Here is a 72089-nt window from a genome sequence, read left to right on the forward strand (position 1 = left end):
CCTTTCAGATAACACTTCTGGTTGAAATTATGATCATATTTATCTCTTTGATAATGTGATAGGTGATTTTGAGGGTTAATTTTTTTTTTCTTTCTTTATGCTTGCATATCTAGTGCAATTTAAAATAAAAATTTATTTGTGCTGCTCTTGAACTTTATTTTGGTCTCTCTAGATGTGGACTAGAATGTATTAAAGAGACAATAATGGCCTACTTATAATTGTAACTATGTACAGTGGTACCTCGGTTTACGAGTGCACCGGTTTGCAAGTGTTTTGCAAGACGAGCAAAACATTTCCAAAATCGGCTCCTTGGAAACCGAGCGCACCTCGATTTGCGAGCGCCCCACCGCGAACCGGCACCCTTCCACCCGTGATCTGGCATCCCCCTGCCGCCATCGGGCACCCCCCTCCACCGTGACCTGAGGTCCCCCAACCCACCCGAACCCTCTTCTTACTTTAGTGTAGCTTCCGTACCGGCACCGGCACCAGCATGTCCTGTGCGTTGGTGCCGGAGCCCGAAGATCTGCCTCCTGTGCTGGGCCTTGAGCATGTGCGCATGCTCAAGGCCTGAGAGTTCATGCTCAAGGCCCAGCACAGGAGGCAGATCTTCGGGCACCAACGCACAGGACATGCTGGTGCCGGTGCCGGTGCAGAGGCTACACTAAAGTAAGAGGGTTCGGGTGGGTTGGGGGACCTCAGGTCGCGGCGGGGGGGGGGTGCCCAATGGCGGCGGGGGGTGCCGGTTTGCGGGGGGAGGCCTTCGGGGGGAGCAATGTCGGTTCTCGTTGGGGGGGGGGAGCAGCGCTGCTGACCTTGGGGGGGGGAACCTATCAAAGCGAGTTTCCATTATTTCCTATGGGGAAACTCGCTATGATAAACGAGCATTTTGGATTACGAGCATGCTCCTGGAATGGATTATGCTCGTAATTCAAGGTACCACTGTATTTATAACTGCAAACTAATTGAATTATTAGTTGTACTGATCTACCTGTACTAGCAACCATATTGAATTTCCATGTCCACACTTTGATACTTTTTGCTTGATTTCATATCATTGAAACAAAAAGTGTCAGGAAAAATGTGGAATAACTTGTAAGTTTCATGACTCCACATCATTCTCTTCTTGGCTGGGTTGAGAACTTTTCAGCAACCCTATCTTGGTCGGTACGGATAGACTGACTGGATAGGCCTTATGGTCTTTGTGCCATCATGTTCCTATGTCTGTATGTTTCTGCATAAATCCTCCAAAGATTTTCCAACAGTAGAGGATGTTCTTTCTTGAGGACCTTGCAATATTCACTGCAGTGTTTATACTAAACTAAACTAAATTAAATCTTGGGTTTATATACCGCATCTTCTCCACAATGAGGAGCTCGGCACGGTTTACAGGAGTTGGGGAAGAACGGAACTCCAATGGAATTGTAGAAATAAGTATAAAGAGAGGTTAGGGCTTAGAGTAGTACCAGAGAGGAGAAGAAGGTTATATTTTGGAGAATAGCCAAGTTTTCAGATGCTTACGGAATAGTTGAAGGGAACTCAAGTTAACGAAGAGGGGAAGTGAGATTATTCCAGAGCTGAGTGATTCCTTGGCTATTGTACAAGGCATTGTATGAAGAAAGTTGACTCCTGCAAATTGCTACCATTCATGTTGTTATTTCATTTAAAGTCTGAACATTCATAGCTACAGCAATTTAAATTATTTCCCTAACAATAAAAAAAAAAATCTCTAATGAGCTTGGAAAATAATGAATGAGCTAGTCATTTCATATTTGCACATGGCTCTGACCTGTCAATATATATTACTCTAGAGAGCCCCCAACTTATGTGGTGAGCCATTGTCTTTGTTTTCATTAAAGCATTCAACTCCACACATTACTGATAATAAATGAATCCTACTTTATAATTTGTCATATTTGTTTATAGAAAATATCCACTCTTGTCATCGTGGTTTATAAAGTTACTAGCAAAAAAATAGAGAAATGGAGTAAACAGAACATCTATTCAGCAGGGTTTATTTCTTTTCTGTGCCCAGAAGACAAATTTTTGGAAAACATAGTTCACCACATAATTATAGTTTAGAATGGTTGGTTGTGTCAGAAGAACAATGTCAGTGTATACAGTTAGGGGGATATACTAAAACCGGCACCTAAACTTAGGTGCTTAAGTTAATCACAGAGTACCATTAGAAATGAAAAAATACGGCAAGGTTGAAGTGCCTACTGGTACTTAAATAAAAGGTGCCGGAGTTGCACCGCTTTAGGCTGCTGAATGCCAAAGTAGGCACGGCCAATGCCCGAAGTCACGTTAGGCAGCCTAGAGTGCCTACAATAGGCATGATTCATGCAAAGATATGTGCCTGAAATGTAGGCCCAGAAAACCTGGGTCTACATTTCCAACACTTATCTTTCCCATAGGCGCAATTATGAAACCAGCGCCGATGCTTTTAAGGCTGCCATCGATATCGGTGCCAATTACAGAATCCGTCCCTTAGTGATAACTGGTACTTGAAATGCAAGCAATCTGTTTCTTCATCTGTATTTAGTAATTCTTTAAAAATAAAATCCATTTTCTTCATACTTTATTTTCTGTGTGGCTTCTAGAATTTACTGACAACTGCCTAGAGCACGGTTTAGCAAAAGTTCTGAGTTAAATATTAGTATTGATGGGGCTGAGCAGAGCAGCGCTGACAGAACTAAAGGAAGTTAATAAATCTTGCAACATAAAGGGGCAATTCTATGCAGCAGTGTCCCCCCACTGAAGCATGGGGAGTGTCAGTTTCACAATGGAATGCAGGAACTTTAATACCATTAGTACAGTGCCCCAAAAAAGGCATGCTAGGTCAGTGACAGGGGTAAGCGGGCATGCCTAAATGTTTTCACTGAACATGCATATCTTATAGTATTCTTTAAGATGCGTACATTGATGGTGGACATGCTCATAGCCTGTCCATGTGTATGTCTCCAAGCAGCAGTTCCTGGCTTGTTTTCGGACTTTGCACTCATTTACTAAGTCTGCCGACTTTCAAGAACTTCAGTATTTTACCAGAGAGCGGGGTACGAGTCTTGGACTTTGGAATAGTGCCAATTGTGTTCAGTGCAAATGTATAGCTGGTACTTATATTTCTTCCTTCCTTGAGTGCCCCAAACTGTCCATATGGCAGGAGATGCTTCCTCTTCTGGAACGGGTTGTGAGTCGCACAGTTGACTAGAACTATGGGATTCTCCTGCTGGGCTTTCAGGCTCCTCTTCAGGAACTGGCTTTACATTTCCTTAATGCTGTTTCTTTTACAATGCCATTCTCCTAGTTAAGAAACTGATTCTGACATACTGGATTTCAGAGGATGCGCCACCAGCGCACCAGGGGTGGAGTAGACTTCAGGAGTTAGCCTAATTTGAGATTCGGTCTTATACCAAGTCTCAGCATCTGTCTAAGTAGCACTATGCCCCGTGGGAGCGGCTACGGGACCTGGTGCCTCCTTGTCTGGGTGGGGGGACAGTTCCATCTCCCGTTCACTGCTTGATGCTAGATCTCTGCTGGGACTTGTAGTTTCTTTGGTGCCTTGGGGTTACGGGGGTTGGGTCGGGGAGGTTGGGGGGGTGGTCAGGAATTGTTTCTTTATATATGATGATTCCCTGGGATGCTGCCCTAGGTGTAATACAAAATATTTTATTGGATAGATAAGATCCCCAGCATTTCTTCACTCATTTTTTATGGATTTAGCATCTTTAGTGATCTGCAAGAAGAATTTACTCCCCCCCCCCCCCAATCAGAGGCACAAAGCACAAGAAAATGTACAATGACCTACTTGCTACACAGGCAGCAAAACTAGACCACCACCTCTCCAACCTACTGATCACACCACCAGACTACAAAACCTTCAGAAGAGAAATAAAGACCTTGTTATTCAAGAACTTTATCAGGTCAAACTAATGCCATATCTGATCATTTCAGTCTATTCTGGATCCTACAACTTTTCGGTTAAATAACTAACATGTAATTGGCCCCTGTTATTTGTTCCTAATCCTGTAATTTGCCTGGATATGTCCAGAATACCTCTTTTGTAATTCACCTAGAACCACGAGGTAATCGCAGAATAAAAATCATTAATGTAATATATAAGAACATAACATAAGAATATAAGCAATGCCTCTGCTGGGTCAGACCTGAGGTTCATTGTGCCCGGCAGTCCGCTCAAGCGACGGCCCAACAAGTCCAGGACCTGTGCAGTAATCCTTTATCTATACCCATCTATCCCCTTTTCCAGCAGGAAATTGTCCAATCCTTTCTTGAACCCCAGTACCGTACTCTGCCCTATTACGTTCTCTGGAAGCGCATTCCAGGTGTCCACCACACGTTGGGTAAAGAAGAACTTCCTAGCATTCGTTTTGAATCTGTCCCCTTTCAACTTTTCTGAATGCCCTCTTGTTCTTTTATTATTCAAAAGTTTGAAGAATCTGTCCATTTCTACTCTCTCTATGCCCTTCATGATCTTATAAGTCTCTATCATATCCCCTCTAAGTCTCCTCTTCTCCAGGGAAAAGAGACCCAGTTTCTCCAATCTCTCAGCATATGAAAGGTTTTCCATCCCCTTTATCAGACGCGTCGCTCTCCTCTGAATTCTCAAGTAACGCCATGTTCTTCTTAAGGTACGGCGACCAATATTGGATGGAGATAACGCCATGTCCTTCTTAAGGTACGGTGATCAATACTGGACGCAGTACTCCAGATGTGGACACACCATCGCCCGATACAATGGCAGGATAACTTCTTTCATTCTGGTTGTAATACCCTTCTTGATTATGCCTAGCATTCTGTTTGCCTTCTTAGCGGCCGCTGCACACTGTGCCGTCGGCTTCATTGTCATGTCCACCATTACCCCCAAGTCCCTTTCTTGGGTACTCTCATTTAATAACATCCCTCCCATCGTATAGTTGTACCTCGGATTTCTGTTTCCCACATGTAATACTTTACATTTCTCAATTTTGAACTTCATCTGCCATCTCATCACCCATTCCCCTAGTTTGTTCAAGTCCCTTTGCAATTCTTCGCAGTCCTCTTTAGTCCGAGCTCCACAAATTTTATTATCTCACACTTCGTCCCTGTTTCTAGATCATTTATGAATATATTAAATAGCAGTGGCCCGAGCACCGAGCCCTGCGGGACCCCACTCGTGACCCTCCTCCAGTCCGAGTAGTGGCCCTTCACTCCTATCCTCTGTTTCCTGCCCGCCAACCAGTTTCTGATCCATCTATGTACATCTCCTTCCACCCCATGGTTCTTCAGTTTCCGGAGTAGGCGTTCATGGGGCACCTTGTCAAAGGCTTTTTGGAAATCTAGCTATATGATGTCTATGGGGTCTCCTTTGCCCATCCGTTTGTTAATTCCTTCGAAGAAGTGCAATAAGTTCTTTAGGCACGATCTCCCCTTGCAGAAACCATGTTGGCTGGTTATCAGAAGTTTGTTTCTTTCAAAATGTTCATCGATGTTTTCTTTTATCAGTGCAAGGGTTGGGTTCTTTAGCTCCTTCAGTAGCTATCCTATTTGTGGCAGGGGAGTTGAGGTCAGCAGTAAGCAGGCCTCGGTCCTCATCATTGTATCCAGCTGAGCAGTTCTCTAGAGTGGTCAAAATGATAAATTGTACAATTTGAAAATAAAATCCAAAACATTGAATTCAAAAATAAAGCTCTTTTATTCAGTCTCAATTCCAGGAATATGCAAGCAAAAAAAAAAAAAACACTGAGTATTATCACTTCACATCCAGTCAGTTCAAGTTCATGAAATCAAAATCACAAAATAGACTTCACTTTATTAGTTTCAGCTATTGCAATACACCTGGATTCTTTATTAGCAATTCCAATAATTCTGGATTCTTTATGGGGTCTTTAAGCATACTTTAGCTAGTGGTTTGGTACAAACAGTTCTTAGCATGCTTTTAATTCCTGGTTTAGAATGGCTGAACTTGTGCTTTAATTAAGAAGAAAGGAATTCCCTTCCTCCACATTAGTCTCTATGGCTCGAAATGCCTTAGCTTTGCTTATCAGCAGTTTTAAAGCAAATTTCTTCTTATTGATAGTAAACTTTAGATTAGATTCCTCTTCCCACTGCATTTGTTCAGTGTTTGAAGAGTATGTTAAATCAGATTCCTCATACAAACATCCCTATCTGGCTCATTAACACTTTCCCCAATTACAGAAACAAGGTCTACCTCTTCTCCTTCTGTAGGAATGGGCTCCTGGTCTGACCTCTCTGGCAACCTGGGAGTAAAGAGTTTTGCAGCCTGCTGTCCAGGTTTATCTCTCCTCAAGCTGATAGCTTGGAATGTTGAGGACACAGGGATTTTGCTCCCGGGCTTCAGTGCTGAGAAAGGAATCACTCTCTGCTTGAAGGTGGAACCTGTGCTGCTGTCAGCTGTCTCTCCCCTCTCTGGGTTCAGGGCTCTCATTTTACCTACAGCTGCAGGTCTAGCTAGGGCTCTGATTGGCTGAGCCATGATCAGCCTGCTTGCCTTTGCTAATGTTTTCACTGTGGTATTATCAGGTGAAGCTACTTCCATCCCACCCCCAGTCTGTGCTTTCTTCTTACCAGGGCTAGTGGGCTTTGGAATTACTTGATATTTCACAGGCTTCTCCCTTAAGGACAAATAAGCTTTGTGTCTAATCTATGTAGTATTGCTACTGGGTTTTCGGCCTTGCCTTAGCCTGCAGTTTAGGTATTTTGTTATCTGTGGGCTTTTCTTGTCACTATACACATGTATGCATACATACGTATTTATATATACACACACACGTCTGATTTTTTTTTTAATCCATTCTGTGTTGGAAGAGATTTCTTGATGATATATTTTTCATTTGGATAGATACAGAGGAATGTTTACAACAATTTATGGTATGGATTAATTAATTAAAGTTCCCTTTTATCAGACCACGTTAGTGTCTTTTATTGCTAGCAGCTGCAGTAAAAGCACCAACGCTCATAGAATTCACAATTACATTCCATAAAAATTGGATTGGTTTTTTTGATGTCTACCTGTTTCATCATCACAATAAGTTAGTTTTGACATTATATTAGAAACATATAACATATAATTCAGGTTTGTATTATGATAGTTTCCGTCCAACTCACTTGAAACAGCCTACTGATTAGTTAGTTCTTGCACATCACAGAAATTTGTTTATCTGGTAGATAATTTTAAATATCAAGCAGCATTAATATCTGAAAGATTTAAAGAGTATGGCCATCCTAATTCTGTTATTAAAAAAAAAAAAAAAAAGCCTACCTACAAGTAGATTTGCCAACAGGGATCTATTGTTACAATATCAGGCCAAAAAGGAAGAAGATAGCTTGGTTGCAGTATTTCCTTTTTCAGCAAACAGTGATACATTGTGAAATTTTATACTCAGACACTAGTCTATTTTGACAATATATAATGAACTGCTAACTCCCCTTGTGTTTGCTTATCATAGAGAAAAAATGATTGGAGAAATTTTGACCTATAAAAGATTGGATTACAAGTCTGTAAGGACCCCATTGACGGGGCACACAACATTTGGAACTTGTCAATGATGTGAACACACAATAGATTGTCCTTGGTGGTATATTCCTACAAATAACCATAAGAAGTGATCTTCGTAATAGAATGTCCATGTCAAAAACTATATATAGGAAGATCCATGTATACTATAAGAACATCCGCAGTAACCATTATCTCTCTCTCTCTCTCTCTCTCTCTCTGAGAAATCCCATGTGCCTATCCTAGGCCCTCTTGAATTCATCCAGCAAACACCACAAGAAACTAAACAAAACAAAAAAAAGGCTTGCCTGCACATCCCTGGGACAGGCTAAGGATATAAATAGTCAGGACCTTCATTTAAGGAATATTCCAAGGAAAAGGTTCCATAGGATTCATCACCTGGTTAGTGGCTTCTTTCACAGGGTAATAGATAAGACAACTGTCATATGTTAACCTCGCCTCTCCAAACGCTTGTCCATTTATATTTGGATGGCAAAGCTGTCTATAGGGTACTTCAAGTGTGCCTGTGATTTTGTAAGAGAGGCAGGTAATACTAATGGATTTCTGTGCTATCTTCACCCTATTATTATCTCCACACCCCTTTTACCTCACTTTTGATTTATTTTATCTCGCTGTGCTTTACTCCTCCTTACCCATGGACCCCTTTGTTATCACATGTCTTTGTCTGATCTGTCTTCGATATTTTCACTATGAATGACTCCCTTTTCTTTTCCACACTTCCCCCCCCCCCTTTTTAAAGTTTAGTATTATAAACCATCTAGGTAACATTTGATAAATGGTACATCAAATATAAAATAAACTTGGAAACTATTGAGCCCCATTTTACATAGATATCAGATTTGAGACATCCAGGTTACAATGTGCTCATTCCCAATGGTATTTTAGTAAAGGATATGCTGACAGAGTTGTTTCTAAAATGCATGGTGTGCTTTTCAACAGGTGTGAATTCTGAGGTTGGAATTTTCCCCATACATGTGTTTTCTCTAAGGGCTAGATTCACTAAACTTACTTTTCCCATCCGATCTGTGGGCAATCCGTGGCTGGGCGACCGATTCTCTACCAGTCTTCATGCAAATTAACTCGATTGTTGGCATGCCCCAAACCTACCCCACAGATCACTGCAGAGCAATCCTGACGCATGCGCAGACCATCCTCTTGCTTGTAGAAGCGGTCCACGCATGCGCTTGCTCTCCGCACAAGGGACGAGGGGGGGGGAGGCTTTAATGGAACAGAACACACTGCAAGGGGGGTCTTAGCCAGAGGTAAAGCGAGCGATCACTCCTATGCCTGGTCACAAGGATTTCAGGGCAGCCCTGCTTTTAACCCATGGGTTAAAAACATGGACTCACAGAGAGGCAGAGTGGAAGAGAGCAGAGAGCAGAGCAGCAAAGAGCAGGGCACTTTTTTGATGGTTTCAGGGCTGCAGGGCTTGGATTTCAGGGCGAGAATAGTCAGCAATGACATGAGTGACTGGCTTCTTTTTTGATTGGTCAGCCCAGTCGGTGTTCCTTAATTTGTTTTGTGAATCGCTGCCTTCCTACTTTTGGATGCCCTTCCCCTCATTTGCATGCGCAGATCGGATCGGGAGGAAGGTTAGTGAATCGGGTCGGGGTCGCAAAGTGGTCGGTGTACGATCGGTGGGCTTAGTGAATCTAGCCCTTGGTAACTTGAGGAATACATGTGTAAATTTTAGTGTCACCCAAGACATATCTAAACCATGCCCCCTTGAAATTTTTAGAGGTTTTGGATATCCACATGTAAATTTCAACTTAATATTTAAAATCATTATTTTAAATGTGTATGCAATATACATGTGCAAATGCTGCTATTCACATATGGGTATTTTTTAAAATCATGGTTATAGTTTGTTTAATTGAAGTTTTGATTAAACATTTGAGGTGGCCATTATATGTGGGTTATGTAAGATTGGTGTGAAGTTGTTATTGATTATGCATTGCAATGGGTTGTTGTGCGTCATTTTGTACAATTGCATTTGTGATTTTATTGTAAGCCAGTTAGGGCTCCTTTTACAAAGGTGCATAGTGTTTTTAGCGCACGCACCAGATTAGCGCGCTAATGCGTGCACTAAAAACCCAAAAAAACCTGAAAAACTACCGCCTGCTCAAGAGGAGGCGGTAGCGGCTAACGCACACGGCAATTTAGCGTGCGCTATTCCGCGTGTTAAGGCCCTAATGCATCTTTGTAAATGGAGCCCTTAGCTTCATAGGTGGGATATAAAATATGAAATGTTAAAGCAAAGAATGTAATAGATACGAGTTTAAAAAAAAGATCTATGCACAGTATATAAAGATGCATTCGATCTTTAATCAAATCTTTTTCCATTCCCAAAAATTCAGACAGTTCCTTCCTACTGTTCCTTCCTTCAACTTTTCTCTGTCCTATATTGATTTGTAGTTCTCCCCCTCCCCCGTTTGTACCAGTATGTCTATATGTCTGCTTTAATGTCTTCCAGATTTTAGATTTGAAATGTATACTTCTTAGAAGACTGATAAGCAGAATTTCAAATTTTAATAAAACTTGAACCTCAACCCTCATCAGGTCGGATTTTCAGGATTTCCCCCAATGAATATGCATAAGATCTATTTGCATAGAATGGAGGCAGTGCATGCAAATTGATCTCACTCAAATTCATTGGGGGAAATTCTGAAAACCCAACTGGATTACGGCCCTCAAAGACTGACTTTGAACAGCCCTGATATAGAACATTCTTTTTTTTACTGTCGATATTTTTTTATTTCCCTCTTTATTATTTTTGTCATGATGCAATACGGATTTGTTGCGTGCGTACATGCATGCATGTGCGGTATGTGAGTCTCTCAAAACCATATAACTAAGGTTCCTTGGTAATTTTAGTTAGGACATAATTTTTGACCCCCGTGCCTTTACTTCATGCTTGGATAATGGGCTGAGCATGCACAGTGTGCTTTCTCTATCTCATTCTCAATGTAGTTGAGGTTATGAAGGTGACTCCATACATCCCATTAGAGATAATGAGGCTCATAAACATTGAAATGAGATTGCTAATCTATTATGCTATTCAGAGCAGGACACAGTCTGAAAAAAATTGCATAAAGGATATTTATGCAACTTTTCAGATAGCACAGAGCTTTTGAGGCATACCTTATTCTACAGGAGGTACATATTGTTATTTATAGAAATCACTAAGATCTAAATTTGGGTGACTTTGTCAATTAGAAAACAAACCATAAATGGAACTTTTCAACATATTTAAGAAAAAACTGGTCAGAATCTAAATGAAAAGATTTATACGGTTAGCACATATTCATACAGTTTGAACTCTGGAATATTCATAAGAATAACCTATTACCCTTTTATGACAGGTTTCTACAGAGAGGTATTCATAGAACAGCAATGAATCTTATACACATTATCTCATATGGGAAAAATGCTTGAGTACCTGAATAAATTCATGTAAAACTGTTCTGAACGCCCCTGGGAGAACGGTATAGAAAAAATTGAATTAAAAAAAAATATATATATTTTTCAAGATATCTTACTTTCAATATCAGTGTGAGGAAATGAGGATATAGTAGCAGGTATTCCTAGAAATAATCCCTCACTGATGTTGCAGTTAAGCTACCTTCCAGCAGGTGGTGCTAACTTGGGGCATCAGAGATCCACTGGCCAGAGGGGCAGGGCTCAACAGGGAACAAGTGGTAAAAACTAGTGTTGTCCAATTTCCAATTTGAATCGATTCACCGATTCACTTTGGGTGAATTGATTAGAATCAATTTGAATTTTTTTTTTTTTTAATCGGCCTGGCCGATTCGGTGACCGACCCTCCTCCCTGTGCCTTCCTAAAGCAGGAGCAGCAGCGCTGCCTCTTGCTGGCCTGCCGCTGCCACTTCTGCTATAAGGGGCGAGAGGGAGGGTCAGTTGGGAAAAGCTGCAAAAATGCTGGTTCTACCTTGTTCCGTGCTTTGGCTGCTTTGGCGCTCTTTCCTGCATCCTCCGGCTTCCCCCCGGGCCACCCACTCTTACCACAGCCTGCAGAGAGGATCGCCAGTGTTCTATGTGATCCTTGTAGGCAGCCACAGTCCTCAGAATCACGTTCCCTCTGACGCGATCCTGCCCATGACATCAGAGGAGGAGCAGGACGGCATCAAAGGGAACGTGCTTCTGAGGAATCTTACGAAAGGATCACAGATGTTTATAGTATAGCCAGAAGCCAAAAAACAAAAAAATATTTATAGCCCTTCAGACAGCAGATCACCCTGCAGTCAATGTTTATATGGCAAAATGACCCCTTTTGGCAGTATTGCAAGACTAGTACTAGGGGTCATATATACCATTTCCAAACTCTTGCATCTAGCTGGTAGAAACAGAGGGAGACTTTTTTTTGTCCTGTTCCACCACACTACCATGGAAACATCAGAGGATGGGGGTGGCGTAGAGTCAGGATATGGTATTTATAGATTCATATGGGGTGGGGGGGGAGGTTTTCCTTTGAGAGGCCTCATCTTTGGTGGAGTTCAGTTGGTATATATGATCCTAGTTGAATTTGTTGGAAGGGGTCTGATCTTGGGGGTTGATTGTGGAAGAGTTACTGTCTGTGACGTTTGATTTTGTTTTTGGTCTTCAAGACACATTCTGCACGATCTCCGCCTTATCTTGATAATTATCTGATATCATATATACCTTCTCATATACTTCGTTCCCTTCAACAAAACCTTCTTACTATTCTATCTGTAAGATATGTCAAATATGCTTCTACCAGAGAGCGTATTTTTTCAGTTAATGGGCCACAACTCAGGAATGCCCTCCCTGATCACATTAGGTCTGAAACTATTTAGAATATTTCAAATCACTTTTAAAATCTTTTTTTTAATTTTCATATGCATTTAACAACAGCTTCCATTCAGTGGGCATATATTTATATTTCAGGCAGGACACAGTGAGCATAAGTATGGAATTAGAAGCACATATGTAAATTAAATTTATATTACATTTCAATTTAACTCTGCCTTTACAAAGCCGCACTAGCATTTTTAGCACTGGCCGTGGTGGTAACAGCTCTGACACTCATAGAATTCCTATGAGCGTCTGAGCTTTTACCGCCATGGCCAGTGCAAAAATGCTAGCGTGGCTTTGTAAAGGAGGGGGTAAAATTCATCATATTTTATTTATCTTTATATTGGATTCTCAAATTTTACTCTATTTTAACCTTTATATTAAATGTGAAACACATAGATGCATTTGCCAATGCGGTATATCAAATCCTAAATAAATTTGGAAACTTAGAGTGTTGTCAGGGAGAAGTGGAGAGGTGGATAGGATAGGGAAGTTGCTGATCACCTTCACTTGGGGTTTGTTTTGTTTTATTTTTGGATAGCAGCTTCACTAGCTAGACTGCCAGTTATGTGGCAGCACAATGCTACCTCTTAGGGCTCCTTTTACGAAGGCCCGTTCACGGTTTAACACGCGTAATAGCACCCGCTAAACTGCTGGCCATGCTAGCCGCTACCGCTTCCTCTTGAGCAGGTGGTGGTTTTTTCGGCTAGCACAGGGGTTAGCGCATGATTAAAAGTCGCGCACGCTAAAGACGCTAATGCGGCTTCGTAAAAGGAGCCCTTAGTTTCTCTGACTGTATGACTGGGAGTGAGGGTATGAAGGGTTAAAGTAGACACTTTATTAACTCAAAAACCTGATACCTGTTACTTCACTGGGTCAGGAACAAAAGGAAACAATCTATTAATTCAGAGGGAAAAGTCTTCAGGTGTGCTTGTGGCTGACAAAGCCCCAAATACCATCCATGGCCTATGACTGCCATGCCCCAAACACAGTCTACAAACAATGTCTTTCTTTCAGGGTTACAAGGCCTGGAACCTCCCAGACCTCAAAATAGGGCTCACACGTATTCCATAGAAAGACTGGCTTACCTCAGCCAAGTAGAGTAACTGGATGAACATAAAGGCATATTCTGGGGATCCCTTCTTCCTTCCATAGGTCTCCTTAACCCATCTCTGGCCCTGCCTTTTATATTTCCTGGAAGTTGCTTTCCTGGCTCTGTCCTCCTATGTCAATTCTCCCTTGGGAGGGGCTAAGGAAATGAAGGTGACTGACACTGCGAGAGTGTATGCAGCTCGGGGTGTGGTAGCAGCCTATAGACGCTTTCACACTGGCCACGATCCACCTGGATTCTGTGCCTACCCATTCTAAGCAGATGAGTGGTATTCCTTTGCTAGCTGGTTTTAGCATGCAATAGTGAATAATATGGACCACACACTAACACCCACACTAGCTGCTTAGTAATTACACACCTAAATATTCACTGGTAGTGACATTACCCCTGAAAATTAAAACACAACAAAGCATTAGAAAATCCCTAAAATGACGCAGGAAACTAAGCAAAATAAAAATGCGTGATCTTCACACCACTAAAACGTATGTGTTCTGGAATCAAATATCTTTTTCATATTAAATATCTTTTTCATATTAAGTATTATGCTAACATTCCATTCTCTCTCTCTTAATTGAATTTCAGTGCTGTCAATAAGTATATCCATGGTAGTCCTCTCCCGAAATGCTTTCATGTTTTCCTTATATATACTGATATGTCAACATTTGCTTATTTCTGATCTGAAGAAGAAGGGTTACCTTTGAAAACTCATCATAAAATCCATTGAGTTAGTCCAATAAAAAGGTATCGCCTTATTTCCTTTGTTTTTTGTTTTATTTCTTTATACCACCATGGTAGTCCTATTAATAAGTTTCAGTTTGCTGATTTTGAGTTTACCTCATTCATTGCATTTTTGTTTATATTTAGTCTTACTAATGTTATGCTGGTAACAAAATTGTAAGTTTTATGTTGAATTGTACTTGTTGTATGAGAACTGCCTTGGGTGAATCTTTTCATAAAGGCGATTAATAAATTCCAGTAAATAAAAGCATACCTGCTGGACAGGATACCTATGATATAACTCAGGAACGTCCAACCTCGGCCTTTGCTAGGTCAGGTTTTCAGGATTTGCCAAATGAATATGCATGAGATCTATTTGCATAAAATAGAAGCAGTGCTTGCAAAAAAATCTCATGCAAATTCATTGACAAAATACACAAATAAGAGCTATGCTTCACACTACTTCTTATGCTTATACATAATTCATCATTTATTATAATATAGCACCATCAAAACCTTTAAAACATATTATAACATTATTTCATACTATACATACACAAAAATTGTTCTTCCAAACAGTGAAGCCCTCAACTTGGAAACGGGCTTCACTGTCTGGGAGAACAATTGTGGGCTCCTTTTACTAAGCCACGTTAGGGCTTTAAGGCACGGAATAGTGCAAGCTAAATTGCCGTGCACGCTAGACCTTAACGCTAGCAGTGAGCTGGCGCTAGTTTTAGCCACATAGCATGGGTTTAGCGCATGCTAAAATGCTGCATGCGCTAAAAACGCTAATGCAGCTTAGTAAAAAGAGCCCCGTGTGTATGCATAGTATGAAATAATGTTATAATATGTTTTAAAGGTTTTGATAGTGCTATATTATAATAAATGAATTATTTATAAGCATAAGAAGTAGTGTGAAGTATAGCTCTTATTTGTGTATTTTGCTTATGTATTAAGTAGAGCTATTAAAAAGTCTTATAAGTCCATGTGGGCTAATTAATATTGGATGCAAATTCATTGGGGAAATCCTGAAAACCCAGCTGAATTGCAGTCCTTGAGGACCGACGTTGGACAACCTGATATAACAGAAAATATAACTACACAAAAATATGTACCTCTCTATATTATATTATATTTTTCTCTTATACATATTCACTCACACTAAAGAAATGAACTGGATTTTCCCAAGTTCTCAGGTTCTCATATTAATTTCCATAGTTGTATGATTCATATGCTTCTTGATTCATTTCTTGCACACTGGACTCTGTGTCCATATTTCAGTACTGTTATTCTCAGTTTCTTCTCTCGCCCAGACCTGGCATCATTTATTCGTTCCTCAGTCACAGTACTCATCTCTCAACTCACTTACACGATCTGATTCACTGCTCTGAGTTGCTTCTGGTTTCAGCTTTGTAATTTTTTTTTTCTAATACTCTCCCTGTAGCTGCTGGGTTGAATGGCATCACTCAGAGACGCACAATTAAAGTGGCCTTCTGTGTAAGCTCCCAGGAGGAAAATCCATGTTTTGGCATTTTTCAGAGCCTTTTGTAGCTGCAGCAGTAGAACACACAGTTACAGTTTCCCTTAGGTACCCAATAAATTATGAGGCTAACTTTCACTGCTAACCATCTTTGCTTTAGTTTGGAAAAAAAAAAAAAGAGCTGCTGAAACACAGCCAAGGGATTGAGGGCTGTCATTTTCAGAGACCTCTTAAAGCAGGGGTGTCAAAGTCCCTCCTCAAGGGCCACAATCCAGTCGGGTTTTCAGGATTTCACCAATGAATATGCATGAGATCTATTTGCATGCACTGCTTTCATTGTATGCTAATAGATCTCATGCATATTCACTGAAAACCCGACTAGTTTGCGGCCCTCGAGAAGGGACTTTGACACCTCTGTCTTAAAGGAACAGCCCCACAATCAGGAAAAAAGAAGCCTTTTTCAAGCTACTTTTAACTCCTATTCACTTATAAAGTACCCGTGTCTGTTTTAATCATTCCCATAATATGTAATTCCTTAATCCCTTATTTGTCCTGTTTGTCTCTTTTGATTAGATTGTAGCTTCTGTGGATCAGGGACTTTCTCTTATGTGTTTAGGGCCTGATTCTGTATAACAGTGGTTCCCAACCCTCTCCTGGAGGACCACCAGGCCAGTCGGGTTTTCAGGATAGCCCTAATGAATATGCAAGAGAGAGATCTGCATATAAAGAAGGTGCAAGGCATGCAAATCTGCTCCATGCATATTCATTAGGGCTATCCTGAAAATCCGCCTGGCCTGGTGGTCCTCCAGGACAGGGTTGGGAACCACTGCTGTATAGTGCAACCAATGTTGCATGTGCAAATTTGTGTGCATTTATTTATTTTAAAAAATTCTTACTTGCACATCCTGCAATTCTGAGCGCGTTACAGACAACATACATAGGGCTAGATTCACTAAGCAAACCGATCGGTTTGAGACCCCTTTGCAACCCGATTTTCCTCCGACCCGATTCACTAACCTCGCGGCCGATCATCCTCCGATCCGAACCACGCATGCAAACGAGGGGAAACTAGCATGCAAAGTAGGCAGGCAGCGATTCACTTAATCAAAACTGGTACACCGACTGGACTGGCCGATCAAGAAACAAGCGACTGCTGGGGACCAGTCGCTCACATCCTTTCTAACTGCATCTCCTGCTCTCTGCCCCGATTCTCCTGCTCTCTGCCGCAATTCTCCTGCTCTCTTGCCACCTGCTCTGCCTCGATTCTCCCCGACTCTCCTGCCCTTCCCCACAGTGCAAGCCTGCGGTTTTAACCCATGGGTTTAAAGCAGGTTAAAATCACGGGCTCGCGAAAAAGTAGGGCTCGCAAAAAATGTGTTTCCTAAAGTTAAAAAAAAAGTTTTATTTCCTGCTGCCAGGCACAGAGTAGTAATTGACATGAATTAGAGGTTACATGCACAACAAAGTGCATTCTATAAAGTGGTACATGCAAATTCTAGTGGGTGGATCTCCAATGGGAGTGCATCCAAGGGAGGAGCATGAATGGGTCATGGGCATTTCTAAAATTTAGGCTGACTGTTATAGAATATGCCCAATCTGTGAAACAACTTAGGCGTAGGTATTTAGGATTGGTTTTCATTGGGCAAAATGGGTGTTCCTAAATTTTAGTCATACATAAAGGCACTAAGCATGATTCTATAAACTGTGCATAATTTAGAAGGCATTTTATAGAATCATGATAAGTGCCATCCTTTTCAGGGCTAATTTTTTAGATGTCAAATATAAAATATGACCCTTCCTGTACAGTGCTATAAACATCTAGTAACGCTATAAAAATGTTTAATAGTAGTAAGATGATTTTGTTTACATATTAATGATGAGTTATACAAGAAACTTCTAGTTCTTTAAACATTTTCCCCCTTCCCTCCATGTCTCTCTGCTGCTGTATTTTTCACTCCCCTTTCTCCACTGAATCTTATTCTAATATCCATTAACTTGAAGCAAGTTTAGACAGGAATATACTTTTTGTAGCACACAAAAGTTTAAATAACTATTTTGTAAGATTAGAGTTCTGTTCAGTTCTGTCTCTGGTCAGATGTAGTTTCCCCACTGTGTTGACAAACTTGCATGTACGTCCATCACACTGTTTGATCCACTGCTGGCAAAGTTCAGTGCAGGATTTCAGTCTTATACACACCAAGACAAGTACAGTCATTCCCTAATTTAAAGGACCTGAGAGAACATCTAACCCATCTCCACAGGGAGAACATCTTTAAACCTACTAGAGACTTTTCCATTCTATGGACTTTCACAACAAAATTCAAATTTTCTGACCAACTGACTTTCCCGCCAAAATTCAAATTGGTGGACTGCCCTGTTCCCAATCAGGTCAGTGAACTCAGTATTTACAAAGTCAGAACTGCAGACTTGAAGAAAGCCACAGCATGATGGCTGAAACATTGGTTTCTACCTGACAAAGACACAGCAAGACCTGGAAACCTGCAACAATCACAATGCCAGCTGCGGAAACCCTGAAAGAAAGGCTATTCTTATGTTATGTTACGTGCCTCTGTCAGCGTGATTCACGTCAAAGGCAGGTGACAAAAATGTAGACCTTGAAAACCTTGGCCTACATTTCCAGCACCTACCTTTCCTGAAGGTGAGATTCTATAAACGCTGTCACTTGATTAACACATGATCCGTGACCACTTTTAAGGTGGCAGCCAACAATAGCACCATTTTTGGAATCCGGGCCTTAATGTCCTGTAGTAGAAGAGCCCAAAAATTAGTATCTGAGGCACTGAGTAGGATGTGTAATGTAGTTTATGTTTTAGTTACCTCCAGAAAAGAACACTGTCAGAAGCATCCTACTTTAAAATTAATATCTTTAAAATCTGACTTTTAGTCAGCATTATTTAAGCAATGTTTTTAATCTTAATAATGTGCTTCATGTAATAAGTCATTAGAAACTGCAGGCCCCCATCCTACTGTCTTATTAATGCCAGAATAACTGAGGTTGCATTATGATGTCTTTCAATTTTCATCTAAAAGAACCCTTTTTTTTGGAAAAATAAAACCATCATCTAATATATAAATGCAATTACAAGCATTGCGTATAAGATGTTACTGGAATATGGCATATGCTATGAATCACACTATTAATCATTCAGATAGCAAGTCATAAATCATTTATGCTGTAAAATTGATAATGATGAAAACAGATGAACCATTCGCTCATTCTATACATTTTATATTTTTGCTATTTATGTTAAGTATAAAGCAATTCAATTTTTTAAGTGCCACTGTACTATGAAATGGTATTCTAGTTCAGTATCAAAGATTTCTGATTCATCATTGGATCTAAAAATGCAAAAAATAAATGGAATAAAATATGAAAACAAAAATACAGTAGTGCAGAAGCACATCCATTTGGCTACTAAAATAGTCAGTGGTCCCTGTCATAAAGAGTATGGGGACAGATCTAAAGATCTCAATATGTATACTCTGGAAGAAAGGCGAGAGAGGGGAAATATGATGGAGACGTTTAAGTACCTCCATGGCAAAATAAATAACTTCTTTCACCAGTAATAACAATTTTGAGAGTTTATTTTGACCAAACTCTATCACTTGAATTTCATATTAACATTTAGGGCTCCTTTTACTAAGTTGTGGTAGTGTTTTTAGCACGCGCTGCGGATTAGTGCACGCTGCCCCCTGCGCTACGCGCCAAGAACTAACACCAGCTCAATGGTGGCGTTAGCGTCTAGCGCGCGCACTAAAACCGCTAGCGCAGCTTAGTAAAAGGAGCCCTTAGATTAAAAGTTCATTCATTATGCTAAGAAAACTGAGGCGAATTAGAAAGGTGTTTTTTTTAGCTAGAACACTCTTTACTATTTTCAAAATTAGATTACCGCAACCTTATTTACTTAGGGGCATCTAAACAAAACATTCAAAAATTGCAAACAATATAGAACAATGCAGTATGGTTGATACTTTCTCTAAGTAAAACTGACAGAATTTCAAAATTCTACATAGAGCTTCACTGGCTGCCTATAGAGGCCAGAATTCTGTTTAGATTTTCTTGTCTTATACAGTGTTCTGAATGGTGATTGCCCAGAATGTTTATCTCATTTGCAGTTTACTGTTTCAATCATGAATAGAAGGCTCTGCAATAATGGTCCATTCTTTTTTGTATTATCAAAAGGCATAAGGGGAGCCCACGGTACTTAGCAGTGAGACTTCAGGGATGGCGAGTATTAATAATGTGACCATTTTTTTTTTCATCAAAACGGGACATCTATTAATATTCAGTCATCAGTGACGTGGCAGAGGGACTCGTGAAGCAGCCTGTTTAGCGTGCTGCGGCTGCCAATGCTGCTGGAGAGAGGTTTGTCGCTCGGTCATGTCGCTGGGAGGGTCGGCAGGGATCGCATGGGAGGGAGAGATAGGAGGGTCAGCGGAGCCCGAGCGATGATGCTGCCGAATCCAGGCTGCGATCCCCTGTCCCGTTGTCCCCACTCACAGCTTTGGGACGCCCTCTCTGAAAATGGGACATTTCGGCGTCCCAAAGCTGTGAGTGGGCACAACGGGACAGGGGATCTGAAAAAGGGACTATCCCGTTTAAAACGGGACGTATGGTCACCTTAAGTATAAAAGGCTATTTAGGGAGGGAGTATCCAGGAAAGGAAGGAAGAAAAGAATGTATTCAGTAAAATAATTGGCTATGTTGGGGACAGGAGATGTGTATCTGGGCAGTGCAGGAATGATAAAGGAGATTGGGAGAGTTGGGATTGGTTGAAAAAGAAAGGGTGGGATGAGAATGGAAGAGGAAGTTTTGAGTGGGCTAGAAATAAATTTTGTAGTATGGAGGTCTTTGGGAAAGGGTGTGGGTGAGGTGTTTTGCAGCTGGGACAGGGCTGGAGGGATTAGAGCAGGGAGGAAGAGAGCTAGGTTGATTATATCGGGGTAGGTAGGGTTGTATTTGTGTCAATGTGGGGGCAGCTTATTTTACCTTCTTTATAGAAGTTTGGCTTGACCTGTGGCTTCTTTGGTAGGTGCTGCCTGTCATTGACTGCCCGAGCCATTATGTCAAGTTCCATCACTAGTATTCAAATCCAAGCTAAAAGTTCACTTTTATGAAGATGCATTTAACTCCTAACTCCCACTCCCAATAAGTTACCTATGCCCAGCCTACTATTCTCCCTGTGAGAAACTCCCCAACCTTGTCTGTCTAAACTAGATTCTAAGTTCTTCTGAGCAGGGACTGTCTATTACATATATATATATATATATATATTTTTTTTTTTTTTTAATTTTCACAAATACATTTATTATTAATACATTTTTACATCAAGGGTATCCACCTCAACATAATTTATATATATATATATAAAAGTGCAAAGAAAAATCCCAAAATAGCTAGGATAAAAAATAAATAAATCTGACAAAATTGTCATGAAATAGCACATACAAGTATTAGTGCTTCTACGAAGGATAGTACAAGATGTAGTTAAAAATAGTGACAGTGAAAAATGCCCACAATTTCCATGGGAAATCTACAGATAACCTCTATGGAAATAGCAATATCGGGCTTTTCCTGAGCATCAGCCTAGTAGTATATATACACAAGTCTCAAAGATGTAAAAAAAATATAAGGCCAATAAAGCATTAGCTGGGAATATAGCAGCTGTGTAAAGGCATGTACAGCACTGTGTATGCCTTTCAGCACTTTAGAAATGATTAAATAGTAGTAGTAGTATCTTCCTGGAAAATTTTGAAGACTATTGTTTAAGAGATTTGATTAATGCTAATTACGGGGGTCTTAATTTTTAAATGGTTGCATAACATAGAAACATGGGGCTCCTTTTACTAAAGTACGCTAGAGTTTTTAGCGCGCACTACAATGCCGCGTGCGCTAACCCTACATGGAAAATTCTAATGCAAGCTCTATGGAGGCGTTAGCGCCTAGCGTGCCTGGCACTGTAGTGCGCTAAGCGCAGGCTAAGAACGCTAGCACACCTTAGTAAAAGGAGCCCATAGTAAATGAGGGCAGATAAAGACCTGAGTTTTTAATTCCAGCTAAATTCCTTGGTCTCTTTATACTTTGTAAACTGCTTTAAACTTTATGGTATTAGTTGTATGTAAGTATAAATGGAGTCAGTCCAGAGGACAGCTACTAAAATGGTCAGTGGTCTTCGCCAATAAAGCATATGGGGACAGACCTCAAAATCTCAATTTGTATATCATTTTTTAAAATCATTTGGCATTTTAATTCAAGAACTTGGTGTTCCAGCTGTTTTCTTTGCCAAGGGCATTTTACTGGGTCATGAAACTAGTCCTTCTACACCTGATGTCTCTTTTCTTACTTCCATTCTACAGTCAATCTCTGCCTGGCTTTCTGACAACCATCTTCTGCCCAACCTGTCAAAATCTCTCATCTGATGGATTACTGGATAGAGATCAGCTCCAAATCTATCTCCAATCCTGTTGAATTCTCCTATTACCCAAGTTTGGAAGTTATTGTAGATCAACAACTCTCTTTTGAACATTATCCCCCTCCTGTACAAAGCTGTGCTAGTTTTTAGTGCCAGACTCCATGGTAACAGCTCCGACGTTCACACAGTTCCTATGAGCGTCCAAGCTGTTACTGCTGCAGCCGGCACTAAAAACGCTAATGCAGCTTTGTAAAGGAGGGGGTATATTTCTGCCTTATCAAAATCCTGTGTTTTATTTTTCACTCTGAGACAGTTCAGATCCATTTTCTATTTTCTTGATCTAGGCTTTCAAAAATCGATCCTGTATTATCTCCTCGTGTCCAAATTAAACTACCACAACAGTGTTTTCCTAGACTTCCCCAGAATCAACTTTGTAGATTACAGACCATTCAAAAAATACCACCATTCAAATTCTTTCACATGTCACTCGTTTCGATAGAATTACTCCCTTATACATCCAACATCACTGGCTTCCAATTTCTTCCCATATTCATTTTAAGATTCTTATCCTTACTTTCAAATCTACTCACTCTAAAGTCTCATCAGATTTATCTTCCCTTATTCATTCTTATTGTCTACCAAGAGCCTAGCATTCTCTAAATGATCAATGACTTAAGATCCAATCAGTGCATCAAGTCCATTGTGAATTAACTAGGAATAGAGTTTTCTTCTGCTTATCACCCTTTCTTTGGAATTCTCTCCCTCAGTTAGTTAGACTGAAGCCTGCTTATCTTAAATTTAGATCCCTAATAAAAACCTACCTCTTTGAGAAATATTTTAACATACAGTTGATCTTGAATGATGTTTTAGGATTTACTATTGTTCCAATCTCCCTTCCCCTCTTCTTTCTCTATCCCAACTTTCCTGTTATTAATGACATTCAGGTCAGATTCTCAAAAATGTAATGCGGTCGCTAAACTGGTTTCCGACGGTTTGCCCTGCATGCATTTTAGTGGCAGATTATCAAAACGGCTCATCTCTGTCTTTAGCGAGCTTTCTAGCAGTCTCCGACACTGCCATGCAAATGGGCTCTTCAACATTAAAATGAGCACTCCGATGTATTCTTTAAAATCCTCAAGCCATTTTCTAAGAGTGGCATTGGCTTTTGGCGACAAAAATCATTGACTGGTCCAGGAGTGCCAGTACAGTGACAGCACTGTTTTAAACCCCAGCAATGGGAGAGATTCCCATTCTCTCCTGCTGTCACATAACCCCCTCCTCCCTGCCTCTGACCCCTCTCTCCCATACTTGAATTAGATTGCTGACCGTAGGGATGCCTACTCCCTCCAGCCAGATGGCCTGCTTCTTCAAAATGGACCTTCCCCTCCCCGGTGCATCCTGGGATGTACTGGGGAGGAGCCTGAGGCTCTGATTGGTCCAGTTTGTTTAAGGCCCCTCCTATGGCACTTTAGGTCACCAAATGCCAAAGTAGGCATGGCCAATGCCGGAAGTAGTGTTAGGTGGCCCAAAGTGCCTATGTAGGTGTGATTCACACAAAGATAGGATGGCAGGCCTGCCTCATCAAAATGGCAGGCCATACTCTTCCCAGTGCACCCTGGGCTGCACTGGGAGGGGCCTAAGGCCCTGGCCCATGTACCTAAGACACCTCCCCGATGCATCCTGGGATGGACTGGGAGGGGTCCAAGACTCTGATTGGCCTAAACCTTGGCCAAGCAGAGTCTTAGTGCATTATAGGGTGCACCAGGAAGGGGAGGGCCTGCCATTTTAATGAGGGAGGCCTGCTGTCAGGAGGTAGTGGGCATCCCTCCTGCCAATGTTTTATGAAATGTACAAGGTGTGTGTGGGGGGGATGCCGGGCTCAGGGGAGGGGGGTCTCTCCTTGGAGGGGTACTGGGGGGATCAATCAGTGGGTGGGTGGGAGGGAGGAAGAGAGTGAGGAATTGGGGATCTGCTTGCCAGTTCAGCTTATTCAGTTGAGCTGGCAGGACTCCTGAAAGCCGCAGGATAGGCACGTGGGATCTCTTAAGAGAGAGGAAGAGATAATGGTTACTGCGGATGGGCAGACTGGATGGGCCATTTGGCCTTTATCTGCCATCATGTTTCTATATTTCTATGTTAGCCCCAAACAGGCTAACATAGAAACCAATCTGGAGCAATTTCTGGCCATTTAAATAACTTTGAATGATAACCTGTGGGATTTAGCTAAGTAGTTGGAACCTGGGATGGCCACTGTTGAAACAGGATGCTAGGCTTGATGAACCTTCGGTCTGTTTCAGTATGGCGATTCGTATGTTCTTATGTCATTATTTCAGATTTTTAGATGTGCATTATATTTGTCAGTTTATTTTCTGTTTTCAATGTAAATGTTGAAGTGAAACCTGTAACATTATCACTAGCAATATTGTGAACCATGACTGCTCTACTGCTGTTCATAATAATGAAAAAGAGTAATAGACACAAGCTCTCAGAGGAATTTAGCTGCAACCCTATGGATAGCAGATAGTGACTTAAGGATTTGTCTGATACTGTCCAAGGCTGTCTGTTGAGGTTTATATGTCTACAAGGACTTGACATCCATCACGATTAACAGGACCTAATCAGTATTGAAGTTAAGAGTCATGTCTCTCCACTGGAAAGAATGATTACCCCTTGTGAGAAAAGATTGCCTTTTAGAAAAAATGTGTGGTTAAAAGATTAACATTTTTCTAAAAGGCAATCTTTTCTCAAGTTAACATCAGTTGTGAATTCATTGTGAATTATTGACCTTGAATTGGTTTGACTGTTTGATTCTATTAAGGTTAAGATTGATTTGGTAACTGTAATGTGTGGGATTTGCCATGGATAAGCAAGTGGATTTTGATAAGGCAGAAATATACCCCCTCCTTTGCAATGCTGCACTAGCATTTTTAGTGCCGGCTGCGGCGGTAACAGCTTGGACGCTCATAGGAACTGTGTGAACGTCGGAGCTGTTGCCACGGAGGCTGGCGCTAAAAACACTAGCACAGCTTTGTACAGGAGGGGGATAATGTTCAAAAGAGAGTTGTTGATCTACAATAACTTCCAAACTTGGGTAATAGGAGAATTCAACAGGATTGGAGATAGATTTGGAGCTGAACTCTTTCCCAGTAATCCATCAGGTGAGAGATTCTGACAGGTTGGGCAGAAGATGGTTGGCAGAAAGCCAGGCAGAGACTGGGGTCGAGGTGTGACCATAGTGTTGCCTCAGCACCCTGAAGTTGTGAGTTCAATCCCAGCCTGCTCCTTGTGACTCTAAATAAGTCACCTAATCACTCCATTGCCCCCAGGTACCAAACAATTAGATTGTGAGCTTACAGTGACGGATAGGAAAAACGCTTAAGAGTACCTGCTTACTTTTCATTACCATATATATTCAAATATAAACCAAAATTTTTTGTCAAAAAAATGGCCCAAAAATGGGGGGTCTCAGTTTATATCATCCTTCTGATGATGATGCTTTTTTACTCCCCTCCCCACCCAATGACCGTTATCTTCCATCCCCTCAATATCTGGCACTGCTATCCTCCACCCCCTCCAATAACCGACACAGCTATCTCCCCCCGATGACTGGCACCCATATCTTCTACTACCTATAATCCCTTGCTCCAGACCAACATGGCCCTTACAGTTCTATTACTCAGGAAGCCAACACTACTGCTATTTCTGCCTCCCCCACTCCTATCCTCAGGAAGCCAACACTACTGCTATCTCTCTCACACACCCCTCCCCTCCAGTGATGGCACTCCTATCTTCCACTACCTACAATCCTCTGCCCATGGATGGAAGTGGGAGAGGAGAGGGAAGAGATGGTGCACATGGACAGAAGGAAGTGGGAGAGGAGAGAATAAGAGTTGGAAAGAGATCTAAGATGCAGGCAGAAAAATGGAAGAAAATTGAATATGAAAATCAGTGCCAAAGAAGGATGTAATTGAAAAAATAAAGGCGAGGAAAGAAACCAAATGCATAAGGAGGCCTTAGTAACAGAGTTAAGAGCACAGGTGGAACAAGATGACCAGGAAAAAAATAAAATCATCAGATAACAAAGGTAGAGAAAATGCTTTTATTTTCAATTTAGTGATTGAAATACGTCAATTTTGAAAATTTACATCTGTTTCTTTTATATTTGGACTGTTCAGGAAGAAATGCATTTCTTTATGCTCCTCTTGTAGTGTACTGTGTGCAGAGTCTGGTTTATTAGGGTTCATTTGTGTACAATAGTACTTTTACATTTCTGGGTTTGTATTTGAGTCAACCTTTTTTATTCCTTTTTTTTTTTTTGGGGGGGGGGAAACAGTTACCTCGTGAAAAATGGTTACTTCATGAAAAGGCAGTTAACAAATTCCAATAAATAAAGTATCTTTAGGTGTGGTTTCAGGGTTTGGTTTATAATACTCTCACAGCATTGCTATACCACCAAAAGAATTTTTCAATAACCACAGGGGTATTGAAGATCAGCCTCTGAGTTGAGAGGGAAATATGAAAAGGGGGAAGGTGTCAAGAAAAAGGCTTAGAAATGGGGGGGGGAGGGGGATTCCTGCTTCTCCTCCGCAACTTACATCCCAGCTACTGTAGTGTTTATTGCATAGCTATACTTACCATGTCCTGCTGATAGCAACAGTCATGACAACAATAGGAATAAAAAAGGGCCCTGTGACAGCTCTAGGAATGGACAACCAGAATTGTTTTGTTAGCTGATTAAGGTAATTTCCCAGTTGACCTTTCATTTTGTCCATGTTATTGAACAACTTAATTCCTTTAATAACAACAATGCACACTCTTGTGTAAACAGAGGTATGCACTGTTTAGAAAGAAAGTACACTAGTTTGCAAAGAATTTGTACTCCTTCCCAATAGTATGTGCATGCACAATGGTTCCACAATCAGGAAATAGTGGGTATTATGTATCTTCTCTCCCAATGGTACACACTGTTTCCAAGAGTGCATACTATTATGAACAAATAAAAAGCACACAATTTCATGGTTTTCTGCTCATTTTCAGTTGTTAATGACATAGAATACATCTTTAGAAAAGAGAAGCTGGAAATAGTGATTAAATTTGCAGACGATACGAAGTTGTTCAGAGTAGTGAAGACACAGGGGGATTGCGAAGATCTGCAATGTGATATACTCAGGCTCGAGAAATGGGTATCGACATGGCAGATGAGGTTCAATGTGGATAAGTGTAAAGTGATGCATGTCGGTAACAAAATCTCATGCACGAATATAGGATGTCCGGGGTGGAACTTGGAGAGACCTCCCAGGAAAGAGACTTGGGAATTCTGATCAACAAGTCAATCAAGCTGTTTGCGCAATGCGCGGTGACGGTGAAAAGGGCGAACAGAATGCTAGGAATGATAAAGAAGGGGATCACAAACAGATCAGAGAAGGTTATCATGCTACTGTACCGGATCATGGTGTGCCCTCACCTGGAGTAATGCGTCCAGTGCTGGTCGCCGTACATGAAGAAGGACACGGTACTACTCGAAAGGGTCCAGAGAAGAGCAACTAAAATGGTTAAGGGGCTGGAGGAGTTGCCGTACAATGAGAGATTAGAGAAACTGGGCTTTTTCTCCCTCGAAAGATTGAGAGGGGACATGATCGAAACATTCAAGATACTGAAGGGAATAGACTTAGTAGGTAAAGACAGGTTGTTCACCCTCTTCAAGGTAGGGAGAACAAGAGGGCACTCTAAAATTGAAAGGGGATAGATTCCATACAAACATAAGGAAGTTCTTCTTTACCCAGAGAGTGGTAGAAAATTGGAATGCTCTCCCGAAGTCTGTCATAGGGGAAAAACACCCTCCAGGGATTCAAGACAAAGTTGGACAAGTTCCTGCTCAATTGGAAAGTACGCAGATGAGGCTGGGCTCATTTAGAGCACTGGTCTTTGACCTAGGGGCCACCGCATGGGCGGACTGCTGGGCACGATGGACCACTGGTCTGACCAAGCAGCGGCAATTCTTATGTTCTTATATTCTTACGTTCTTATGAAAGAAAAAAATAGCTGACATGGTAAAACAGAGTGTATATTGAAATACTCACCAATATTGGGATTGGCAAACTCTAGAAATAAGTCTTACTCTAAATGAGAGGGGTCAAAATGATTTGAAACTCCAAAAAACAGACCTGCTCTCTATTCTCCAGACACCTGAAGGGTTTCAGGCTAACTGAGCCCCTTATACTAAATGTTTGTTTGGAAGTTGTAAACAGAGTGTTAACACCACCAAATGCACCAACGTGCTTGACAGACATTACCCACTCACATCATTTTAAAACACTCTGTGGGCTAATCTAAAAATCTGTAATTCATAGTGCAAACGTTTTTTTAAAACTATTTTTATTCTTTTTCTCTTTAAACTATAAGTAAATGCAAAAATTGTTATCAATCGCCCAAAACCCTGGTATCTAGATAGTGTGGAGAATTAAATTGAAATAGGATTGAAATAAATAAATTAACAATGCTTTTAAATGACATTGGTGAAAAAGCTCCTGAGAAATATAAAGCCTAGTGAATTTTAAACCCTTAATAAAATGGCTGAAAAACAGGAACTTATCTGCAAACAGCTGTTTGTTATATCATGCAGGGTGCCAGCTTATTGCCCTACAGAGCCCGGTTTCATGTCCTTCGTCAAGGGCATATCCCAAAGCAGTACAAATCAAAAGCTAGTTCTCCACGGTGCCGTTACACTGCAAATAAAAGCAAACGTATTTAAACCTTATGGAACACTCCCCAGCCCCCTCACTCCAGCTGAAATTAATCTTCCTATTCCCAGTAAGTCCACCCTTCTAGCATCATAGATTGTCTCTCCAATGCTAGCTCAATCCTACAGCAAAGGGAGACATGCTCCACCCCCTAGTGGCCGGTCCAACATGATGCAATGAGATCCCCAAAAGTATGATTGTGTTCTAATCAATGTATAACAATGGGTGCTTGTAATCTGTTATTCCGGGCACAACTTTTATGATAGGAGGAAGTAGAAGAGTGGCATTGTGAGACTTAAAGGTGAAGGGGAGGAACATGTAGAAGCTGATAAAGATAAAGCGGAATTGCTTAACAAATATTTCTGTTCTGTGTTTGCAGCTGAAGCGCTTGGAGTAGGACCACAGAAGACAAACACAAATAGGAATGGAGGTACAGTAGACCCTGAACAATTTTCAGAGGACTGCGTTTAGAAGGAGCTAGCTAAATTAAAGATGGATTAAAAAATGGGGCCAGATGGCGTACATCCAAGGGTACTTAAAGAACCTAGGGAATTTCCCTCCACTGGCTTGACCTTTTCAATGCTTCTCTAGAGTTGGAAGTGGTATCAGGGGACGGGAGAAGAGCGGATGTGGTTCCTCTCCACAAAAGTGGAGGTAAGGAAGAGGTAGTAAACTATAAGCCAGAAAGGCTGACTTCTGTGTCAAATTATTAATGGGAACACTTTTAAAACAGAGACTAGTGAAGTTTCTGGAATCTAGTAGATTACAAGACCTGAGGCAATATGGTTTCACTAGAGACAGGTCTTATTGGATAGAGAGAGAGCACTAAATGTGGTGTATTTAGATTTTGGCAAAGTCTTTGACACTGTTTTGCACAGGCTTTTAATACTTAAACCGAGCAACCTCTGTACGAGCCTCAAAGTGACAGAGTGTGGCAGGAACTTGTGGCAGGCAACAGTGGTCATGGTATACGGAGCTCACTCTGAGAAAAAGGATATTAACTTTTCTTTTTCACATTTTTGTAAGTGATATTATTGAAGGGTTGTCTGATAAGGTCTGCCTCTTTGAGGATATCAAAATCTGTAATAGAATAGTCACTCCCGATGGGGTAGATACCATGAAGAAAGACTTTTAGCAAAGCTTGAAGAATGCTTAGAAATGCAGGGTCATGCTTTTGGATGGCAAAAACCAAAGGGAATGGTACAGATTAGGGGGTGAAGAACTTTTGTGCACAAAAGAGGAGCAGGACTTAAGTGCAATCGTATGTGATTATCTTAGGGTGGCCGAACAGGTAGAAAAGGCAACGGCATTATTAAGGTCAAAGTAAGGATTTTCCAAATTTGTTCTCTCCACGGGCTTGGACACTTTAACCTAGTGTTTCTCAACTCGGTCCAGTCAGGTTTTTAGGATATCCACAATGAATATGCATGAAAGAAATTTACATATAATGGAAGCAATGTATGCAAATCAAGTTTATGCATATTCATTGTGAATATCCTGAAACTCTGCCTGGCAAGGGGGGTACTCCAAAACCGAATTGAGAAACACTGCTTTAACCAATCATTTGGAGCTTTACTATAGTTCCTTTGAGAACTACCCCTGATAGGCTCTATATTTCAGTACACATTACTCTCTCTTCTTACTTTAGGGTCCCTGAAGCCTGTCCTGGACACTACTTACACAGATTAAATATACAGTCACTTCTTCTTCACTCCAATATTTCTGTATTCTCTCTCGGACACAGCTTCACGGGTTTAATTGACACTCGCTCTCTTAACTTTTCCTATCTCTCTGAAGCCTCTGCTTCTGGCAAACACAGGATAGAATCTCTGCTGAAGGCTACTTCTCTTTCCCAGGCTCTCCCCAGGTCCTCCAGCCAAGAGGAATACCCTAGGAGGATTCCTTCGCTCTGCCCTAGGGCATTTAATCACCTCTCTGTCTGATTCCCCCATCCCTCCGACACAGCAGGTTAGCGCCATCTGCCATAAGAAGATGGAATTTCAATACAAGTGAGGGAGTGTTCTTAGGGGAACCTGCTGTTATGCCACACATTCCCTCACACTGGCACTTCTTTCAACTAAAATAATACACATATCTTCTTGAAAATGCAGGAGTGGCCTAGTGGTTAAAGCTACAGCCACAGCACCCTGAGGTTGTGGGTTCAAACCCACGCTGCTCCTTGTGATCCTGCACAAGTCACTTAATCCCCCCATTGCCCCAGGTACTTTAGATAGATTGTGAGCCCGTTGGGACAGACAGGGAAAAAGGCTTGAGTACCTGAATAAATCCATGTAAAACTGTTCTGAGCTCCCCTGGGAGAACAGTATAGAAAATTGAATAAATAAATAGTGTGAAAAGTTTTTGTCTCCGGTAACCAGAGCTGGTATTGTGATGTCATAATGCCTCATTCCACCAATGTCTGAGACCAACCTCATCAGTGATGTCACAATGGCTTGATTGTCCTATACTTGGCTCACCTTTACTACATTATGATTTCTAGAGTGATGCAGCTTCAGCACCCTGAGGTCGGGGGTTCAAACCCACACTGCTCCCTGTGATCCTGGGCAAGTCACTTAATCCCCCCCCGTTGCCCCAGGTATTTTAGATAGATTGTGAACCCGCTGGGACAGACAGAAGAAAATACTTGAGTACCTGAATAAAATCACGTAAAACTGTTCTCAGCTCTCCTGGGAGAACAGTACAGAAAATTGGAAGAATGAATGAGTTAAATTGTGAACGTGCCAGGACAGAGAGGGAAAATACTTAAGATTAGCTGAGTACTATTCAATGCATTGAAAACTGCTTTGGGTGAATCTTTTTATGAAACGGGAGTTAATAAATCCCAATAAATAAATATTGTAGCCATCTGTGTCCTAACCTGATCCCGGAAATATCTCCACTGAACTGAGGTAAAAGTACACCCATTGCTCTTTTACAACATGTGTATTTCACCTAAAAACACGGTAATGGGTAATTTTCAGATAACTTACTTGTATTTATGAGGAAATGGCTTTTGAAAATTGGTCTCCTTCAACTTATCAATATATTTGCAGGAAATCAGGATAAAGCCATTATAGAATCACTCCTTAGCTAGGTTTATAAAGTGACCAATATTGTTCAGATTGCCTTAAGCTTCTGTAAAAACATGGCTCATTTAACATGTCAGACAATCCAGACTGTAAATTCTAATAGATGCATTTATTAATAACTTGCACAGTTGGATATAACTGTGCCTGCATCTGCCATTATATAAAGTTAAGAGTTGTTAATATCTCTATCTCTATCAGAGATGCTGCCAAAATATTTTAGACCCAGGATAGATAGTTTTAGTTTCATATTTTAGTTTCATATTTTCCTATATGAGCCCTATGTTAACTATTTCCCTTTGTGTTTTCCCTCAATGTTTCTTCTTTACTTTATGAATTGTAGTTCATCCCTCCTTTCCCATGTTTATCAATGTTAAAATCTAGAGTTCTTACCCATTTTTTTTAAGTAATTGTATGTACTGTATTGTTTGTTTTATTTTTTTATATTTAATAATTGTAAATTTTAAAGTGTACATCGCTTAGAATATTTGATTAAGCGATTGATCAAGTCACCTAATAAACTTGAAACTTGAAACATAAATAATCAAGCTCCTTTTCTCATCGCTCATTTCTCCCCTGCTCTATTGCAGATTGGAGACAATTTTCTGGCAAATCACTTTTATCTATGCCCTTCTTTATCACAAACTCACAACTCCATGCATTCCTCTCTTCTGCACCATATATCTGGATTATACTTCTTCAGCTAGTGCCTCCTTGGGTTTTGGGGATTTTTTTTGTTTTTTTTAACACTACATACTAAGCACAAAAACTAATCTGCCTAGATTTTGGATATGAAAACTATAGATACAGTATTTTAAATAAATACCTAACTAATGAAGACTCATAGAACCCCAAATAACCCCTCTTTTACCAAGGTGCACTAGCTGATTTAGCGCACGCTAATCAAATTAGCGCGTGCTAAACGCTAACACGTGCATGTTAATCTATGAAAATGTTAGCGTTTAGCATGCACTAATTCAATTAGTGTGCGATAAACCTGTTTGTGCATGCTAAATCGGTTAACACACCTTAGTAAAAGATAAAATATGAAATATGAAAGTTCAAAATGCAATTATGAATACATTTGGCCACCTTAAATTTCTTTTTTTGCCATCTTCTTAACTCTCTGATTTTTACAAACTTTCCTTTAAGCAACAACACACACACACAAACACAAAGCCATGGTAGCGATTCCCGCATGGCAAATGTAATGCAGCCCATTCAATTCCTATGGGCTGCGTTGAATTTGCCTCACCAGTACTTGAACTGTGGCTTTGCAAAAGGAGCCCAAAATGTCCAGATGCAACTTTTGCCTAAAAGGATACAAACAGTGCAGATGGAATCCACTGACTAACCATCTTGTCCTCCCTTCCACCGAATTAATAGGTGATTATCAGTAAACAACACACACAGCAGAAATTATAAAAATAACAAATACAGCAGAACTCTGATAATAACCCCTCCCTCTTCCCGCCACACAGAAACTACATAACCTACTCTTTACCTCTCTAGAAAGGACAAATGTTCTTCCATTGTAACCCTCCGTTTTTTATCTCTTTTGTAATCCGCCTTGAACCGCAAGGTAATGGCAGAATAGACATTTCTAATGTAATGTAATCTAATAAAGTGGAATTTCTTAAGACCACAGCTTTTTCATACATATAGCAGACAGTGAATTCCAAATAACCTAACAGAAGAAAATATATTGATAAACATACACAATTTATTACTTAACTAACCCCAGATAGGAGCTTTCAGGCCACATTTCTATGGATTCTATGAATAGTATATACCATTAACACCATATCCAATGACACGTCAACAGTCTTCTTTCCAGGTGGGCTGCTCTTTCTTGCCTTCAGCCATACTTGTTTTTTGCAGGGACGTGGCTCTTGTACACTGCATGTGGCTGACCCGCAAGCCTTCCCTCTGATGTCAGTTCTGACATCGGAGAGATGGCTTTTGGGTCAGCCATGTGCAGCGTGCAAGAGTCACTGCCCATGTACCTGCAAAGAACAAGTACGGCTGAAGGCAGGAAACAGAAGCCACCTGGAAGAAGGACTGTTGAGGTAACTGGGACCCCCAACTATCCCGGAAGGCTTCCCTCCAATGTTAGCTTTGACATCAGAGGAAAGCTCTCCGGGTCAGCTTCGGTGGAGGGGGGGCATGCAGCTGGAGGGAAGGAGGCCTTTTCACAAATTGGGGCAAGGTACAGTAAAGGGCAAACTGTTACCATACCTTGATGAATTCACCCTTGCGCAAGCAATATCTATTTCTGCCAGCCATGTAAACATGATTTTATGATCCACATTACCAAGGCTTGCATAGAAATACAGTAACAGTAATATTAAGGTGGATCCCCTGTCACAGTGTCTTTGGAGATCATCAAACAGGAGTATAAGACCTGTTTCTTTTCCATATCAGGTCTGAAGCCAGATTGAGAAGGGTAGAAGCCAGCTTTTTCACTTGTTGAGTTGAATCCAGTCTGGTGTATGTTTCTCAAGGAAATAATTATCTATTTGTTAATAGGATTGTTTAATTAGATTGATTTAGATCAATGTTTTGTAGTTCCTCATTTCACATGCTACTTGAGAAAGTGGAGAATATATGAAATATTTAAAAACAATTATATTAAAAATATATATATTTTTTAATTGCATAAATCCTCAGACCTAAATAAGGACGCTTTTATCAAGCTGCACTAGAGGTTTTTAGCGCAAGCTAGTACGGTAAATGCTCGGATGCTCATAGAATTCCTATGAGTGTCAGAGTAGAGAATGGCATGGAACTCAATTTCTCTGTCCCATCCACGCAGGTTTTGTCGCTATCCCTGTCCCTGCCCCATACCTGTAAGCTCTGCCTTAACCGCTCAAGCCTCGAACACTTATGATTTTAAAGTGTTTGAGGTGTGTGCAGATGAGGACGGAGCTTGCAGGAATGGGACAGGGACAAGAAAAGAACTCACCAGGATGGGACTGGAAAATAAGTTCCCGCAGGGACAGAGAAAAATTTGTCCCCGTGTCATTCTCTATGTCAGAGCCAGCCCACGCTAAAAACCTCTAGCGCAGCTTGATAAAAGGGGGTGCATATTTGCTCATACCTAGTTCATGTTGGAGTAACTCTAGCATAAGTGTAAAAGCATCTATTCAATATCCATTTTAAAATAGTATAGGAACATTTTTAGTGCTTGCAGATCTCCAATCCCATATCTGACAATAACTATAGCAGTCATATGTTCTATGCAAGTTCTTTCCTTCTATGTGCATAAAACAAATATATTGATTTTTCTTACTTTCCATGATATTCAAGCCGCCTCGTAAATTTTTATAATGCCCTTAATGTTGATTGTCTGTTTCATATCTTCATCCTGCCAAGATGCCATTGCATTATTAATTTGCCTCTCTCTCTTGTCAAAGCAACAGATGAAGCATCTGCAGAATACATCCTGCTCTTTGCATGCACCATAAACCTGTGAAATCACCAACAGTATTTCCAAGTATAAAAATATGCATTCCAAAATCTTTCCAAACATGGTTTAAATAGAGACTTCTATTTCCCTGCAGGTTGGCACGCTTATGTGTCAGTAGACTAAAAATATATCTCCAACTTGCAGAACTTCCATTATTTCCTTATCTTTTTTATTTTTAAAGAGGAAAATGCTGAGATATCTCATATGAAAATGCAGATTATTGTTTAAAAAAAAAATGCCATCAGGATGCATGAAAAGTTCTGTAAAAGTTCGCCAATGAATTTCCGTCATGAGAGGAAGGTGAAATATGGGCATGACAGATATTTTATTCAAAATGACCCTTACCAGAAGAGTAATTTTCAAAGGGGCCAATTAAAAGAAATTATATATAATCCATCCTTGAAAATATATTGGATATTATCTGAGAAACCTGGCATCTACAAAGAAACAGAAACACAACAGCAGATAAAGGCTTAATGGCCCATCCAGTCTGCCCTTCCCCACCATCCATTATCTTCTCTTCTCCCTAAGAGATCCCACATGCCTGTCCCCCGTTATCTTGAATTCAGATACAGCCTTCATCTCCATCACCTCTACTGTGAGACCATTTAACACATCTACCACCCTTTCAGTAAAGAAGTATTTTCTTACATTAGTCATGAGCCTATCACCTCTTAACTTCATGCTATGCCCTCTCCTTCTGGAATTTTCCTTAATTTGAAAAAGACTCACCTCCTACACATTAACGCCTCAAAGATATTTAAACATCTCTATCATATCCTCTCTCTCCCGTATTTCCTCCAGTGTATACATATTAAGTTCTCTAAGTCTGTGTCCATACAATTTATGACAAAGGCCACTAACCAATTTTGTGGTAGCTCTCTGGACCAACTTCATTCTATTTGTATCTTTATGAAGAATGCGGTCTCCAAAATTTCACACAGTATTCCAAATGGGGCCTCACCAAAGACTTATACAACGGTATTACCACCTCCCTTTTCCTACTGGCCATTCTTCTTCTTATGAACCCAAGCATCTTCCTGGCTTTGATCATCGCCTTCTCTATCTGTTTTGCTACCTTGAGATCATCAGTCACAATTAACCTCAAGTCCCATTCTTCTACCACATGCAGCAGTTTCTCATCTCCTATATTATACCATGTTCCTGGATTTTTGGGGAACTCCATTGCTTATTATTAGGATAAGCAGCATAAAATCTGTTTTATTACTTGGGATCTAACTAGGTGCTTGGTACCTGGGTTGGCCACTGTTGGAAACAGGATACTGGGTTTGATGGACCTTTGGTATGTCCCAGTAGGGCAATTCTTATGTTCTTATTTTCAAATACCATCGTGAAAACCCAGACCAGATGTATTCCACATATCAACAAAAGTGGAAAGAAAATAAAACACTTTTCATTTCGTTTCATATTAATGAAACAAAAAGTGTTTAAAAAAAATGTGGAATAACTTGTAAGTTTCATGGCTCCACATCATTTTCTTCTTGATTGGTCTGAGAACTTTTTAGCGGCCCCTCATAATCTAGGAAGGAATACAAGGCACACTTTCAGGAAACATTTGTCAAACGAAATTAGATGTTGATAGCCAAACAATATAATATCAAACCATGGAATAAATGCTATCAATTGTTTTGAAACTAAGGGAGCATTTGCCACTAGCTTAGAACTAATAAAATGATCAATTTGTGATTCATAAAACACATATGTCACTGAATTGCATTTGATCATGCATTTACATGGATAGTTTAATCTTAAAGGTCCCTATTTTAGGCCACCCAATATTTTAAAAACAAGGTCTGTTGCCTTTTTTATTTTTTGCATTGTCTGCATTTAGGAAAATGGCCTAATCTTTGTAACAAAATAACCTTACAACCATATTCCAATTCAAAATTGACATTGAGGTTATAGGTTGAACTCATTCACCTTTCTTGGTAAAGTCTGGGTCAAGTTCAAAGGAAACATGAAAACCAGAAGCCTCAGACTGTCTTTCTCTTTTTACACAAAAGGTAGCAACAATAAGCGTTTGAAATTGGTGGGCATGCTTGCTCAGAAATTTGTTAAATCTCTTAGAAGTCAGCTGGGGAGAAATAGATGACCCTTTTGGACAGTTTGATTGATTTGATTTACTAACTTATGCTGGTTTTTACAAAGCCAAGGTACAGGTTTCTACCGTGGACCAGCAAGCCAAATGCTCCGACGCTCATAGAATTCCTATGAGTGTCGAAGCATTTACCTCGCTGACCCACCATAGAAACCTTTAGTATGGCTTTATAAAAGGAGTCCGTAATACTGTATTCTGCTTTGCCTAATAGCAGTTACAATATAAAATTACAGCAGTTACAGTATAAAATATAACACAATATAAAACATTTTATCAAAATACAGAATGCACAATGAACTTCCAATAAAATTAACCAAAATGTTAAATTTTACCAAATTTGTTTCAATAGCCAAGTCTTCAAACCTTTTACAACAGTTAAAGAGTTAAATGACTGGAAATACTCAAATTGGATCTCTGAAATTGTGATGGGCCAAAAAAATTGTCATTTTGTTTAGTTTCCTTAGTAGTTTAGCTTAATTGTTTTTTTGTTAGTTGTTTGTTTTTGTTTTTTTTTTGGGGGGGGAGGGGTGAGATGGTGTGTTGTTCCATGTCAATTCCATCAATAGTTTATTAACGCTCAATAGTTTGCATTACTGAATGGTAGCACACACTACTGCTTGACAGCATATACTAATAGATCTATTAATCATCAAGTGTGGCCCGATTGAGCATGCACACTTCTGTTTTATTGTGTCATTGTATGCACTACTAAATTCTCAGGTTGTCTTCAATTGTTTCAAATTAAAACTGATATGAAATGTGGGGAAAGAAGAGAGTTCCCATGTCATTTCATTCAAATTCATATCCCTTGCAATCAAATGAGCCGCTTGCCCCACAAAATTCAGAGGTGAGGCCTTAAATACATTTAAAAGGCTTTATAATCTCTTAGCTCAGCATCCCCGGGTTCACAGTTTGTCTGCCTCCATATTTGGCTGTCATTCTATATGTATAGGATAGTGGGTATATACATAAAATAGCAGAACACATGTTTAATTGGGTGCTAAGTAGTATACATCCACCTAATTAGACAGTATTCAATTTTCATGCATTCTTATTTATAAAACAGAGATAAAATTTGTACAATACACCTGTCTTCATCTACTTGAGTCAACTGTAATATCTATGTACCTGCCACAGCCTGCACTGATCCTATTTGCCTAATTAGTTCCAAGCACCTGCTACCCACACTGATTGTACTAAATCGGATGGAGCAATGGATGACTGAATTCAGACTAAAACTGAACTCAGAGAAAACAAAATTTTTCATAGCATCGTCATACCCACTTGACATTAAAGCACCAATGTGCATCAACAACCTTAGTTATCCCATTCAACCCACTATGAAGATATTGGGAGTAACACTGGACCAGAACCTGACCATGAAAGACCAGGTAGACTTCTTGATCAGAAAAATCTTTCTCACCCTCTGGAAGCTTCGGTCCATTAGAGCTTACTTCAATGTCTCATCATTTCGAATTCTGGTACAATCGAGTCAATTCGATTATTGTAACATCGCCTACTTGGCACTCCCCCAGAAGAATATGCGGCGATTGCAACTAGTTCAAAATGCAGCGGTTAGACTACTTTGTGGACTGAAGAAGTTTGATCACATAACACCTTCCTATCAACTTCTACACTGGCTGCCGATGGAGGCACGTGTGAAATTCAAGTTTGGTTGTTTTTGCTTCAAGGTACTTTATGGCTTAGCCCCTAAATATATAACAGACCTTTTCTCTTTCACAACCAACAGACACAAGTGAAGCTCACATCCGAACTTTGTTTTTAGCGCCAGCTGGGGCAGTAACAGCTCTGAAGTTCATAGAATTCCAATGAGCGTCAGAGCTGGTGCTAAAAAGCATGCTATAGGTTTGTAAAAGGGGGGAGGGGACATGTTATGTAATTGTAAAATGTTGACTTCACTAGCTATTAATTACTTTGGGAGAATAGTGGGTTTTATCTTCCATTGTGTAGCTATCATTGTCAAGAAGAATAATGGAATATTTTCATCTTGAATCAAAACCAGTTGAAACTGGTTGAGTTTTGCAGCACCTTTGCATCTTTTTAAATATATATATATTGATATATATTGTAGGACACTGTACTGATAGGTTCCTTTCAACTGATTCCCTATATGTTTCATCCTGTCTCTTTCTGTGTTGCTGCATTTTTTGAAGTGATATGGAAGGGGAATCCACTTCATCCCTGTGTTATGCTGTGTTTTATTATGTTGAAATGATGTTTGTTTTGTATAATATGTTAAACTGGTAGTTTTTTTGTAAAGAAAATGTAATAAAAACTATTTGACAAAAAATGAAAAATGAGGATGTTTTAATCGAAACACAGACCGTGTTGGGTTCCTGTTTCTCTAAAGCAGAAGTGGATTAAAATTATTAATTCTTATCACGAAACATTTTTATTGACTGAATAAAGTGCCTGCATCAAAAAAAGATGAAAAATCTAAACATGAAAGATTTTTTTTTCAATCGTATCAAATTGATGTGTTTTTTTTAATATAAACTTTATTGATTTTCAAATATTGACAGTGCAATACATTTGTAACTGAACATATAACAACTCAAGAAAAGCACTTTGAACTTACAAATATTCAAAAACAATCATTTTCCCCCCTTTTAATTGATCAAAAATACCAATGCATATAATATTCCAATAACCAATAACCTAGTTTTAATTAAAATAGTAGTGCATTCCCACCCCACCTCCCTCCCACCTGGAAATTTCAGCATTCATTTTTTCATATTTGTAGCTGGAACATAAGTTCAAATTGATGTGTTAAGACATTCGTACTGGTCAGAAATAGTGTTTGAGCTCAGTTTAGTCTGGACCAAAAAAAAAGTAATATGGTGGTCCGTGGGTGCAAAAATGTAGAGCTTAAATAATTACCAGAGTTTAATATGTCTTCAGTCTGTTCAGTCTGGCACATGCTCAATACCACATTTGGATTTGCTCCCATTTTGGCTGAGTTTATTAAGCATCAAGTCATAACAGCAGTCAACAGAGAAATCGGTCCTCTACTACTCCAGGAATAAACAATTTTGCCTGCATATTTTATCAGATCAGGCTTCATGGCTTTGGATTGTTTTCACAATAAGCAATGCATCACATTATTTTCAAATTCCACAATCTTTCTTCACCACTGCATTTTATTTTGCAGGCTATATTTGGCACAGTGAGAAGATAGGCTTGCAAGATTAAATTGATTAGTTTTACTTCATAGTAGTTACATTGGCTCCCTATTGAGGTGAGAGTGATGTTTAAGTTTGGATGTTTATGTTATAAGGCAGTGCATGGTATGGCTCCTGGGAATTTAGTTGACCATTTCAATTTTTTTAGTTTTCGACGTTCCCAATGTATATCAACAATGGTTGAGTTGCCACCGGTTAAAGAATGACGTTCTAAAAGATTTTACAATAGATTGCTTTCATATCAAGCAGCTATCTGGAGCCACGTTCTCCATGGACTGTTTTTTGCTTCCACATCATATATGAATTTTAGAAAACAATTAAAATCTTATTTGTATGATAGATTTTTATAATTGACAATTCTTTTTATAATTCACTGACGGATGTCCATTTGGTTTTGTAGTATACAGTACAAATGTTTTTGTTATGTTATGTTACTACTGATCTGTTCAAATCCTGGTGACAGTAATACAAACTCCTTCCACTGCTAGACTCTGTTGGCTGTATTCTATATATGGCACCCAAAAATCGGTGAGAAAGAGGTATCAATCATTCAGCAGCAGACATAGATTCAGGATACACATTATTGATAGTAGCACTGTGTAGACTCGACACTGACAGTGTTTCGCCAATAATGCCTTTATCAAGAGTCTATTAAACCATAAAAAGTCACATAATATAATACAATAATGTTGCAGAAAACCAAAAAAGACATGACATGTGAAAATATACATAAAAACAATAGTATTGAATGAAACTGAAGAGGAGAAGGCATATGTGAAAATGTACCTAAAACCAATGGCTAAAACATACATAATAAATTTTACCAGAAAATAAAAAATGAAGAAAGGGGAAAAAATGTAAGAGTGGTAGATGGTTGATCAAACAGACCCAAAAGAGTGTATGGGTGAAATGCAGGAGTTTGACTGAACCACTAGTATGAGGTGTTGAAAAAGTGAAGTATATGGCTAATTTGGACCTTATTGGTGAGAAGTGAAAGCATACTTCTGATTATAAATCCTCTCATGCAATGCTGAAACACTGACTGCACATGAAACTGAAAAATATAATTCAGGTAAGGAGCTGTATGAAGCCAAAGTAGCATAATTTTAAAAAAAAAACAATGATGGATAAAAAAACTACAGTGAATAAACTCAAGTTTGACTTTTTATGGTTTAATAGACTCTTGATAAAGGCATTATTGCCGAAACTCTGTCGGTGTTGAGTCTATGCCAGTGGTCTCAAACTCAAACCCTTTGTGGGGCCACATTTTGGATTTGTAGGTACTTGGAGGGCCGCAGAAAAAATAGTTAATGTCTTATTAAAGAAATGACAATTTTGCATGAGGTAAAACTCTTTATAGTTTATAAAACTTTCCTTTAACAGTTAAAAGGAAAGATATATAAACTATAAAGAGTTTTACCTCATGCAAAATTGTCATTTCTTTAATAAGACATTAACTATTTTTTCTGCGGCCCTCCAAGTACTCTATTTTTTTTCTGCAGCACCCACATTTAAAGTTCAATATCTTTTCTTTCTCAAAACTGGCACATTTCAATCACTAAATTGAAAATAAAATCATTTTCCTACCTTTGTTTGGTAATTTCATCAGACTCTGGTTGCACTTTATTCTTCTGACTGTGCATCCAATACTTCTTCCCTTCTTTCAGCCTCCTGTATGCTTCCTCTCCTCCAGACCTCATTCCCTCCCCCAGCTTTTTCTTTCTTTCTTTCTCTGTCTGTCTTTTTCTGATTCCGTGCCCCATTTTTTGCTTTGTTTCTGGTTCCTTGTCCCCCCCTCCTTCTTTCTTCCTTCCTCCGTGCCTCATTTTTTGTTTTTTTTTTGTCCCCACCCCACCTTCTTTCTTCCTTCCTTCCTGCCCTCCCCCATGTCACCGCCGCCGCGGAATAGGCTGCTGCTGCTGCCGCTATCGGGAACAGGCCATCTCCCTGCTTCTCTTCTGCACAGGGCCGACCAACTCTCGCTGCCCGATGTCAATTCTAATGTCGGAAAGGACGTTCCTGGTAGCCAGGCAGTGATTGGCTAGCCAGAACGTCCTCTCGACGTCAGAATTGACGTCGGGCCGCCAGAGTTGGTCGGCCCTACAGGGAAGAGAACAGTGGACCGCCCCCCCTTGATACGCCATTGGAACAGCAGCATGTCTGGCCAGCTCATTCGTTCAAAGCCGCAGGTGGCGGCTCCTTGCGAGATCCGCGCCTGCATCTGAATCCTCTCTGATGTTGTGACATCAGAGAGGCTTCCGATGCAGGAGTGGATAGCGCAAGGAGCCGCCAACCCGCGGCTTTGAGCGAACGAGCTGGCTGCTGCTCCAAAAGGAAGAGAATGATGGCCTCCAGACCGCGGGCCGCAAATAAAACCTGGAGAGCCACATGCGGCCCGTGGGCCACGTGTTTGAGACCGCTGGTCTACGCAGTGCTGCTATCAATAAAGTGCATCCTCAATCTAAGTCCGTGGCTGAGTGATTGACCCCTCTTTTTCACGACTCCTTGTTTTGTCTTGCCGTTCTCATCGTCAAGGCCTTTCGGGCTTTTTCTTCAATGTACCCAAAATTGTCACCAATAAGAATGGCGCATAGCACAGTTTTATAAAAACCTTACAAATGGACACCTGAAAGCTTATCATGCTGTTGGGCTACTCCTCCTTTTCAAATTTGCACACTGCAACTGGTGCATACTTTACATAGAATCACACTTTCCGAGTTGAGCATGTAACTTATAGCTAGTGCCAACTAGCATCAATTATGAGATGTTGGCTCTCAATTATTGGCAACAATTAAGCAAATTAATCAATGAAGGGCGTGAGCATTGCCAAGTGCACCAATGTGCATGTACAACCTTAGCTGTCATATATAGAACTTAGGAGTAAGAGTACTCCTTTTTCTCTACTCTATGTCTATCCAGAAGAACCTACCCTTCTAGGTTGCAGCTGCTCATTTTGCCCTTTCTCTCTCTCTCTCTTTCTCTTTCTGCAAAGACAGATCTCATTGAGGATACCCTAACAGCTCAGTCTGTACTTGTCCTCACTGAAATACAACTATGGGATGGCGAGGACCCCATTATAGCACAATTCTTGCCCACAGATGCTCAACTGTTTTGTTTTTTTTGAAAGTAGGACTACAAATAAAAGAGGACGGAGAGTTTCTCTTCTTGCTACCTCTTCTGTTACATAATATAACATAATAGCAGATTTCTAGACCACAGAGCCGTAAGTTCAGTGCGGTTAACAAAAGATTATGCTATAAGAAAATGCAGGAATAATATGATATACAGAAATCTAATTGATCAGAAATTTAGAATAAAGAAAAGTTTTCAGCAGTTTTCTGAAATATACATAAGACATGGATCTAATTAATAATGGACAGAAATCTTTATCATAGTAAGCTGCTTGGTAGGAAAGACAATGCCATGATGTTTCTTACTTTTACAGCCCTTGGCTGAAGGGAACATAAATAGGGCATGAGATTTTCTACTATTCTTAAGCGCCACAATAGCAAATCTGTCGGCAAGGTATAATGGGGCAACATTGAAAGCAACTTTATAGTATAAGCATTCCAACTTAAAGATCACCTGGGCCTCAACCAGAAGCCAATGCAGCTCACAGTAATAGGGGGTTATGTGGTCATACTTCCTCAGACCATAAATCATTCTTACTGCTGTATTCTAGTATGAAGGAATACTTGAGGATAGTGACTGACACAAGTGCCCCTGTGAAAAATGGGAGAAAAATTCCAGCTGCTTATTTTTATTAGATTATGAGCTCTCTTATGGGGACAAGATGGTGTCGTGGATGGAAGCATGGACAAGTCGTGTTACTCATTTATTTTTTAATTTCATTTAATTTCATTTAAACAATCGCCTTGATCGCTTTGATCGCTTTTAATCGCCTTTAACTGTGCTTACCTGCCGACATCCACCCGACTTCTACCCATCACACTGCGACAGAGAACGTTCAAGCGCCGCAGCAGAGAACCGCATGCCAAGGCCAAGAACTGAAATAGGGAAGCGGCAGAGAGCCGAGGCCAGAATGCCGCAAAAACAGGGAAGCGGCAGAGAGCCGCGGCAGAGAGCAGAGAGTAGCGGCAGAGAGCCGCGGAAACAGGGAAGCAGCAGAGAGCCGAGGCCAGAACGCCACGAAAATCACGTGTCGCTCTCCGCCTGACATCAGCCAGCCCGACATCCACCCGACTTTCTGCCACCTGGTCCACATGCCGTGGCAGAGAACATCCATGCGCCACGGTTGAGAGCCGCACACCGCGGCATAGTATTGAGGCAAGGGCACGGCAGAGAGCCAAGACCAGGACGCTACGGAAACCACCACGAGAGGCCTGCAGTGGTGCCGCTCTCCACCCGAGCGCTACCGCCACCCAAAATAGCATTCACAGCTACACTCATCCCATTACCCTGATTTACCCATAAGGTTTATAATAATTAACCAACAGGAAGACAGAACAAATCATATCAAGGTAATCTCAAGCAACGGAAGACATCAACGTATCCCGAAAAGAAAAGGATAAGGGAAGTAAAACCTATCAGAACCACTACATCCACCAAACCTATCAACATCTACTTCCGTTCCCTGTGCATATCTTAACACCAGATCTGTTAGGAACAAAGCATTCTTAATTAAAGATTGGATCATCAACAAGCAAATAGCCTGTCTTTTCCTGACGGAAATGTGGCTTCTGTCTGAAGCTGACTCAATAATAAATGATCTTATACCAGATAATTTTAAAATCCACATGCTAAATCACGAAGGAAGAAGGAGGGGAGGATTAGCAATTGTCGTCAAAGAAGGATTTGTAGTTGAACTATTGGATTCCAAAATGACCAATCAATTAGAAATATTAGCCTGTAAAATTAGCAATAAGGAACTAGAAGATTCCCTTTCTTGTATACTATTTTATGTTCCACCGAAAAGCTGGCCAAAAGCTAGAGAGGACTTCTGTGAATTTATCCTACATAACTCAGTCACTTCATCACATAATCTAATCGCAGGAGACATAAACTTACATCTAGATGAAATAGACAATCCAGAAGTGAAAGACTTTAAAACTTTCTTTCTTTACTCAATTACAATCTCCCTTCACCCTTTGGAAGAAACATGCAGTGCTTTTAAGCACTGAGCTATGTTGGGGATTTGAGAATGGTAGTCTCCAGAAATGACTTTAGGTACAAGCTTAGAAGCTTACCATGTAAACCTAATGAAATTTCACCTCCCCCCATGTATTTAGGTTCACACTATCTACATTTGAACAAACACAATGAAAAGTTATAAATTAAATAAATGAAGATTGGGAAGTGAGGTTCACATAGTTTAGCTTAGCTATGCATGTTTGGGTGGGTGGAAAACAAAAATAATATGATGTCTTTAGTAACCTTAGTCAGGACTTTAACCCCTGACCTTTGGAAGATACATGCAGTGCTTTTAAGCACTGAGCTATGTTGGGGATTTGGGAATGGGAGTCTCCAGAAATGGCTTTACGTACAAGCTTTGACAAGGGGTAATCATCTACAGGTGTATTTGATCTGAGAAAACCCAATGAACGTCCAAAACGATTTCAAAATTCTAACGGCTTCTATGACGTCAGACGCTACTTTATGGTTAGGGTTAGGGCTAGAGTTAAGTATCTCAGTAGCTCAGTGAGTAAAATGCGCTGTACCAATTATCCATAGGTTGTGAGTTCAACTCCCGGCTTGTCTTTTACTTGTGGCATATCTACCTTCCAGGTGCACCTTGATGATGTCACAATGAAATCAGCATTGTGCTGCTTGCTACTTCCTCTTCCTGTGAACTGGAAGCCACATTCAGGTCTAATCTGTGTTTTGATTCTGTTTCTAAGTTGGGCCAGTGTAAGTTATGGGATTTACCTTTGTTCTGAAGAATGAGCTGATTGTTGCAATGTTTTAAGACCAGGAGAGTGTTCTTTCGAGCAAGATATCACTTCTAAACTATCCTCTCTGAAATAATGTCTCTGGGAAATCGAGAGAAAGCTTATTGGATGACTTAGGGTGCCTTTCCTGCCAGTCTTTGTGGAACTTAAACAAAGTTTATAAAAAGTCTATATGGTGTTCAAAGTCCTATCCTTTCCACTTCTAATAGGAGGTGAGTATGACATTTCTGTACAGCTTTCTGTGTAGCATACATCTACCGGTTCCCACCTTCCATACTGATAATGTAAGTTCAACACCCACTCGGTACGTTTCATCTTCTAGTTCTCCTTTGAAACATAACATATTTTTTTCCTTGTATTAATGGTAAACTGTACAATTCTGATATCCTAGAGGAAAAAGATACAACACAGCAGTGTTCTCTGTCTGCCATTCCCTACCTCACTGATATTGCTAGATCAACTAATATATAGTTTACAAAATGGTATATTGTGTTTTAGTTATCTTTTTCATCATCCTATACTTACAATGCTGAATGAGTGATAATAAAGAGTATAAATAAAGTATAATTAAAAAAAAAAACAAAAACGTACCCACGTCTATCACGGGTCCATTGGAGACGTCTTAATGACGTTTCAGAAACCTGCGTCTATTTTGCGCGAAGAGGTTGTAGGGACGTCTACCGCACGCCTAAGTACTGGGACACTTGCGTTTCCCGGACGTCTAAAGCACACCTATGTTAGACGTACTAATAGAGAATTTACCCCTTAGTGTGTAAGTTTTGCACAGATTTCTTCTGCCAAGGTGCATGACTTTACATTTTTTAGCATTGAAGCTTAGTTGCCATGTCGAGGACCACTGTTCCAATAGAAGTAGGTCCTGCGTCATACTGTCGGGCAAAGTGCTCTTACTTACTATGTTGCATAGTTTGGCGTCATCGGCAAATAATGTGATTTTACCTTGAAGCCCCTGAGTCAGATCACCTACGAATATGTTGAAAAGGATCGGGCCCAAGACCGAACCCTGCGGCACTTCACTGGTCACCTCCGATGTTTTGGAAGTGGTTCAGTTTACCACCACTTTCTGAAGTCTACCGCTTAGCCAATCATTGACCCATGCAGTCAATGTTTCTCCCAGACCCATAGATTTCATCTTGCTCAATAACCTGCGGTGTGGGACGCTATCAAAAGCTTTACTAAAGTCTAAGTACACGACGTCGAGGGACTCCCCCACATCCAGCTTCTTTGTTAGGGAGTCCCTCGACGTCGTGTACTTAGACTTCAGTAAAGCTTTTGATAGCGTCCCACACCGCAGGTTATTGAGCAAGATGAAATCTATGGGTCTGGGAGAAACATTGACTGCAAAACCCAAATTGAAAAATACATTCTTATTGTCATACTTTGTAAAGGTAGTCACCAAATACTAGCCTACTATATATAATAATAAATAGCTGTGAGTGAAGCTAATAACTTAATTCTCAAAAATGGCAACACTCCTAAAATAGATTACAAAAATGTTATTGTCCAATTTACTCCCAATTTCTAATATGCTTCAGTAAATAACTTCATTATTCATTCAAATCTTGAAAATGTCTTATATTCTTCCATTCTTCAATTGACCTCAGGGCTACACTTGAATTATCTATTTCATGTACAATTCGAATATACTGTAGCAAGCCTCCTCATGGGTCAAGTTTATTCATGCATTTTATAAATTTTGGTATCATGCCAGTAAGCACTTATCTTAGTTAGCAGCAAGGAGGGACTTTGCAAAGGCACATCTCTATCTCATGCTCTCCCTTATTAGACTACTGAACATCCTGGAAATTTGAGAAAGCTTCATAGCGTTTGGCATGCCAGTTAAAATGAAATCCATCCCTGTAACTTACTTTCTGTGCTTGTGTAAGTGTGTGTGTGTGTTGTGTGCATTTGGTCGAGTCCTTGTGCCACTGCTTGTCTCTATAAATCTATATCTTACAGTGCCCGTGACCCTCCATGTGTGTATTGCATATTGTTATTGTAAGCTTCTATGCCACTACTAATGCCTGGGGAGTCAATTCTGAGTGGTTTGCATGAGCTTCAGTAAAGGTGTTACAATATATGAGCTTCAGAAATAGTGTATGTCCCTGTGCTGTACTTCTAGGTATTGGTGGTTCATGTTGTAATATGTTTTGGGTTTTTTTTAAAATTAAACTGTATTGATTTTCCCAAATATTGACAGTGCAATAAACAAGTATATAAACCTATAATAAAACAATAAAAGCACATTCTTACAGACATATCTGATCAATCATTTTAACCCACCTACCCATTGACTAATCAATAACAGCACAAATATTGGACGAAAGGAATTCAAAGAATTCTTCTTTTGCACTTGACCATTTTTTGGGGGGGATAGAATAGTATAGCTATTAGATATTCTTCCAGTTCGGGGTTGGTGATCTTACAGGTGATGATTTCCATTTCTTCTGTGATTTTTGAGTCCATTCTGGTGAAGTCAAAGTAGCATTTAAGTATTATCGCTAGTCCCCCTCCTCTTTTCCAGCTTCTAGTTGTTGGGACGATTTTGTAGCCCTGCGGTAGCATTTCCTTCATTATGATGTCTGTGTCTGAGATCATCCATGTTTCAGTTAGGAATATGATATCCGGGTTCTTATGTTCAATCCAATCATGTATGGTGTGCCTTATTTCTCACTGACCGGGCGTTCAGATAGTATCCCTTGAAGTTCCTATATTGTTTGGGAGTAGGGGTTTCAATATGTTTCAGTTGTTTTAGGTTTTTTTAAATTTTGGTCTTGTTTCTGTGTTGTTTGGATGCTTTGTGTATGGTGTTAATTGCGGGGATTTGAAAAGGGCCAAGTTCAGAGCAGTTAAGTAGGGTTTGGGGGGAAGGGGTTGGTTTTATCTGTTTGGGTGGCCTGTGCCAGGAGATGTGGACTGGGATTGGTGCAGAGGGTCTTTCGTCGTTACACCGGCATCTATAGTAGGTTAGGTAGATGATGCATAGAATTATCTGTATGGTAATTGGTGCCCTCATTTTGGCTGTGGATGAAACAGAATATGACCTTGGTAATGGTTGTGGTACAGTACAGATATGAATATGAAATAGTTATAAAACTTCACAATAATAAAATTTCACAGTATTCATGCAATGTCATGCAGGTTCGCCTTATCGTGTGTTCGTGTAATCTTGCGGGTTCACCTAGTCAGGCAGTGCAATTGTAAACTTCACAGTATTCAGGCAATTGTAAACTTCACAATATACAGGCCAAGTCATGCAGGTTCGCATTTACATGCAGGTTTGTGTAATCATGCAATTAACCTAGTCAAGCAGTGTCATGCATGCTCATGCTAAGTCAGTAAGTGGATGGACAAAGAACATCTTATTTCCACTGTGGAGTCTTGGCCCAGGCAGCTTCAGATACGCAGTCCCCAAATTCCTATTCGCAACTCCCAACAGGAGAACCCTGCTTTGCAAGGCATCATCAAGGGAGAAAGGACAGTCAAACAAACATTCCGGTGTTCACATTCACCAATGACATCACTTTGGGTGGGATTCTATTTAGCATACCTCTATTTAGGAATAAAGCAAAAACAGTGCTACCAAGGCATGGTGTGTCTCAGTAATTTCTATTTTGTCCCAGTTTGATTTATTAACGTTCATGCATTTCAGGATATCCACAATGAATATGCATGAGATAGATTTGCATGTATTTTGTCCTTTGCAAATTTATCTCGTGCATATACACGTCTCCCTCCATAATTGCGGTTTCAGCAATCGCGGTTTTGATTATTTGCGTTTTTTTAGCTTGCTGGCACCTCCCCCCCCCGCCCCCATTACATCAGCTTGCATAGAGAAATCGCTGATTCCAAGCATTTACAGAGAAAATTGCTGATTCCCAACACTTTCTTCACTGTGTTTTGCCTCTCCTTCAGGAACAGGCCAGGTCTCCCACCATGTTATTCGTGGTTTCTTCAGAAAACTGCATTTTAAAGGTACATTTCTACAAATAACTGGGGGGAAAAAAATCTCCTTTACCTTTCCAGATGGACATAATCATAAATTGGATAACTATATATGAAGTTTTTGGCACAGCTCTCCAATAAATGAAATGCAATTTTATACATCCTTTTCACGTAAAAAAAAAAAAAAAAAAGCTACAAGTTAAAATCTGCAGAAGTTTTCACCCCACTCTTCAGGGCATGCCCAGCCAGTCAGGTTTTCAGATTATGTACAATATACACTTCTCCCTCCGAATTCACGGTGATAGGGGATTAACAGACCCGCAAATATAGAAAAACCACGAATAACTTTTTCATATGTTATTGGCTTCTAATAGAAAAAAGCAAATAACATATGAAAAAGTTATTCGTGGTTTTTCTATATTTGCGGGTCTGTTAATCCCCTATCACCGTGAATTCGGAGGGAGAAGTGTATATTGTACATAATCTGAAAACCTGACTGGCTGGGTATGCCCTGAAGAGTGGGGTGAAAACTTCTGCAGATTTTAACTTGTAGCTTTTTTTTTTTTTTACGTGAAAAGGATGTATAAAATTGCATTTCATTTATTGGAGAACTGTGCCAAAAACTTCATATATAGTTATCCAATTTATGATTATGTCCATCTGGAAAGGTAAAGGAGATTTTTTTCCCCCCAGTTATTTGTAGAAATGTACCTTTAAAATGCAGTTTTCTGAAGAATTCTTCTAGGTCAGAGTAGAATTGAATTGCATTCAGTTTGGTGGAAGGGCAAAATGTTAAAGCCTTTTAATAGAGCAAAGACTTCAAGCTGTGATAGTTAATGGTTAGAAAGATTTACTATTCCTACATAATTTGCACTTCTAGAAGTGTTTTGTAAAAGTTTGTTTGTGGGAGTTTTGATCATTGTCATGCACTGGTGTAAATTGCAATTCTTGGTTCTGGCATTCATGTTTGTCCAGTGGATCCAGCATATTAGGGAGCCTTTTTACTAAGCTGTGATAAGCACTAAGGCCCGGATTCTCTATATGGCACCGATATCGTCAGCTGCTGATTGACTCAGTCACGCAAAACTGCTGTATAAAGAATCGTGCCTCCCGGGAAAGACAGGCGCTGGAAATGTAGGCCAAGGTTTTCCAGGCCTACATTTCTGGCACTATTTTTGTTGTAAATCGCATCTACGTAGGTGCCTAATGGCACTTCCAGTGTTAGCCACGTCCATCATAAAGTGCCTGCATAGGCGTGATTCCAGCGCTTTTTATTTAGGTGCCAGTAGGCACTTTAATGTACCGTATTTTCATGCATATAACGCGCATACGTGTATAACGCGCCCAAACGTATAGCACGTGGGAACAAGACATTTATGTAAAAAAATTTTGTTATAATGCGCCCACACGTATACCGCGCTCCTCATCTTTCTTCTTTTCTTCACTATCCATTTGTACCATTTCCTTCCCTTCCATTAAGTATCACATCTCTGCATCTTTATTCCTCCCCTTCCAGCATTATTCCATGTCCCTGTCCCTATGCTCCCTCCTCCTTCAGCATTTCTTTGCTCTTGTACTCCTCATCATCAACCCGGGGCAGGCAGGCATACAACAGGGCACCCCCACCCCCCAAGGCAGGCAGGGCGAAGGGAGTCAGAGGAGCGGCGGTGGAGGCGGCTGAAGCCCGAATGTAATGTAATGTAATGTAATTTATTTCTTATGTACCGCTATATCCGTTAGGTTCTAAGCGATTTACAGAAAATATACATTAAGATTAGAAATAAGAAAGGTACTTGAAAAATTCCCTTACTGTCCCGAAGGCTCACAATCTAACTAAAGTACCTGGAGGGTAATAGAGAAGTGAAAAGTAGAGTTAGAGGAAAAATAAAAATAAAATAAACATTTTAACAATACAGCATTGATCTAAATACTTTGGAAGGTAGAAGAGAGGAGAGAAAGGAATAGAAGCAGAAGGGGGAGCCATTGAACAGTAGAATTCTGGAGAAATTTAAATGATAGAAATAGAACAAAACAAAGACAAAAGGCAAAACAATAGATAAGATTAAAGATAAATCATAAGCTGGAAAGAAAAATAAAATAAAACTTTGTCTTCAATCCACGGTTTCAGCGTCAGTGATGAAGTGGAGCAAGTAAGTTTAGGAGGAGCGATTGACGTTTCCAGAAAGGGCTTCTTCAGGGAAGAGACTTGGCAGACAGTCCCAGGATGCCTATGTCTCCTCCCCTGCAATGTTCTCCCATCCATGCATTCCCTCCCAGACACACTGCCCGTGCCCCAGCCGCTCCAAGGAGGCTGCCCCAGATGAGGCCCACGGTGAATGCAGGATTCTCTCCTCTGCGGGAAAGCCGCCCGGAGCCGACAGTCGATCTTCTTAGCAGATTGCATGGGGGGAAGAGTTCACACTCTTGGTAGGATCGGGACTGTGTGCTCTCGGTGGTTGTGGCTGGTCTCGTTGCTGCTTAGGTGTAAAAGCAGTTGATCTCCACTGCTGCTGATATTTAAAACATGCCTGGTTGGATCGGGGCAAGGGCTCCTATTATAGGCAGCTGGTCTTGCTGCTACTTAGGTGTTAAAGCAGTTGATCTTCCTAGCGGACTGCAGGAGAATGTGCCACCCAGTGCTGCCATGGGGGAAGGGAGGGAGGAGAGTGGGAGGCTGGAACTAGCCGCTGCTGCCGCTGTTGCCTTGCCGGTTCCGAAGGCTGCTGCTTGTGTCCGGCCCGCTGCCTGCCTGGTTGGCTGACGTGGCTGCCTCTTCCCTTCTCTAGCGACAGAATGGCACACAAGGCTGCCTGCCTGGTCCCACACTGCGTGATCCTGGCGTATGGGTGTCGCAGAATGTATCAGCAATGTAATAAAAAAAATGTATAACGCGCTTACAGATATGACGCGCATGCTTATTCCACGTTTGTAAAATCTTGTATAGCGTGCGCATTATATGCGTAAAAATATGGTATTTTTTTGCCATTTTAAATGGAATTTCTCAATTAACTTAGGCACCAGTAGGGCGTCTACCAGTGCCTACGTTTAGGCACTATTTATAGAATTTCCTCCTAAGGTAGGGTTACCAGAATTTACTCACATAAAATCCAGACCCATAGCGCTGCCCCCAGGCCTACCCAGTTCCATCCAGCCCCACTCTGTTGCATCCATCATGCCAAGTTTCCAAGTTCTACCCCGTCAACCTGTTCTTGTTCTCAGGGACCACTTCAGGAGAGCATCTGTGCATGCGGGGATGCAATGCGATGACATCATACACATGTGCACATGATGTCACTGCATTGCATCCATGCATCACAAATGCCCTCTCAACGCGGTCCGGAGGTAGATGCTTTTAAAAACCCGGACAAAGTGCTTGTTACAGCAAATAATGTCTTTCCAGAGGATACATTGAGGTTGTCCCTCAAATTTTGGATATTTTTTAGCACTTGGGGCTGAGAGTGGGCTTATTCTGTGCAAATTGGTTACCACGTGGTAATGGTCACACGCTAGTGTGTCTATCTTTTTGAAACTTTTTTTTTTTTGGGGGGGGAGGGAACCCACATCCAAATAAACCCTGATGCAGCAGAGGGAAGTTCCTGACGGGGAAGGCCGCGAAGCAGCCATTGCCTGTGAAAACCTCATTACATTAAAACAGTGATACAGATAAGGGTACAGATAAAAGAGAAGGTGAATGGTACAGATATGAGAGAATTCCCGGGAAGGAAGTGCCCCGGAAGGACTGTGGGGAGAGAGGAGAGATACTGAGGAGCTGCAGAGCGAATACACTTGTAGGTCAGTAAGAGGAGTTTGAGCTGTATGTGGAAATGGATAGGGAGCCAAAGAAGTGACTTGAGGAGAAGGGTAATGTGGGCATATCGACATTGGTGGCTCATGAGGTATTCAGCAGAGTTCTAAAGAGATTCAAGGGGCGAGAGATGGTTTAGCCAGTGTTCGATTATTACAGAAAACATCCAAATCATAAGCCCCCTTAGTCCCACCCAAACCATACCTCTACCACGCCCCCTTGAGAGATTTAGACACATTGCAGACAAGCACTATAGAAATCAATCTACAAAATATGTTTTCAAAATAATGACTTGGAAAGGTTTGACAAGAAAAATGTTCACTTGCCCCTTTATGCCACATTTTGGATGTTTTTAAACTAAAACTTAGTTTTATAAACCGGGTCATCAACATAACATAACATCATGCTTCTTAACTGCATAACCAGAGACAATTTAAGAATGACAGAAAGAAATTATTTAACTAGCAGCATAGACAAATTGATACCCTAGCAGCAATAACAAAGTGAGAAAAGGCGGAGAGAAGATTATAAACTAAAGACAATTTAAGAATGACAGAAAGAAATTATTTAACCAAGCATTTTGAAAACAGATAAGTTTTCAGTTGAGCTCTGAAATGTTTATATGAACAGGCTCCAAGCAATAACATTCGAAATTCTCTGTCATGTGAAGCTGCTTGGAATGCTACAGAATGGTCCAGAAATTTCTTGCTTTTACAGCCCTGAACTGATAAGAAGGTAAACAGGACTTGAGATTTTCTACTATTTTTATACGATGCTAGAGAGAATCTATTAACCATATAAAACGGAGCAGTACCGTACATAACCTTATAGCAAAAGCAACCCAACTTAAACAAAACACGAGCCTCCATTGGCAGCCAATGCAACTCACAATAAAATGGAGTCACATGATCATACTTTTTAAGACCATAGATCATTCTAATCACTGTATTCTGAATCAGTATGAGTCTAACCATGTCTTTCTTGGGGTTTGTTAAATATACAATATTACAATAATCCATAAGACTCAATAATAAAAAGGGTTTAATGGTACATAGTTTCCATAACGTGTAATAACCCTTACGTACCACAGTATTTATTTGTTTTTTCATGGTCAGATGCTGATCCAAAATAACTCCCAGTATTTTAATTGTTGGTTGAATTATATTCAAGGTAGAATTTATACTAATCAATGGCTCGTGAATAATCTTATGTGGCAACACAACAAAGAACTTTGACTTATCAGGGTTAAGTTTGAGTTTGAAATCCTGCATCCAAGAGTTCATCAATTTCAACACAGACTCAATTTTATGAGAGATATGAGATAATACTGTAGCACAAGGTATGACAATTCTGATATCATCAGCATAGCTGAACAGTTCTATACCTAGGTTACTCAAACTGTAGCCCAGGGAGGAAAGATATACATTATTTAATGTGGGTGAAAGTGGGGAACTCTGGGGTACACCACTTGGATTTTTCCAGTTAGAGGAAAACTGATTATTAAACTTAACCTGATATTGTTTGGATTCCAAAAACCCTTTAAACCACAGGAGAACATTACCCTGTAGGCAAAAGCATCCAAACAAGCCAATAATTTGGTATGATCTACCAAATTAAATGTGCTACTTAGGTTGAATTGAAGCACCAGTGCACTGTTACCCCTGCTCAGTAGGCTTGACTCAGCTAACATTTCTTTTTGAAAATGAGCCCCATACTCATTTAGTTCCACAACCCATGATCATTTACACATTTATCAAAGGGTCTTTTTCAGGGGAGCAGTGAGGTAGCTTTTGAGCTGTTGAGAACCTATGATCTGGGGAAGTCTTTTGCTGTTGTTGGAGGGGGGTGGAGGGAGAATCTAGCTGGATGCAAGAATTTGGAAACCATTGGCCCTTTTTTAAAGCATTGGATCCAATTTGGGGCCATTATCTGCACTACTGCAGTTAGAAATGCACTAGGTTACAGACTGTAACAATGAAAATTTATGTTTACCATGAGTCACTAACCAGTGGGACTGAGTTAGTGATGATAAATTGTGATGAACTGCTAATGCTCTCTGTCTATTCAATAAAACATTGCACTGCCTTATTTGGTAGACTGCTCTCTAGCGGTGCATTGCTCATTTTATCCCGAGGATGGAAGTATAACCCTACCTTTATATTCCTTCCCTTCACACAAGGAATTTTTATCTATATGGATTCCACACTGCAGAAGAAATGAGAGTTAGGATCATGAAAGTCAGGGCCTAGAACCCTTAGAAGTCTAAAGGTTCATCATATTGAGAGATGGTTACTGTAAAAAAAATGTTTTCAGTTTTCTTATGAAGTTCAAGTTTCCGATCTTGCGTCCATAGGGAGGCTGTTCCAGTTTTTTGTTGCAACTTAGTTGAATAATGTGTTGAATATGCATTTGTATTTGACTTCCTTTGGGGAGGTGAGGAGCATTTTGGAGGTGTTGAAGATTCTGACAGATGACAATTTGAGTTCAGAGAAGATAGACATATAAACATGATGGCAGATAAATGCCAAATGGCCCATCTAGTCTGCCCATCTGTTGACAGTGATGCTTGGGCTAAGCCGGAGTGGCCCACCCGGGGCCCATGCCACAAGAAATAGATGTTTGTGACCTGTAACCTGTCAGTGGCTCCCACACCCACCGGTGTGCTCTGGCTCTGTTCTCTTAGCTGAGTGCAGAAATAAAGTTCACCACACAAAGTTTTCAGAAACACTTCTCAGTTTAATTCAGGTGCTTTCATGAAACTCAGTTCATGTCAGATGGCCAAATATCCAGTAATTCAAAAAAATAACTTTTATGCAGTAAAGTTCTCAACAGTTCAGATTAGAACACATTTTCCCATGCTCTGGCAACATTACAATCTTTTCTCCAAAATAATAATAATAAAAAAAAAAAAATCTGTGATTTTTTTCCCACACAGTTCCACGGCAGTAGCCCCGCCCTGGGCTTACTGGCTTGCACTACTCTCCAGAAGAGCAAATTTAAAGCAGAAACAAAATAGATCAATTTAGTCCCACTCTGCAATGCTTCAATACTTTAGTCTTTTCCAGAACAGTCCCAGGATAAGCAGTTCTGACCACAGAGGAAAAAAAAACCCCAAACAAACAAAACTTTTCCCTGGAACCCACCTAAGTTCCAGTCCTACAGGTATTTCAGTTTTAAAGCCCAGTTCCTGGTTTATAGCCACTTCTCTGGGCCACACAATCCCCAAGCAGAAATACAAAAACAGCAAAAAGGCAAAACAGGCTTTCTTTTCTTCCTGTTCCCAGGTGCTAGCACAGCACACTCACAAAACAAACTAATAACTTTAAAAGTAGGAAACTTCCCACCTGCCCTGCTGTGGCTACAGCTCCAGGTCGTACTCCCTCTCTAGTTCCAAGGGTGAGCTACTTTCCCACTGCTTGGTGGTGTCTGGGCAAGTTTCCCCTGCAGGACTCTCTGGCTCTGGGCTGAGGTCTTCCATTTCCCCAATCAGCCAGCTGGTGTGGGAGAGCCTTCCAGGACTCCTTTGTGCTTCCTTCCTGCTTCCCCTGCTTCTGGCTGCTAAAGGGAGTAAAAGGGTTTGGCTTAACACGCTCCACCCCCTTAGCTATCACAGAAGAATTCTTAAATGAGCCATCCCCCCTCCACAGGGGTTCCACACTGCTCTTTCTTACTGGCATAGGGATAAACCTAGAGGCTCTAGGGACTTGTAGTGTTCTGTACTGCAATGTTTCTGGCTTAAACCTAGGTTCTGTGGAGGGAATAGGGACTTGCTGAGCACTTGGCACCGGGTTTCTATTGCACTATGTGAGGTCTCTGCCACAATCCGCAGTAACCATTATCTCTTTCTCTCTCTGAGAGATCTCATGTGACTATCCCAGGCCCTTCTGAATTCAGACACAGTCTCTGTCTCCACCACCTCTTCCGGGAGACTGTTCCACGCATCTACTACCCTTTCTGTAAAAAAGTATTTCTTTAGATTACTCCGGAGCCTATCACCTCTTAACTTCATCCTATGCCCTCTCATTCCAGAGCTTCCTTTCAAATGAAAGAGACTCGACTCATGCGCATTTACATTATGTAAGTATTTAAACATCTCTATCATATCTCCCCTTTCCTCCAAAGCATACAGTTCATCTGCTGAGTTGGCGTGACATATAAGGTGCAAAATGCAGGATGTTTTGAAGTATATTCTGGATGCTATAGGTAGTCAGTGAAGCTTGTGGAGGTAGTCGGATATTGCATCACATTTTTTTAAATGGAAGATCAGTCAGATTGTGGTGTTTTTGTATTAGCTGCAGACTGTGTAGTTGTGTGGTACCCAGGCCTGCGTATAGTGAGTTGCAGTAGTCCACTTGTGAGAGAATGAGCAATTGCACCATGATGGCAAAGTGGTGCTCACAGAAGAACAGCCTGGTCCAGATAATCAGTCAATTTAATTGTAACCTATCCTTCCATTATTTTACTAAATAGAGGAATAGATGCCACTGGCCTATAATTCGTAACTTCTTGAATCCCCCATCTTTTGATTTTTAACTATTGATATGTGTAGCTGAAGTCATACAAATACAGTCAAACCTCGGATAGCGACTAACGTGGTTTGCAAGTGTTTTGCAAGATGAGCAAAATATTTTATTAAATTTTAACTCGACAAACGAGCATTGTCTTGCAGTACAAACACATATCGCACATCACATCATCAGAACCCACAGTTGAAACGCATACATCGTACGCTCAGCATGGCTGAATGTAATAAAAGCTGAATGTAATAAAAGTATCATGCCCTATTTACCCAGAGTTCAAATATGCACGACATACACGCATCTTCCGCTGAGCACAGCTGAACATAATAGAAGCATCACACCCAATTTACCCATAGCTCAAGCGCTCACAGCATACAGTATTTTGTATTAAAGTTTTTGGGTTGTGGAACCAATTGTCTGAGTTTCTATTATTTCCTATGGGGGAAATTCGCTTTGATATACGAGTGCTTTGGATTACGAGCTTGCTTCCAGAACAAATTATGCTCGCAAACCAAGGTTTTACTGTAAATGGTTATGGAAGTTAATCGTTTCTAAATAGTGACTAAAAAAAGTTGTTCTATCTAAAGTTATGACTATGATACAATCACTTGTCACCTGGTATTGTCCCTATCATTTTGAGCTACTGCAGGACATTCCATTGGCATGTACATCTGTTCATTACCAAAATGGGTTTTAAAACAAAATAAAATAATTTTAACTAATACTAATTACATCTCAAAGCTTGCATTTGAAAAAAAAATGAAAAACCTGTTTTTCCCTTCTGTTGAACTAATTAAACGTCCTGTGAATGTAAAAGCAAAAATCGGTAAATATTGATTTTATTGACCTTCACTAATGCATTCTAACTTTAAGATGTAATGTACAGATGGAGTCGACACCTCTTCATCTCTAACTTGCTGGAAGCATAATGAGATAATAGCTTCCAGTCACTGCATTAGATTTATTACAGTGCCTGTGTAGATTGTGATACTTCTCTTCTTTTTTTTTAACAATAAGAAAAGAGAATGTAGTACTGAGCTGTCAATACCCCAAATATCTGTATTCAAATCTGAATGTAGTACTGTGGGAACATGGGAACTTATATACTACATTCTCTTTGACTGGCCTTTAAAAGTAATCATTACTTCCAAAGAGTCCAGTTTTCTCCAGAGACAATACAGAAACTACTAGTCGACAATAGTTAAAATAATTCAATAGGGAATAACTGTTTACCAAAGTGCTACTAGGAATGCCTCCTTCTTCACTATACTCCATGGCATTCTCCTCTCCCCCCCAAAACACACACACATACAACTTGTGGATTTACAAGACAAAAATGTGTGCACTGAAAAAAATAAAAAATAATCTGAAGAAAACGACAAATTTTCTGAAAACAAACTGAATTCTTTTTTGTCTATGAAGATCCATAATAAAGAAAAGACATTTTAATACATATTAACAAGCATACTAGCTCATAACTCCTTAATGTGAGTAGCCTGTTTCAGGTGTTTACTTTGCATTACATGCTTAAATCACATTAGCAATAGAGCCTCTAATTAGTTGAAATTAGCCCCCTCTTCTACGAAACCACGCTAGCATTTTTTTAGCACAGAGAGCCACGCTGAATGACCCGCACTGCTCCCGCCGCTCATAGGAACTCAATGAGCGTCGGGAGCAGCACAGGCCATTCAGTGTGGCTCTCTGCATTAAAAACCGCTAGCACGGTTTCGTAGAAGAGGGGGTATGTGTATTAAATGTGTGTTATTGAATTTTGCAGAATTAAGTCAGGGAGCATGGCATCGTCAGATAGTAGGCATGGAAGCGTTAGCCAGCTAGCACATTACCTATACCGTGCATTACCTGGCTAATAAAGAGTTAATGCAGGAGCACTTAGCACCTTATAAATAGGAGGCTGTATGTGGTCTTATGTTAACTTTCAGCAGGTACCATGTGTTAACATTAATAAATTAACTGCAATAATAATAAAAATACTGGGAATGTCCTTTCTTGATGCAGTGTTAGTTTTGGGGCTTGCTGTGTGTCAAAATTCTGCATTCAAAGACATTAAGTAGTGATACCCTTGGGGTGTCATTGGTGCTGCTAGCCAATGAGGACCCATACATTGACCCTGAGTGTACCTGGATATTTGTTATTTCTTGAGAATTATTACAGAAGCCAATGGTGGAACCATAGCTGGGGGGAAGGGGGACAGGGGGGACCCCATTAAGCACTGGAGTTACTTAGAGATTCATAAGTGGTGAATGTCTCAGCCCTATTACAGTGAGGAGTATTTGGTTAAGTGCCAGTAAATGCTATGTGCAGCTTTGGTTGTTTGATACCTTTGCAAGATTGCTCACAGGTAACGGCCGGCAGTTTAGTGCGCGCTATTACACCTGTTAAACCGCTAAAGCGCCTTCATAAAAGGAGCCCTAAAATAATTTTCCCCTGAGGTAGTCCATTCTGTGGCGAAACAGCCACAACAAATAACCACTATATAACATTCTATATAACAAGCTCTGCAATGGACTGTGACATATTGGCCAGTTATGCTCAACAGACCTTCTAAGATAAGTGGTTATTTGTTGTGGCTGTTTTTCTCTTTGAGATAGAATGTTATATAGTGTTTTTGATAGCCAAGTTCATCTTTGTTTCATTTTTATTTAAATTTATCTAAGTTTGGTTTGAGAGCACAAGTCTATGGGGACATCTCGTAGTCTCCTGATTGGAGGATATCTTTTCTGGTTTTAAATGTATTCTTCAGCTTTTAACATTTAGGTGTGTGCCTTTAATTCATTTGATTTTACTTTTGTATGCATTAAAATACTTATCAGGCAGTAGTTGTATGCATAAGTTTTTTTTATAATTTGTGGTCATTTTTTAGTTCAATTTATTTAATTATGGCTTGTGTTATTTTGTTTTTAATGTGCATATTTATGTGCATTTATTTGATTTGATTTTTACTATTAGACTCTTGACAAAGGCAGAATTGCCAAAACACCATCAGTGTCAAGTTTACCAGTTCATTGTTAATTAATAAAGTGCAATTAGACTCCACTACTGGGTGATCGACATCTTTTCCTCACGACTCTTATTTGGATTGTTGTCTTCATCATCGAGGCCTATTCGGGCTTTTTTCCAGTGATATCTTTGATTTATTGCTGATTTTTATGGTATTGCTTATGTTTTGCTGTTTATGCATTCATAGTATCACCTTGGGTCTTGATGATCCCTAGTTAGGCTGAAGGTGAAATAGACTCCATTGAAGTTATTTCTCCTTCAAGTGGGGGGGGGGGGGGGGACTGTAGGAGTGGTTCCTTCCTCACACACCTAAAGGTTAGCCCTCTCACTGACGTCATAAAGCCTGAACAATCTTTCCAGCATGAACCATTGTCTGCAAGAAATCTTTCCAGCATGAACCATGCAAGAAGAGAAAAAGAAGAAATCATCTTTGCTGCCTGCCAGATGCATTCTGGGTATGTTCACCAGAACTATGTGTTTCTCCAGTCAAGGACATCCGACTATGCCTACATGCTCAGCCCGTGTGAACTTGGGTGAGACATCAACTTCTATGCTGTTCTTATCTAAGAAGGCGCCTCTTCCCAAGGCCTGTATGAGACTTTATACAGAAAGGCTATTCATCCAAGTTCTGTTTCTGGATTGGTTCTGAGAGGTCATCTGATGAGAACTAAGGAGAAGGTGCCTAATTAATTTCTAGTCTGTGCTGAGGTGTAGCATACGTTTCTCTGCACACCTTCTACAATAATTAAGACCTGAGAAGTTACCTCTTGTGATTAGCTCTCTTCCAGGGAGTGAAGAAACAGGACTTTTATCCAGACCTGGTGTTCATGTCACTTAAGGAACTATTGCTGACAGACTTTTACAGCTTACTTCAGTAAATAACAGACTCTTGCTGACCGGAAAAATTTTTTACATCGTGCCACGCCAAGAAAGGACTGATTCTATCTCCCTGAGGCTTGACCTGCAGGATGGTGAGCTAGGAATCATATTTTCCTTATCAGCTGGGCTAGGTAGATCTCTGATTGGTTACAGGAAAGGAGTTGTTAATTACTCTGGGTGATAAACTGTAATAGATTGCTGCTAATCAGGAATTATTATTATAAGGAATTATCTAGTGTGTAAGAATCAGTTCTATTTATTCATTTATTTAGCAAGTATTGTGTGATAATATGTACTGAGTTTCATGTATTCTGACATTGTGTGGACAATAATTAGTTATTATTTACTGCTGGCTTATGAATTATATTTTTATATCTATAATAAAACTCTTTCATAAAGCCCTGGTCTCTATTTTTGCATAAATTGACAAAGGGTATAGAACCTTAGGATAAGGAGTTTATGGTTTCCCTAGCAACTTGTATACACGTGATTTGTTTATATAGAAATCATTTGTTATATCCATAAATCTACCTGCACTACCAGATGCCTATGTGCAGGTGAACCATGTCCTAGTGATGTCATGGAGCCTCATACAAGCACTTGAAGGTGAGCATGCACAGCGTAAATGTGGGAGGTATGCTGTAAAAAGAGAATGGTGGTAGGGGAAAAGGGTTAAGGTGTTCTAGGAATGTGGACGGGGAAATAATGGGTGCAAGCAAGTACAATCCATCCCCAGGTAGGCCCAGAATAGCCCACATTTGCTTTCTGACACACACATTCTATGTGGCATTTGGATGTTTTCAACATGGATGTTTTTCTGATAAAAAATGGGGTGTAAAGTTAGATGTTCTGGCAGCTTAGACATCCTGGTGGCCAAGGCATCTAAGTATATGATTTTCAAACAAATAATTATATTTGGACATCCAGCAGTTGCCTTTCAAAAATGGTCATTTATGTTCCTCCGACTTTAGATGTCCAGCTGGAAATGTCGAAGTCAGACAGACAAAAAAAAAAAAAAAAAAAATTGGCCCTCTAAGGGCTCCTTTTACTAAGCTGTGATAGCGGTTTTAGCATGCGCTAAATTGCCGTGTGCTAGACACTAATGCCAGCATTGAGCTGGCATTAGTTCTAGCTGCATAGCGTGGGTTTAGCACGTGCTAAAATTCTGCGCACGCTAAAAATTTTAACATTTAGGTGTGTGCAACTTAGTAAAAGGAGCCCTAATGGCCTCTTTTTCAAAGCCGCGCTAGCGGCTGCCACGCGGCAACAGCCCCGAAGCCCTATAAATCTCTATGGGCTTCGGAGCCATTAGCGCAGCGCAGCACAGCCGCTAGCACAGCTTTGAAAAAGAGGCCATAAGTCAATATCAAACACTGGCAGGCTACATTTATAGTGGTCAAAGATAGGCCAGCTATTTATGTAGCCTCATTTAGCTTGCCAAACCTAGCCAGCTAGTAATTTCAATTTCCTGGATAGGTAGCTAAGTCGTACAGCATAGCCAGCTATCCACTATCCTCTAAGCCAGGGGTGCCCACACTTTTTGGGCTTGCGAGCTACTTTTAAAATGACCAAGTCAAAATGATCTACCAACAATAAAATTAAAAAAAAAAAACACAACGCACACTGTACGCATACAATTGTTAATTATCATTCCTATTCTGGGTTTTTTTCAAAGAGGTCAAAGGAGATGACTCTATGCACTGTCACCTCAGTAACAACCATACAAAAATAGACAAATACCCACCCCCTCCCTTTTTACTAAACCACGATAGCAGTTTTTAGCGCATGGAGCTGCGCTGAATGCCCAGCGCTGCTCTCGACGCTCATAGGCTCCCTGCGCTAAAAACCTCTATTGCGGTTTAGTAAAAGGGGACCATATTGTAAAATATAGAGAGCAGATATAAATTCAGACACATTTTGATCACTAAATTTAAAATAAAATCATTTTTTCTACCTTGTCTGGTGATTTCATGAGTCTCTGGTTGCACTTTCTTCTTCTGACTGTGCATCCAATCTTTCTTCCCTTCTTTTAGCCTGTATGCTTCCTCTCTTCCTGACCTCATTCCCCCCCCAATGTTTTCTTCTTCTCTCCTTGCCCTCTCTTTCTTTCTCTCTTCATGCCCCCATTCTTTTTTTCTGTTTCTCTTCTTTCCTTCTGTCTCCCTGCCTGCCCTCTTTCTCCCTCCCTGCCCACCCACAAGCCACTGCTTCTGCCGCTGCCATCGGATAACAGGCCCCCAAAGCCGCCCGCCGCCGGCCAAGCTCTCCTTGCTTCAGGCCCACCAGCATTCCTCTCCCCGACGTCAATTTTGCCGTCGGAGAGGAAGTTCCGCTGGCCAGAACTTCCTCTCCGACGGCACAATTGAGGTCGGGAAGAGGAAGGCTGATCGGCCCAAGATCGACATTTTGGAAAAAATGCTGCCGGGTCCTGCCTTTGAGGAAACAGAAAGTAGGCAGGACCTGGCAGCAAGAAGAGCAAATCGCAAGCTTCACTGACCTGTCTCCCGCTTTAGCCCGCGAACAGGGCTCTAACATGTGCGTGCCGGCTTCCCTTCTTACCACCTCCCCCTCCCCGGACATAACTTCCGGTTTCAGAGGGAAGCGAAGGGAAGCCGGTACAAGCACATGTTAGCCCCCGGAGCATAAGTTCTCCAAGCCTTTTTTTGGTTTTTTTTTTTAATGTTGAGCAGCGGAGGCAGCAGCAGAATTCAGGAGCGGGCCAGTCAGGAGGGGAAAAAAGAGAAGGGATGAAGGGAACCCGTTCTGCGATCGACTGGGGTCGCCTGAGCGAGCGACCTGTCGATCGCGATCGACGCGTTGGGCACCCCTGCTCTAAGCACTATTTAACCAGTCAGGAGCTGTTCCGGTTCCATTAAATAACACTGAATATTGGGCAGATACTAAATAAGGGCTCCTTTTACGAACCACGGACCAGTGAGGTAAATGTTCTAATGCTCATTCAATTCCTATGAACGTCGGAGCATTTACCTCGTTGGCCCATGGTAAGAAGCTCTTCTGTAGTTTAGTAAAATCCAGCAGAAATATTTATTAAAACAACAAGTTAAAGAGGATTAGTTAATATAAATAACTACCTTAAAATATTGTTAAAACTCTTAAAACACTTGAGCAGTGAATACAACTGAACTCTTAAATATATTTTTTCAATGGAGTAACTTCATGAGTCTACCCGTGACCCTCCTTGCAACCAGACATAATAATAATAATAATAATAATAATTTATTTCTTGTATACCGCTATACCAGAAGTTTGAAGCAGTTCACAACCAAAGAATACATACATTCAATTTCTAAAATACAAAATAAACAATCAATATCTAAATACAAAATAAAAACAATCAATAAAAGGATACATCTGATATCTGATAAAATCAATAAAAGTTAAGACAATAGCATCTCTTTATCAGATAAGTATTTTACTTTTAAACTTCAAACTACAAGCATAACATGACTTAATATAACTTTATTCTTCTATACCGCCTCAATTAAACGATTTCTAGGTGGTTTACACAGAAGAGAGCTGGACAATCAGCGAAATACAAATAATTTAAAAAAATACAACATGTTTCCTATATATACATAATGTAAAATTTTTGTTATCAATAAAGCTTCAGTTAAGATATGAATTTATCAAACAGTACAGCCTTAATTTCTTTTCGAAATGCGCCATAGGACAACATAGCTCCACTAATATAACTACCTAACCAGGACTGTTGCTTACTTGCTTGAAATGCAAGAGTCCTGTCCAAAAAAGATCTGTATCTGCAGCCGGTAATTTTAGGATAGGTGAATAAATTGCAATTCCTAGTTATGCTCGTAGGGCTGTATAGCACGGAATGGGATAGAAGGTAGATTGGGGCCAGTCCCCAAACCAGCTTAAAGCAAATACAAGAGAATTTAAATATTACTCGTGCTTTCACCGCTAGCCAATGCAATAGTCGATAGTAAGGACTGATATGATCATTTTTCTTCAACCCAAAAATGGAAACGTGAACAAACAGCGGAGGCCTGGAACAGTCACAAGGTCGACCAAAAGAATTGTCACAAGGCGGTAAGAGACGCCAAAAAGGTCTATGAGAAAAAGTTAGCGCAAGAAGCCAATAACTTCAAACCCTTTTTTAGATACATAAAAGGGAAAAAACCAGCTAAGGAGGCAGTGGGCCCTCTAGATGACCAAGGAAGAAGAGGGTGCATTAAGGATGATAAACAGATTGCTGATAGGCTAAATTCATTCTTCGCGTCTGTCTTTACCAAGGAGGACACTGCATTACTGCCCGAAGCAGAGAAAGTATTCAAGGGAGAAGATGAGGATAGCCTGACCACAGTGAATGTGGACTTGGATATGATATACAATCAGATCGACAAATTAAAAAGTGACAAGTCCCCTGGACCAGATGGAATTCACCCGAGAGTCCTAAAAGAACTTAAGGTAGAAATAGGAGAGTTATTACAATCCCTTGCTAATTTGTCAATCAGAACAGGTCAAATACCAGATGACTGGAAGATAGCAAATGTCATCCCAATCTTCAAAAAGGGATCGAAAGGTGAACCAGGCAACTATAGACCTGTGAGTCTTATGTCGGTTCCTGGGAAGATGGTAGAAGCACTAATCAAGGATAGTATAGTGCAACATTTGGATAATCATGATCTGATGAGAGCCAGTCAACACGGCTTCAGGAAGGGGAAGTCATGTCTGACGAACTTGCTACAATTTTTTGAGAAGGTGAACAAACACATCGATAGAGGAGACCCGGTGGATATAATATACTTGGACTTTCAGAAAGCATTCGACAAGGTCCCACACGCAAGGCTTATGAGAAAACTAGAATGCCATGGAATAGAGGGGAACATCCTAAGATGGATAGGTAGATGGCTGGAGAAAAGATTGCAGAGGGTAAGCATAAATGGGAAGTTCTCGAACTGGGAAAAGGTGACAAGCGGTGTGCCCCAGGGCTCGGTTCTTGGGCCCATTTTGTTCAATATCTTCATAAATGACCTGGAAGAGAAAACAACAAGTAATATAATCAAGTTTGCAGATGACACGAAACTATGCCGGACAGTTGGGTCACTAACGGACATTGAAGAACTCCAAAGAGATTTGAACCAGCTAGAGAAATGGGCGGAAAAGTGGCAGATGAAGTTTAATATAGAGAAATGCAAAGTGATGCACCTGGGAAGGAAAAACAAGGAACATGAATATAAAATGTTAGGTGTGACATTGGGCAAGAGCGAACAAGAAAGGGATCTGGGGATACTGATTGACAGGACCCTGAAGCCGTCGGCGCAGTGCACATCGGTGGCAAAGAAGGCAAACAGGATGTTGGGCATGATAAAGAAGGGAATCACGAGTAGATCGGCGAACGTCATAATGCCGCTTTACAGAGCAATGGTCAGACCACACCTGGAGTACTGTGTCCAGCACTGGTCTCCCTACCTAAAGAAGGATGTGACCCTGCTGGAGAGGGTGCAGAGGCGAGCTACGAAGCTAGTAGAAGGTATGGAAAATTTGAGCTACAAAGAACGCCTCAGAAAACTGGGCTTATTCACCCTTGAGAAGAGAAGACTGCGAGGGGATATGATAGAGACTTATAAAATAATAAAAGGATTCGACAAAATAGAGCGAGAAGCATCGTTATTCACGTTGTCAAATGTGAATCAGACAAGAGGCCATGGACTGAAGTTGAGAGGCGACAGGCTCAGGACAAATACCAGGAAGTTCTATTTCACGCAGCGTGTGGTGGGCACTTGGAATGCTCTCCCGGAGGAGGTTGTGACAGAAACCACCATTCTGGGTTTCAAGGGCAAGTTGGATGCACACCTTCTTGCAAATCACATTGATGGATACGGATAAACAGGTCTTCATCGGGGAACACCTGGCTTGGCCTCCGCGTGTGCGGGTCACCGGACTGGATGGACCAAAGGTCTGATTCGGTGAAGGCGTTTCTTATGTTCTTATTAGTCGGACAGCCGTGTTCTGAACTATTCTCAATTTTCTCAGGATTTTCTTAGGAACTCCCAAATAAACAATGTTGCAATAATCCAGTATAGATAAGACTAATGTCTGCACCAATATAACAGCGGAAGCTGGAGTGGCCCGCTTCCCCAATGCATACCTTTAACCTTAAATACCAATCCAAACCCTTTCCCCAATAAAAACATAGACCTGAGTGGATAAACCTGGCCGCAGCACTGTTTATTGTAAAACATATTTAAATACAATTTACATATAGTAAACAACATAATAAACATCATTACATAACCTTTTGTCTAATTAAACCGCCACAATGGAACCCACCATTGTGACCCCTGATCCCGAGCTACCGGCATAGATGAAGATGGCCCCCGACCCTGCCGTCTAAGCAAGGGTCCGAGGGGTGGCATGTCCCCACATGCCCCATTGTCCAGGGTCATCCGACCCACCGGCACGGCTCCCAGCTGGCCTACCACTCATCCCATGATGAGACCAGCCGCCAGTAGCTCGGGATACCGCCAACCAAAAAACAAAACAAAAACTCACCACTCTACCTCGCACTGAACTAACGGGCGGGAGGGCGGGAAAGCTGCCTCGGAGGACCGGAAACCGTTACGGTCCTCCGAGCCTACAGCTTATATACCCCCCCACCCTACCCCACCCTGCGGCCCCAATTTGACCTTATAGGAGGTCCTTCCCACGGTGTGAAAGACCTCCTTCCCTCTTTAAAATTTTTTACCTATCCCCCTCATCCTATCCACCCCCCCCCCGACGGACGGCAAACGCAGGCCACCCAGCTCCGCGTTAGAGCCGCCCGTCGAGACAGGCTCTCGGGCTTTTTATAACAGCGGAAGCTGGAGTGGCCCGCTTCCCCAATGCATACCTTTAACCTTAAATACCAATCCAAACCCTTTCCCCAATAAAAACATAGACCTGAGTGGATAAACCTGGCCGCAGCACTGTTTATTGTAAAACATATTTAAATACAATTTACATATAGTAAACAACATAATAAACATCATTACATAACCTTTTGTCTAATTAAACCGCCACAATGGAACCCTGATCCCGAGCTACCGGCATAGATGAAGATGGCCCCCGACCCTGCCGTCTAAGCAAGGGTCCGAGGGGTGGCATGTCCCCACATGCCCCATTGTCCAGGGTCATCCGACCCACCGGCACGGCTCCCAGCCGGCCTACCACTCATCCCATGATGAGACCAGCCGCCAGTAGCTCGGGATACCGCCACAGGCCTGAAACTCGTTACAGGCCCCCCCAACAATGAACAGAGCTGCGGTTAGAGGTCTAGCACTCGTTCACAACAAGAAGCAAAATCGTCTAACAATAGATCCCACCCGATGTCCGAAAGGTGCACTCTATCCCTGTAAAACAATCCAGAACAAGTGACATCAACCCAAGAGTGCCTAATCTGCAATCCCCCTCTAGCTTCCACCCACCGACCGATCTGACGATTAACCTTGATTAGCCCTCTGGTCCACCTACGCGACACCAACCGCTTAGGGCGTGGTATAATGTCGGACCAAACAATCCGAGCAGCCGGAAACCAACCCCGAATCACCCCGAGATCATCAATTACAGTGTCAATTAAACATTTCCCGCTAAACGAGTCAACATCATTGCCCCCAAGATGAAGCAGCAACAGATCCGGACGCCGAGCACGATGTCGAAGGTCATCGAGAAGAGGCAACAGTTGATGCCACCGCATGCCTCGCTGACCCCACCACGAGACGTAGACTCCGCACCGCTGAAGGCCCAAGTGCTGACCGCACGGTCTGACCACGGCACGCTCCCCCGCCCAATGGACAAAGGAGTGCCCGATGATCCACACCGACAGTACCCGCCGAACAGCATCTGCAAGGCAAAACTCAGCAGTCACGCACATCACATAACCCGAAAACCCAGGGGTTAGTAACAGAAAGCCATGCAGTGAACCAGTACAGCCCACCCCCAATGCAAGTTCCCCCAACACCACTAACTGTAACACCCATCAACTCAGTCCCCCCTACTGGGAACCAATCCGTCCAGAACCCGACGGACGAATATAATCGCGATAGGCCGCGGACGACCAACGGCCAATTTGTTGAATAGCCGCAGCAGGCACACCCGCCTCAAAAGCACTGGTAGCCGCACCAATGCGGAATGAGTGAGTGCCATAGCGCGCCGGGTCCTCACCACACCGATTCAGAGCCCGCCGCAAGACCGCCAAAAATTGATAACGCGTGAGCCTCGCCCCATCCGCATGGATCAACAAGGCCAGATCAAGATGAGGACGAACCGCCATATAGGCAGCCAGGGATAAGACAGGGCACGAAGCGCAACCCACCACACGGTGTAGAACCACCGTGCGTCCCCTGCCCAGCTGGTCCGACTTAGAACGGGCAATGAAGAGGCGCACCGAACTCTGATCCACCTGAACTTGGCTAAACAGGAGCCCCCTAGAACCCGAGATGTCCGCTGGGTGAACTAGCAACTCCCCCACCCTCAAGGCTCCATAAAACGCCAACGAGAAAGCAGCATGGAACAAACAGGCTTCAAAGGCCGATCTCGCCACTACCGGCAATAATTCCAGAAGACGGGATAACAAGGCATGCGTTACCGGTAGCCGGGAGTCGGGCAGCCGCGGCGCCACCCGACCCCAGGCGGCCAGCATCCGACGGGGCAAAAAACCTGACGCAGGGCAGGACCAACCAAAGGCCTTACAAAAGAAAGCAAAGTCCGTTAAGTGGCCAGCCGCCGCGCTCCGGGAATAGCCCTCGAGATGAGAACCGGCCAGGAAGTCAGCCAGCAAAACCTCAGATACAGGGCCCGGGACCCAACCCCGAGCGCGCAGGAATCCGAACACGGACGAGAAACCCCGATTGTACCGGGTCCAAGTGGAAGGAGCTACAGACTGCTGCAACATTCGCCAGATCCGTTCACCACCAGGTTCCACAAACGCTCCGGCATCGGCGACCCCTCCACCTTCGCTGCAGGAGCCAGCTCTCGAAACTGCAAGAATTGAAAACGAGAGAGGGCGTCAGCAAGCCTATTCTGAACACCAGGTACATGACGAGCCCTAATGTATAAGTTAAGGCGTAAACAACGCAGAACGAGTTCTCGCATCACCGCATTCACCTGCAAACATCTAGCAGCTTGCCGATTCACAACTTCAATCACTCCCATGTTGTCACACCAGAAAACGACACGCCTATTCCGCAACTTCTCCGGCCATAAGTCGCATGCCACTAATAAGGGGAAAAGTTCCAGCAAGGTCACATTGCGGG

The 72089-nt window shown here is 41.1% G+C and overlaps 1 long non-coding RNA gene across 1 annotated transcript; it reads right to left on the bottom strand.

Moving 5' to 3' along the window:
* Nucleotides 1–18874: 18874 nt before the first annotated feature.
* Nucleotides 18875–57945, bottom strand: LOC117355876. The gene is made up of 3 exons (XR_004538465.1): nucleotides 57745–57945; nucleotides 35225–35299; nucleotides 18875–20212 (listed from the first exon to the last, which is right to left on the bottom strand). It is a non-coding gene; the product is annotated as an uncharacterized LOC117355876 (long non-coding RNA).
* Between the last annotated feature and the right edge of the window lie 14144 nt (nucleotides 57946–72089).

This window comes from Geotrypetes seraphini, chromosome 2 (genome assembly GCF_902459505.1).
Source record: "Geotrypetes seraphini chromosome 2, aGeoSer1.1, whole genome shotgun sequence".
Classification (NCBI taxonomy): Eukaryota; Metazoa; Chordata; class Amphibia; order Gymnophiona; family Dermophiidae; genus Geotrypetes; species Geotrypetes seraphini.